The sequence below is a fragment of the Pinus tabuliformis genome, chromosome 4_2 (genome assembly GCF_031772625.1).
Source record: "Pinus tabuliformis cultivar Carrire ecotype Pingquan chromosome 4_2, CPIR1, whole genome shotgun sequence".
NCBI classification, from domain to species: domain Eukaryota; kingdom Viridiplantae; phylum Streptophyta; class Pinopsida; order Pinales; family Pinaceae; genus Pinus; species Pinus tabuliformis.
The window spans coordinates 442,929,954-443,002,042 of record NC_142304.1 but is presented as its reverse complement, the minus strand read 5'-3'; positions in this window follow the sequence as shown (position 1 = coordinate 443,002,042).

Sequence of the window (72,089 nt, the reverse complement as noted above, 5' to 3'; positions counted from 1 at the left end):
GCTACTTTGCAGTGTCGAACTCGCGTATATACGCGACTTCCCTTTAAGGAACTTGCGTATGAGATTCAGGACACTGAAGGTTTACACTTTCAGCTCCCCCTGAGTCTGATATGTCTGTGCTGTGCTGTGTCTCAGTACATTGTGCTGACTGTACTTCCTTCTTCCTCCATATCTTCAAGTGTGATGAGGTTTTCTCCTTTCGGTGTGATGTCCATCCTTTGTTCCTGCATTCCTTTGCTATATGTCCAAGCTTGTTACATGTATAACATCTTACATGTTTCATATTCCTCCTGTAGCAATCAGCAGCTTTGTGACCATACATATTGCAAGCAAAGCAATATCCATTAAAGTACCTTGATTGAGATGACCTGTCCGCATAATAGTCTTGAACTCTTCTTCTTCTACATCTAGCTGCAACATGTCCAAGATTATGACATACATAACATTCAACATTATTCATAGGAGGAGTAAAAGACTTTCTTTGAGGAGTCTCTTTCCTTGATTGTTGATGGGGTTGACCTTTCATCTCCTTGTTGATCATTCTAGATTTCTCTTTAGAGTTCCTTGCCTCACCTTGTGAACTAGATTCACCTTCAACAGATTCATGAAAACCAAGACCAGTCTTGATAGCAGGAGACCTTTGACTACTAAGAATATCATCCAAGACTTTAGTACTATCTTGAAATATCAAAAGTTTATCCTTTTTTTTTTAATTTCCCTTTCAAGATATTTACCTCAACTTGAAGTTGTTCCTCCTTTTCTAGACATTGCTTCTTCATGTCTTCTCCATCTTTCCTTCCTTCTTCCAACTGATGCCTTAATTTGAGAATCTCCTTTTCTTGTTCTTCATTCAGATCCTGCTGCATTTCACGAACTCGGAAAGCACATTCTAGTTGAGATTTTAAGCTGGTGACTTCGTTTTCTTGTTTTGCAATAGCTTGGAGTAGATCTGTATTCTGCTTCTTTGATTCTTCAAGATCTCCTTTTAGTGAGGGGATTGTAGCTTCAAGATTTTCATAGTAGCTGGATCTATCTTTGAGTTTCTTGATGGTTGTGCTTCTTTCGTTGACTTCTTTTCTTAATGATGTCACTTCATGCTGCAATTTTTGACATTGGTCTTCCTTGTCCTTGAGAAGCTTTCTTACCTTGTTTCCTTCTTCTAGTTGGGCCTTTAGTTTGGTAACTTCTTCTTCCCTTTTGTTCAATAGATCTTGTTGATCTTTAACTTTGTCTGCAAACCTTCTAAACATTGCCTCTATTTGACACTTTTCTTGCTCACCCATAAAAGCATGTTCAGTAGTTTCACTATCACTTCCATCACTTTCACAAGGAAATATAGCAGGAACATTAGAGGATAACACATTCATACCTGATAATGATTCTGAATCTGATTCTGAATCTGAAGAACTTCTTATACCTAATCCCCAATCGACTCTTCCACTGTCATAGATCTTCTGAGATGTCTTCTTCTTCTTATGAGTTTTCTTCTTAAGCTTCTTTCCCATTGTTCCACGGATCTCCTTCAAGCGATCAAGCTTCTACCAAAGGACCTGCTCTGATACCAATTGTTGGAAATAATACTGAGAGGGGGGGGGGGTGAATCAGTATTATCAGATCAATCAAACTTTTCAATTTCATACTCAGAAACATATACGCTACTTCAATTAAGTGAACCCGCGTGTACACGCTACTGTGTCTAATGAAACTCGCGTATATCCAGAGATCTTATAATTCAGTTAGCTTAATCTTCAGTAAATGCATCAGATCATTATTAAGCATATTAACAGTAAACAGGTGCAGAATAACAGACCAGAACATCACACAAGAGCCACACACATGAACACAAAGATATAAGGTGGAAACCCAATGTGGGTGAAAACCACCTGCTGCAAGTCATCTCAATCTTCTTCTTAATAAGAAAATCCTTTTACAATATTTGTACTGGTGCAGTCTTATACCAGTACGGGAGCTACAACCCCCTTTGCTCTTGTACTAGCCGATCCATTTACAAGTACGCAGGCTGCTACCTGCTACAATGCTCTAAAGATCTCCTTTAGCTTTTGTACTAGCTTAGATACTAGTACGTAGGTGCTTGCCTACAATCTTCTCACCTCCAGGTACCACGTTTCATCAATTTTCAGACTGGATACACTGAAGCACAACACATAATCTGTAAGGCCACTTTTCATCCAATTTTCATACTGGACCCATAACTATCATTGAAGCTCAAAACAATCATCAAACTCTGAATCACTGAAACCCTGTTAACAACAGTCACCAGAACACAGAGCAGACACAGAACTCTGTAATAACCATCAGATCCATCTGCAACTTCAAATATTAAGATTTACAATGTATACGCTACTTCGATGAATCAAACCCGCGTGTATACGCGCTTTTATCAAAGCCAACCCGCGTACAGATCTAAAAATAATTTCTCATAACTTGCAGCTGTACCATACATCAGTCATACTCATAACACTTATAGAACAATACATGCGTCAGTATGTAGATCTAGAATAAGCATCATAAAGATAGTTCATTTCAAACCATTTGATCCCGATCTCTCCTTAGATCTAGTTCTCCATCAACCGGTGAGATCTCTCCAAGCAATGCATCATCAACCCATAACCCTGTATACTGGATCTAATCTTCATCAGATATTCAAGACATTTCCGATACATTTGCCTAATGATTTCCTTCTCCTTATATAGCCTTAGGCCTTGTTCAATACCAAGGGCCAAAACCATAGAAATCCAATACCATCAACTTTAAAACTAGGGATCAACACGTTCGTCGAGACACCAAGGTCCAAAACCATAGGCACAACTTCCAAGGAATAACCGCCATGGACCAAAGGTACTTTTCCACATACACGCGCTTTTGCTGAAGCCAACCGGCGTGTACACGCGACTTGGGCTTAACGAACCTGCGTGTATGAACTTTCTCTTCTTCTTATAGTCCGATCATCAATTCCTTGCTGCTGACCTTCTGTACTATGATTTGTCATCAGTGAGGTTTGCCATCAAGGACAACACTTATCTCATAATGCCAACAATCTCCCCCTTTGGACTTGATGGCAAAGCTAACTTGTCACACTTAGAATTATCATCTGATTCCTTTGAGCTATCCTCCATCAGTCACATCTGATATCTCTTCTGAAGATTCATCATCTGATTCCTTTGAGTTGTCCTCCATCAGTCACATCTGATATCTCTTCTGAAGATTCACCCAGTTATACATCATCAGTCACATCTGATATCTCTTCTGAAGATTCATCATCTGATTCCTTTGAGCTGTCCTCCATCAGTCACATCTGATATCTCTTCTGAACATTCATCATCTGATTCCTTTGAGCTATCCTCAGTTACATCTGATATCTTGTCTGAAGATTCATCCAGTTATACATAAGTGAGATATTCTTCTATGAGAGGGTTGCCATCAAGTACAACACATGCATCATAATGCCAACATAAAGCATACAAGGAGAGAGAATAATTCTGTTGAAGAAATGACCTTCTTAAAAGTTAAGTTGGAAGAAGCTAAAAGAGTGGAGGAAGTGTTGGTCAAGAATTTTCAAGGGAAGCGAGAAATTGGAGTAAGAGGTTGTAACCCTAAGGAAATATCTTGAGAAAACCAAGTCACAACTAAATATAAATATCAAGTTTGTTAAGGGATCTGACATAGTGGAGAAAATTATTAATAATCAAATGTTCCCTTCAATTAAGACATGTATTGGATTCAATGTAACACATATACAAGATACTATTGAATGAGATCCTATGACTTAACTATATGTAGATCCAAAGGGTTATGTCAGTGCTCTAAATAAAATCAATGGTAAAATAAATGAAGGAAACATTAAACAGAAGAAGAATGAACCAAATCACATAAATCAAGAAAAGAAGCAACCAATATCATAGATGCATCCTTTGTACAGTCAAGGGACAAAATCTCAAAGGAGAGTCTATATTCCCAAGTATACATATTTATTCTATGATATTTATTTTCCTCTTCATAATGTTGGCAAGAAAGCTATTCATTACTTAGCATACAAAACTATCAAGACTATAGAAGAAAGGGCCCATTATAATATGAATAAGTCAACAAAGTCTAATAAGTCCTTCAGTAATTCATTTTATACTCCTATGGATGAAATTGAATGTTCCATATGCAATAATTATGGTCATGAGGCAAGTGAATGAAGAGATAAATTTGTAGCTTACCATCGACATGAAAGGAAGACAGATCCCCAAAAATTCTAGAAAAAGAAGACTTCATCATCAAAAAGCTATGGATTGGTTTTATATGTTAGTAATCAAGAAAACTAGTGACACGTGGACAATGGTTGCTTGAAATAGATGACAGGTGATAGAAGAAAAAATATTCCCTTTAATGAAGTCAAGAAAGGAAATGTTATTTTTGGTAATAATTCTCCTGCAAGTATAAAAGGTAAAGGTAATGTTTCCTTAAGAGGAAAAACCAAGGCTCTAAATGTATTGCTTGTTGATTGATTAAAGAAAAATAGTGTGTCAGCTAGATGTGTGATTAAGGACATGGGTTAGTATTCAAATCAAGAGAATGTGTGGTTGAGCTAGACATAGGGGAAACCATAATCAAAGAAACTAGAAATCCAAATAATGTATATGTATTAGAAGGAAATGTAGATTTTTATGGTGTAGATTAAACAACTTATGTGATTTGCTAAAACATAAGACAAGAATCTACTCTACTCTTCAGTGGAAACCAAAATTTATCGATGAAAACAATAAGAAGAAAAGTAAGAATATCAATCACACATAACACAATATTTATCTGGGGAAAGCAACTGCTAAAAACCTTAACTATCTATATTACATTAACCCGAATATTTGAGAAGAAAATACAATATTTGTTCATCTTGAACAATTCTTGCACTAGTACAATCTAACTCTCTACTTCCTAGGTTGACTATGGACAACACTTAGCCAATTTACTAGCCTTCCAAGCCCCTACTTCCTTGTGCAATTCCTGGTCGAAGAATCTGGATAAATACAATATGCTGTTCTCAACCTTGAGCTCAACCTACACAAGTATTTTCTATATTCTTCCTCACTGACTTCCTTTGGCTAATACTTAGCCAAATTTCCAAGCATCCAAGCTCCTAATTCCTTGCACAATTCCTGATATAATTAGCCTCTATTTAGTGTGAAAATTCTCCACCCATGACTGCACAATCCATCTATAGGCCCTCAACTTATTGCATACACCATATTTACAAATCATAAAATTATACAACTGATAGTACATTGTCCCTGAACTCTAATCTAAACTGGGTCTTCCTCTGAACCAACATGCATGAGTTATTTATGAGTGAATCTTCAGTTAACTGGTGTGGTACTAGTGATGCACTGGTGCACTACTCCACTACTAGACCTCTATTAGTTCCTCCAACAGTTAGAACTAGTTTAACTGATTATAACTCAGTTAGACTGAGTTATCTAGTTACAACTCAAAAGAACTCAACTTGGGCCCCTAAAATTTAGGGATCACTCTACATGACTCTAGATAGACTTCCAACTCGAATTTCCTAAGTTAATTAAGTCAATTTAACTTAATTAACCATTACAAGTTTCTATGAGAATAGAATTACAATTTAATTCAAGGATAAATTAAATTATAATTTCTAGAAGCTATTTTTAACATTTCTTGTTGCTATTTTCAACACTCCCTCTCAACAAGAAAGGAATTCAACTCTATCACAATTTGGTACCTTTGGAATGTCCTGAATGAAACACTTGTCATTGTTGTTGTTTCTACTTCAACATCTACAACCAAAAAACATCCAAACTGAATCAGTATGATGCATCTGTCACCAAAGTCTCTGAATTTCTACTAGCTCTACCTCTGTTGACTGAAAACTCTATGCTTCTTCTGAATCTGCCTCTGTGCCATCTGCACTATTGTTAACTCTACTCCGCACTCTCTAGTTTCTGACTGCTTCTAGCCTCTACCTCTGTCACTCTGATATATGAGTGCATCAACTGCTACTGATCCATCCTACTACTGTGTATTTTGGGCTCCGATAGCAAGGTAATGATCCATGAGACAAAACCTCTCAATGGACCATGCCCAAATTTTTGCACCCTTGGGGCTAATACTTCACATCTCACCACCTCTCACCTAGAGGTATGGCTGCATGTGCTCCCTATGCCCACTTGGATCTAAATTCCCCCCTACTAGAGGTCTCTGCTTGAGTGGATGCCTCCACTCAATCTCCTCTATGCTTCTCCAATTGTGGCTGCCCCACAACTTGTTGAGATTGCTTCTAAGGCTACATCTGAGCCTACATGTTGAGAGGTAATTTATGCTCCCTCTCAACCAAAAAGTCTCTAACCTTTTCCTTGTTCCTCAAGGCTTTGCATGCATCTTGTATCTTAAGTGAATACAGGTTCTTGACTTACACACCAATCTATTTCATCTGTCTCGTTGTCACAAATTTTTCTGAAAAAAAGAGATCATTTTAAACTGACGATATCTCCATCATCTAAATTCCAATTCGGCCAATTTTTTTTTTGAATTTGGGTATTTTTTCATAAGGAATCTAGATCTTCTATTTGTTTTGAAAATTTCAAAAAAAAAAATCAGATCTTCTCTGCAAACTCGCCAACCAAAAAATTCCTGGTCCTCAATCTATGAATATAAATGATCACAAATCCTCTTTGTGTCACTAAACATTGGCTCATTCATCTGCCCATTATCAACCTCCTTGATCCATTAAGAAGTATGCACATAGGGTCTTTTGGATCTTCCTTGAAATAGAACTCCATCAATTTGCAAGGACAACTTCAAATTATTCTCTTCTATAATGTCTTCAGCTCCAATACCTTGTAGATTCAACAACTTATGTGATTTGCTAAAACACAAGACGATAATCTACACTACTATTTAGCGGAAACCAAAAGTTATCAATGAAACCAATAAGCAGAAAATGAAGAATATCAATCGCACATAACACAATATTTCTCTGGGGAAAGCAACTGTGAAAAACCCTGACTATCTATATTTCATTAACCAAAAGATCTAAGAAAAAAATACAATTCTTGTTCGTCTTGAACAATTCATGCACTAGTATAATCTAACTCTATGCTTCCTAGGCTGACTCTAGAAAACACTTAGCCAATTTACTAGCCTTACAAGCCCCTACTTCATTTACAAGCCCCTACTTCCTTACGCAATTCCTGGTCAAAGAATCTGGATAAATACAATATGCTTTGCTCAACCTTGAGCTCAACTTGCACAAGTATTTTTTGTCCTCTGCCCAACTGAACTCCTTTGGCCAATACTTAGCCAAATTTCCAAGCCTCTAAGCTCATAATTCCTTGTGCAATTCCTAATAGAACTATCCTCTATTTAATGTGGAAATGATCCACCCATGAATGTGCAATCCATCCATAGGCCCTCAACTGATTGCATGCACCATCTATACAACTTGGAAAATTACACAACTGATAGTACATTGTCTTGAACTCTAATCTCAACTAGGTCTTCCTCTTAACTGACATGCATGAGTTATTTATGAGTGAATCTCCAGTTAACCAGTGTGGTATTGGTGATGCACTGGTGCACTACTCCACTACTAGACCTCTACTAGTTCCTCCAACAGTTAGAACTAGTTTAACTTATTATAACTCAGTTTGATTGAGTTGTCTAGTTATAACTAAAAATAACTCAACCCGGGCCCCTAAAACTTAGGTATCACTCTACATGACTCTAGATAAATTTACAAATCGAATTTACTAAGTCAATTAAGTCAATTTAATTTAATTAACTATTACAAGTTGCTATGAGAATAAAATTACAATTTAATTCTCAATTTAATTCAAGGATAAATTAAATTAGAATTTCTAGATGTTATTTTTTAACATTTCTTGTTGCTATTTTCAACAGGAAACAATGAAAATTGTTATTTGGGAAAGACTGGAGAAAGTTGATTATGGCACAAGAGGCTAGGACATCTTAGTTTCAATGAATTGGTTAAACTAAGAAAGAAGGGAGTTTCTCATGACATGCCCAATATTATGACTCTTGAAGATGATGTCTGCAAATCATGTCAATAAGGTATGTCATCAATGTTTCAATTCAAGGCTAGCGCATACTCTTGAAAACGGCCTCTTAAGTTGATCCATATAGACATATGTGGACTAATGAAGAAAATATCCCCTCGAGGTGAGCAATATTTTATATTTTTTATTGATGACTACACAAGAATGTGTTGGGTCAGTTTGTTGAAATTTAAGGATGCCACTTTTGAAAATTTCAAAATATTCAAGGGTTTAGATGAAAATCAAATGGATCTAAAATTTAAATACCTAAGGTCTAACAGAGGAGGTGAATTCATATTATATGAGTTCCTTGATTTTTGTGAGAAGAATGGGATTAAAATACAATTTCAATAACTAAAAATCCTTAGAAAAATGTTGTTGAAATAATGAACTGGATGGTTCCACAAATGGCTCATGCAATGCTTGAAGAATCATGGGTACCTTGCACCTTTTGGGGGGATATTGTGCAAACAATTGTTAATGCCTGAATAAAGCTCATGTGAGGGTAAACAATGATAAGAAATCTTATTAACTATCGTATGGAAGACCTGCTTTAGTAAAGTATCTCAAATCTTTGGGATAAAATGCTATATCAAGAGAAATGATGAAAAACATGGTAAATTTGAACAAAGGGAAAATGAAGGTATTCTAGTTAGTTACTCTTCCAAAACTAAAGGGTACAAGTGTTATAACAAAAGACTCAATAAAGTTGTTGAAATTATAGATGTAAAAGTAGATGAAGGCTCCATATGTCCCAAAACACAAATATAATTTGATGAATTCATTAATTATGAAGCTATAGAAAATGATTAAAGAGAATGATGGGGAAGAAGAACATGAAGCATCAAAGGAAGAGACAAAAAAGGTGTTGATTTAGAAATGAATCCATCCAGGTATGTGTAGAAAAATCATCTTAAAAGCCAAAATCTAGGAAATAAAGAAGTTGGCGTGAACACTAGAAGGAATTTTATTGGTTCTACAAATCTAGCTTTGTTATCTATAGTTGAACCTCAAAATTTGCATCAGGAAAGTCAAGATGAACGTTGGATTGAGGATATGCATGATGAACTTAATCAAATAGAGAAAAATCATACTTGGGATCTTGTTTTAAGGCCACAAAATAAAAATTTCATTAGAACTAAATGGATATTCAAGAACGCGTTAAATGAATATGGAAATGTGATCATGAACAAGGCTAGACTTGTCTGTAAAGGCTATGCACAACAGGTTGGGATATATTTTGAAGAATTTTTTTCTCTAGTTGCACAACTCAAAGCCATTAGATTGTTAGCATTTTCTAACTATTGAAAATTCAAAGTTTATCAGATGGATGTTAAGTCTACATTCTTGAATAGGGACTTAGAGGAGGAACTGGGCAATGAAAAGGACCTTGCATGTAAACTTGAGAAATCCTTTTATGGGTTAAAGCAAGCACCTGGGGATTCATATTATCAATTAGAAAAATACTTGTAGAAACAAGGCTTCAACAAAGGTTCAACATATAATAACACGTATCAAGGCAAATGGAGATAAATTATTGATAATAGTTCTTGATGATATCATCTTGGGTAGTAATGTTGACTCAATGAGTCAAGGGTTTGCAACAACCATGTAACATGAATTTGAAATGTATCTACTTGATGAATTTTATTTTTTCCTTAGATTATAGGTACATCAAACAAAGGACAATATATTTATTTCTCAGATAAATATCTCAAGGAGATATTAAGAAAAATTGGGATGGGAGATTGTAAACTTGTATGTACTCCCATGGTAACAGTTTGAAATATCAACAAGGATGGCGAATCTCCAGTAGCCAATCATTCTAAATATAGATCATGGAGTTTATTATATCTCATAGGAACAAGACCAAATATTATGCATTATGCTACCATTGTAGAGCGCTTTCAAGTGAATCCTAAGGAAACACATCTGAAACTAGTAAAGAGAATATTCAAATATTTGCAAGGGAGTTTGGATTTGGGACTATGGTATCCAAGGAATAAAAATTTGACTCTTCAAGCCTATACCTATGCAGATTGGGCCAGGAGTATTGATGACAAAAAAGCTACCAATGGTGGAGCTTGATTTTTAGGAAAATGCTTAGTTTCTTAGATTAAAAAGAAAAATAGTTCCATTTCTTTATCTACTACTGAAGTAGAATATATTGTAGCGAAAACATGTTGCACACAAATTTTGTGGATGATTCAAAATATGTAGTACATTCAGGTAGACTGCCCTCAACCTATATCTCTCTTCTGCAATAACTGACCAGTGCCATTAATATATCCAATGATATTTTAATGCATTACAATGAAAAGCAAATCCATGTTGAATATCATTTTCTTAGAGAGAAATTCTTGGATCATATGGTGAAGCAAGAATATGTCCCTACACATGAGAAGATTACATATATATTTACTAAACCTCTTCCTTGTGAATCCTTTGAATATCTTAGACAAAGATTAGGGATTGTCTCCTCTTCTTCTCTTTCATAATCAATTTCAGATGCACAAACTCAAGTAGAGTCGTCCTTCTATTGCATGGTATCAAAATTAGCCTTGGCCATTGCTTCTTTGTCATTTATGTTAAAGGGGGGTAAACAACAAGTTTCACATCAATTTATAATTGTGGTTACCATCAATGCCAATGGGGGATATAGTTGGAAACATGGTATTGGAATTGATATAAATAGTTGAGTTAGTTGTGTCATGGGCATTGATGTGAACAGTTGTGGGTGCTTGTACAAGATTTTGGTGTATATATGAGGTGTTTTTGGTGCTAAAGGTGCTTGGAAGAATGTTTGCAGAAGGAATAATGCAAATGTTGTTGACATGGTAGGAGAAATTTTGTGTCTTCTCCAAATTTGGAAATGTCTTTTTGTTCTATACTAGAAATCAAAGTTTGTAACCTAGATTTCCAATGGGAAATCGACATCTGTAGCATAGATTACCAATGGGTAATTCGTTTCCATGACTTATAGCATGCAAAAGGAAAACCATAAGATTTCCCATGGAAATTTACCATGGTAATTGGAAATGATGAATTCAACAATTGTGTGTCAGCTAAGAAAACCATCAAATGGTACTTTTGGTTTTTCCCATGGTAAAATGTTGGTGTGAATTGATTAGATCTCCAAGCAACATTTACAAATAACCCCCATCACATATAAAAAATCATCCATATGAGCTTTTTTGTGTTATCTATCTGGTTACTAATCCATTTTGTTGTGTGTTCTCATAGAGGGGTCACAATGGTGGTTATACTTGAGACATGATGCTTGGGATCACTTGTTGTTAACATAATTTGTAATTCTTCTTTTGTTTTGGAAAAAACACCCATCTTAATTGTGTTAGATCTCTGTCATGACTTGATTCTATAGGGGCATAATTGCAATCTAGAAGCACAATAATTCAGATCCTAGGAAGTTCAAATGCATAGTGTGTTTATTAGATGATGATCTGATCTAAAGATTTGTTCCTTTGTTTTGAATTTGTTCAAGTGTTGAGCTCATTGTGTTTTGGTGTAAAAATAATACCTCAATTTAAAGGTGGGATGAAGAATCAAATGTTGAGGAATCAATGTCCACTCTAGTGCATTTTAAGTTGATGCTCTAGTGTGATTGATTATAAGTCTCTTTCTCATTTTCTACATGAATAGGGTCTACGTGATAGATTAATTGCATTACAAAACATTCTTTTATTCTCTGTAATCTAGAGGGTCTTCCCACTATTCTGATCCAGAGTGATAAACTAAGGTTTGAATTGGTTTTTGAAGTGAAGCTGTGAAGAGTATTTGGCTATTGGGCTGATCATTTTAGATTCGATTCATGTTGAATGTGTGAGGCCATTCTGTAACAAAATTAAAGGAGTGGTACATGTAGTTGGTTTGATTATGCAAGTATGTGGGTACAAAAATTCCAAAGGACTTTATCTATCTATGAGTGATTGCCAATGTCTTCGATATGGTGAATGACTAAATAATCGGAGTTCTCTAGTCCTATCTAATGGATATAAGTTGATCTGTTGTATCTAGTGATCGCTCGGATAGAGGCATAGCAATGAGGATAGTGGTGTGATCTAGCAGGTCTATCCCAATTTAAGTAGTGTACAATGAATCAAATTGTGAAGCAGGTATTGCTATGTTGAATCCATTAATATTCTAACATGTTGAAGCATTGGTTTTTGTATTTTGTTTAAATGTCGTGATAGTTGTTGTAGTGTTCTATGAACAAGGTTTAAATTACTTTTTGATGGCTTATAATCATTACAGTGTTCATGCACTAGTATATCAACATAATTGAAATTAGTTGTTGGTGGTTAATAATTTTGTAGAAATTTTATACTACTAATGTATTTCTAGTTGAGTCTTATATATATGTTGTTTTTGTAGACTTGAATTTCATAGATATGGTAAGATTGTGTTCTATGCAAGGCTAGCCAAAGTTACAAATTTAGAATTCACTACATAAATGGTTCAATGTGCTATCACAAAGACACTACAAGGAAAAAACCCTCTTGATACTAAGTGTTGGTGCCATGGTTGTATTTCTACTAAGCACTATATTTAAGAAAGATAAAATTTTAAGTCTTATTGTATTTCTATATGTTGATGTATTGTTGATTTATTGCTGATCACAAAGTTTTATGTATGGTAAAAGATCCTGAGATTGATAGAATAAGAGTGTATTGATGACTATTTATTGAGAAAAAGATTTATATTAGATTGGTCATTGATTTTGATATATTTTGTTGCTAGGGTTTAGTGATACAGTGACCAATTTTTCTTGAAATTATTGCTACAGTGATTGTGTTGCAAAGTTGAAGAATTTTATATTTATTTTGAAGTGATTTAAAAAGGAGTGGGTCTAGTTTTAAAATGGATGAAAGGGCGGTCAACGTTGATTAAAAAGGGGGTCGGTGCCTCCATCTGGTGGGTTCCATCAAATCAAAGAAGGGAGTGGTGCTAGTGAAATTTTGTGAAGAAGAAATTAAGAAGAGAAGAATAAGAATGGTGGGTTTTTCCCTTTATGGGTTTCCACCTTAAAACTTTATATGTCCTCTGTTTTGTTGATGTGATCTACTTATGATTATTATGTTATTGATCTCATGCATAATATTAATGTTGATTTTTTAAATATTGATTCACCTCGCCCCCACCCCACACTCTCAATATTTCAGTGCACTCCTCTCTTGACCTTCCCCACTCCAAAACAAAAACTCTCCTCCACTCCAATCTTAGTCCTAATAAATAACTTCCTCCCCAAAACATCCCCCTTACTCATTTTTGTAATATACCGCACAAGCACCTCTAATATTTTTTTTCTTTTGTATATAAAATACTCACAATATTCATTTTCATCTATATTGCAATACTTTACCATTGTTTTCCTTTTCACTATTTCCTAATTTTTATTCATAGTGCACAGTTACGATCTAGCCCTAGATCTTAATCACAAGGATTCCTTCACTCTATCCCACTTATGTTTATTCATTTACCCCTCTTTACTAATTTGATCACTTGATAAAATATTAAGATCATATTTAATGATAGACTCATAATAGAATCGACTTTCCTACTTAGTTCATCACTTTACTATAGAAGCCTATTTTTAGCTAAACTTTAAATCCTCTTAAATCATTGAATAGGACTATTACAAAAACTAGAATTATATATACACATTCACACACACAATGCTTATTAATCATCATACAATTAATTAACATAGGTTTGACATAACCTTCTGGATATACAAATCGTTATGGTTTTCATCCCTACCTACTATACACTCCAACTTGTGGTTTAAAAATACAATTTGTTACTAAGGATTTTCTAATACCCATTGTCACTTTTACAATATACATGTTTCAAACTATTAAATTCTAGCTTACTCACTTGAGAATATTAACTCATATTTTATACATTTGATGTGTATTAACATGTTTTGTGCCTTGTATAAAATTCTTGGTCCGCTATGATTTAATTGTGTATATGTGTGTGTGTGTGTGTGTGTGTTTCGAATTGAATTATATATTCAATGTGGAAGCCAAAGACTCTGTGTTATGGTCTCCATTGTAAATGTGGCACCATAAAACTGAGTCACGATCGTTAATGACACGTACCTTCACATGGCATAATGTTGATACATGTGTAAACCTATTTTCTATGGAAATGTAGATCACTACTAAGAGGCAAGGTGAATCAATAGTGATGGAAATTATAAAATTTCACCTCCTTTGAACATTCACAATCTAAAACACATAAAAAGGGATTAGAGCATCATAATATTGTTAGAAATTAAACAATAGAGCAATGAAACACATAAAATTTTGTGGAAACACAAACACGGAAACACATAAAACAATAGAGACACATACAAACATGGTTCAACTAATTTGGGCTACGTCCACAGAGAAATAACCAGTCCTTCCCTTATATTATCTAGCAAAATGAAGAGATACAACCTACAACAAATATGTTGTAATTTCATCTTCACTCTCTGTTATAGCTCCAAATCTCACTCTTGATGTTTGTGATGTTGCACCCATGGCCTAGGGCAACCCCTCCTTCTAGACCTGGTCCAAATAGTTAAAAAATAGTGTTTTACTCCCTATACGCGACATTTCCCTAAGCTAAACGCATGTGTACGTGGGTATGTGTATACCCAACCCGCGTATATGTCTTAAAACACTAAAAAAAATTAAATCTCCTTAATTTCTAGTGGATATCATGGGTTTTACCTGTTGATTACCTATTAGTGCTCGTGGCCCAACTGTTCCCAACGAATTCCCAACTAAAAAACTACTTTCAGAGAAGTATAAAAAGGCTTCAATGGGAAGGCCTAAGAGAGGAGAGAAGAGAGAGAAAAATCGCTCTGCTGAGATTATCCCTGATCAGGTCTGAAGATCCTTGTGCTTTCAGCACTTCCCACATTACAACACTTCCCCCATTACAGGAAGCCCTTATTTCCTTGAGTTATGATGTCTTTCAATTAGTTGAGGTATCCTTGAGTGAGTTATGGAAGGAGTTTGTTGAAGGCTTGAGATTGGATGAATCCAGAGGACAGTTCTGCTTGGAGCTTGCAAAAGGAAGACTCAGGTGAAATCATTCCTTACTGTATTTTAGTTATCTATAATAAAAGAAACACTTGTCTTGTTCCTGATATGAATCTTCTTCATGCTTATGATGTTAATGTTATGATTTACATATGAAGTGTTGTTTCAATTGTATAACTAACTTTCAATATGATATGAAGTTGATTTCCTTATGATGCTTGGTCCATATATTAGTATGCTTTCTTGAATTGATTATTTTTCAGGTTGAAGGATTGAAAGGAACTCCAAGAGGGTTTGGACCCTGGTTGGATCTACCCAAACGAAGGACCCCCAGCTGCACCTCTCTTCACGTAATTTGTTTATATTAGCATCATGGATGTATGGAATGCTTGTTTTTATTTGCAAATAACCCTCGCTCTGCTAGGGTATTGACCCAAGACCCTAGGGGACTTTGTCTCTAAATAGAATTGGCGACTCCGTTGGGGACAACAATATTGTTGTTCCTAGTTTGGGTTTATTCAAGCCAATCAGGGCTCAGCTGTTTATTTACTTGTTGTGACTGGGTAGTTTGTTCCTGTAGGAACTTGAACTATAAGTTTGATCAATTTCTTCATTTTTTTTGTTTTTCTTATGATCTTTTATATACACATCTTGGTCAGCTTACAGTCACGTATGTACACAAGTTTCACAATATAAACTCACGTATACATAGGTTTCTATGGACTGAATAGCATATACACGCAACTGTGTATTGACACAGTCACGTATACCCTAAAATTTTCAAGATTTTTCAAATATTTTTGTTTTTGAAGATCTGTTTGCTGGTCTGAGTCTTTCCTGAACAATTACTTTTCTTTGTTAGTCTTTATTTTTATAGCAAGTTTATGATTTCAAACTCTCTCCAGTTGTGGAAAGTGTTGGTCTTGTTTTGTTTTGTTGCAAGCATCATCATTTTTGTTTAAGCACACAAGATTTCTTTCTGGGAATCTTGGTTGTTCTGGTCTTCCAGGGAAGAAATATTGATCTCAATCTTTGTGGCAAACCTTGTTTTAGTGATCTTTTGTTTGTGTGTCAAAACTGCATCTTGTGACCATCTGCTTTTCTTACTTTCCAAAAGTTGTTGATTGACACTTTCTTGAAAGTTGTCTTTCTTGATCTTTTGGTCTTTGTTGCCAAGCTCTTTGCGCTGCTTTTTGGTCATTCAAGGCATCTTGAGACACCTATTTTGTTGAGTTTTCACCCATTTTGAGTTGATAACTTGCAAAGTGTCTTGTTGCCTATTTTCCGGTCTCAAAGTTTTCTATAGCATTTAGGGCACTTTTGAAATGTCATTTTGTTTTTGCTTTTGAAGAAAACTTCTTGAAAACTTGGTTTTTTTCTTTCTTTGGCCTTGTTTTGATTTAGTTTCTTTTTTGCAAGTGAAAGTGCATTTTTGTTTGTCTTGAAATTTGCTTTTAGTGTTTGGACGAAAATGAGCATTAGCAACTTATATTCTATCTAAGCATCTTAAGTGGTGAATTAGAATTGATAAACAAGTTACTTTCATTCTTTGATTTAGAGTAGTCTTAAGTTTTGCATCAGCATGTACTCATTGCATTAGGATAAATTTGTGCATCTTTTAGGGCATCCATAGTTTTGTTAATTTTTGTGAGTGTGAAGCTTGAGTAAAAGAAAAGAAAAGAAAAATTTGTTGCTTTCTTAGAAGTTCCTCAGAACCTAGTAGAAATTTCTTTCATCGAAGAACAAAACGAGTGCATTTGCATATAGTTTGGTTTTTATTAATTTCTTTTGCGTCAAAACACCACAAGTTTCACTTCCACTTATCCCTTGACTTAAGAACAACCCATTTAAAAACAAGCGCTAATTAAAATACACTAGAAATTTTTTATAATTGTCAATTTAGACACACCAACAAGTTTTAGGATATTTTAGGGCCTTGGATTAGGTGTGTGGAGAGAAAAATCTCTAAGGCCATTTAAACTGTCATACATAGGATTCTAAATAGTGAGTGCAAATCCAATAGCGTTATGAAGACCAGGAAAGCTTCGGATCTGGGAGTTAAGCACGAGGGTTTTTGAAGATAAGAAAGAGATATACCCCCTCTCCTACTTGTTGGATCTTACCTCAAGACTATTTTGCCTGGCTTCTGACACGAGTTGGTAACCTTAGTTGCTTCTCCTAGGGATCTACATAGGTGGCTGCGAAGGGGAATCCCGTGGCACCTGAGGTCGACATTGTATCACTCCCAACGGTACTACTGGAGGGCACCCTTGTGAAGCTTGGGGGTTTGCACCGGCACAGGCTATTGTTAGGAGGTCAATGTAACTTCCTCTATTACCTTCGCTAGTAAGACTGGGCCGTCATTATCCTAGACTTTCTTCGGAAGGCCCCTTACCTCACTTTCTTGTATTTTGGTGTCTGGTCCTCATCACCGAGAGTGGAAATACTTGAAAGTTGTTTGACTGGCTGACATATTTTAGGGACCTTTTAGTGTGTGCTCTATGCTCTTAGTTGGTCTGGATTTCATTTTCTTCAGTCTTTAATTAGATCTTAATAAAAAATTCAAAGTGGCTGACCGATTACCTAGATGGTCTCGAAGACTTTGTGGTCTTTCACCACCAAGTTTAGAGCCTTCTCTTAGAAGGCACAGAGGTAATACTGCCAGAGGGTTTCATCCCATGGCAGTTGACGCATCGGGGATTGATCCTCCCCTCGGGGGCATTAGTGTTCAGGATGGACCTGGTACTTTCGCAGAACTAGAAAGTAACACTTCAGTTCTTTCTCGAGTTCTGTTTCAATCGGAAGATAACATAGAGGTAGAAGAACTCCCAGAGTCGTTAGTGGCTCCAAATTCTCCTCTACCTTCTAGCCATCCAGACGTATTACAATACGTTGGGATTCTGATGCATAGACCATCAAGTCCAGGTCATATTATGCACTTACCTTCGATGACCACCATAGGAAGCATGGCTTATACCACAGGTGCTACAACCATGCAGACTCCAACATCAGTACAAGGGGGAGGAACTATTTTCATCCCCTTTGCATCTTTATTTAGGTCTTTTGCTAGCACATCCTTAGTTGGGTCTACCTCCATTCCTTCTACGAGTGGAAATTCCCAAGCCAATGCATCTAGTTTTTTATTCTTCCCGTCTGGAACCCATTCACAGGGTATTCCGTCAGTTCCATTTAGTGCCTCCACATCCATGATGGGTGGGCCAGCTTCATTCCAGTGTTTTCCTTTTGGAAGTGGTCATATACCACATTCCAACCTGCCAATAGGATCTAAGCCCTTTTCTTCTTCAGGAGAAGGCAAAAATCCCTTTCAAGGTTGGACTAACCCTGCAGTTAGTGGCATAGGAATTGGGAATCCAATTTTTGACCAATAAGGGAATAGGCCATACTCCACAGTTAGTTCATTTCGAAGTATTCCTCCCTTAGTTTCTACTTGGAATCCTTATCAGGGGTTATCAACTCCTTATAATCCTTTAGGAGGGAGCTTCGCTGGTTATGGAGGTTTTTCGGTCGGAGTTGGTCAAACTCTGAGTTTTGCTGGATCACAAGGTTCGCCTTTTGGTCCAGCTGGTTCTGCTGGTTACTTTAGGCATCTTGGTGCCTTCCAAAATCTAGGTCAATCTTTTCAGAACTTTGGGAGCTCTGCCCAGTTTGGGTGGAATCCCCAAGGTCCTCCTAGGCTTCCTTTTCTGGCATAGTTAAATTTGCCAGATCTCACGAAATTAACAAATGATCTAATCAAATATAATCCAGCCTAGCCTCTGCTCCCAACCAAACTCCCTTCGGACATTTCAAAGTTCGAGGGGAAGGGTGATGAAGACCCGGGCGACCATGTAACCACATTCCATTTATGGTGCTCATTAAACTCCCTTATCGATGACTCGGTTAGGTTGAGACTTTTTCAACGCACCTTGACTGGCAATGTGGCCAAGTGGTATATAAAGTTGCCAGGGGGGAACTTTACATCTTTCGCCGATTTTGCTAATATTTTCCTAAATCATTCCAGTTTCTCATCCGTTATGATGCTGGAACTGAACTTCTGGCCAATTTTCGTCAAGACATGACAACTCACATTTCTAATCACATTCAGGAATGGAGACGGAGAAAGAGGCTTATTAAAGGTGAAATTCCTCCGGAATACCATCTCGAATGGTTTTTGAAATCTTTACAACCTGAAATCTCTAAGGATGTCTCTCTGTTCAGAGTCTATTCTGAGGAGCAAGCTATTTTTAGGGCCCATCAGTTAGAATTGATTTATTCTCAGTTTGGGATTCTACAAAAAAAAATTCCTGATGCTCCTGGGACTAAGGTTGATCTAGCCAAATCAAAGCCAGGTCCCCATGCGGATGGTATCGTTGGATCCATATACACAAATGCGGTGAACCCGTTGAGCCAATTGTAGTAGTTGTCTTTACAAACTGCTCCTAACAATCAAGTCACATCTTCTAACCCTTCGTCTTCTCAACTCTCTTCGGTTAATGTCATCCAATCCTCCAATCCCAAAGGAAATCAAAATTCCAATGGGAAAAAGAAGGGATGAAGTAAGAAAAAGAGTCAAGATGGGAAGATTGATGCAAATAAACTTGGAAATAATGCTGGTGGTGGTGGAAATGAGTCTAGAAAGAAAGTCAAGTTTCCATGCAAGTTATGCAGTGGAGACCATTTAACTCATCTCTGCCCAAAAATTCAAGATGCTCAGTGCTTGTTAGGGCAACAAGGGACTTCTAGTTCTAAAGCTATGTTAACCAACCCTTTTCCCCAAGGACAGCAATGCTTGCTGGCGCAAGTTCAAATCTTGGTACCTCTGCAGGGGGAAACCAGGAAGGGGAGAAATCATCAAATGTTTTCATGATGGGTTCTAACGTCCATGTGGCCACTTGGTCACGTGATTACGGTGAAATTGAAACATACAAGGACAAAACTTCTCCCGAACATACTGACCTTCATATTGAGCGACCCCCTGTCGAGACTATACCATGGATACTGAAAGATTCTGCTAAATGCGCGACTGTCAATCCAAATGCTAGGGCTGCCTAGAATTACTCCATTGTTGAGGATCTGGCTCAGAGTCCATGCGCTATGTTTGCTTTAGAGGTTTTCCAGTCATTTCCAGCTCAACGAAGTGCTTTTCTTTCGGTGATAGGGGTAGTTGATCCAAATAACTTTAGTGCCCACTTTCGACATGATTAATGTCAAAAAGTGACTCCCTCATTACATGGATTTTCAAATAAAGTCTACATACCAAAAAATTAACATTTTTCGTACCGTTATTGATGAAGGAGCTTCCACGTGCATCATGTTGATGTCATGCTGGAAGGCCATTGGATCACCTTCAGCTGTTCCTTCAGCTACCCTCTTGAATGCATTTGATGGGCATTCTCATAAGTCGCATGGGATTATCCCAACCTTTCCCATATGTGTTGGGGGGAAGGTCGTCAATATCGAAGTAGAAGTCATTGATGCTAACCTAGATTACAATCTCCTCTTAGGAAGTAACTAGGTATATGAAATGGATGTCGTTGTTTTGACTCTATTTCGTGTCATTTGCTTTCCTCATGAAGGGAAAATCGTCAATGTTGATCAATTGGATTATTGTCCAGTTGATCCTTGAGCAACTTCAAATTCTATTGTTCCTTTAGTGGATAACCCTCATCCGCCTACTGAGAATATAAGAGTTGGGATGTATCTTTCATTGATGGGTACATTTGATTTTCCCTCTCCTATTGCTAGAATCAATGTCGTTTCATCATCCAAGGAGTCTTCATGAGAAGAGTTCTTCCGAACTCATTATTTTTCAGACCCTTGGACCTTGCCTTCACCTATGACCACATTAGCTGAAGGACAAGTTGGTGGGATGGCATTTCCTATGTCTGCAGCAAAGCTTAGATATCAATCTATTGTCAACTCTGCAGACAACCATTCTACTCCTTTCTCTAAGGAGGAGCTAGATGGTGATGTGGCCCCAGCTTGGACCCTTGATTCTACCTCCGCTATGGACTGTTTAAACACAGTTTTACCATCCGAGGAAGAAATCCTAGAAGTAATGATGGGTGTGCATTGACCTTGGGAAGACTTACACCATCGTTCATGTTTTCTTCCTCCATTGCAGGAAGTAGAATCTAGGTTCTCTGAGATTTTTACTAGTGATTTTTGTACGTTATCAGATCCTTTGGCTCTAGCACACTTTCGCACCAAAGGTAATATGTCGGTGATTTCAAAAAACGATATCTATAAACATCTCTAGGAACCCTAACGTGATCGAGAATCTCTTAATCGGAGCTGAATGTTCCCCTGAAGAGACTCAAATTTACATTGACCTTTTTAAGGAGTTTCAAGATGTATTCACTTGGTCTTATGAAGAAATGCTTGGCATTGATCCATCCATAGTTCAACATGAGATCAAGACGTATGAAAATGCCAAGCCGATTCGTCAGAAGCTTCAGCCGATTAATCCTAGGAAAGCAGCAACCATTAAAGCTGAAGTAGAGAAGCTGCTCAAGGCGGGTTTCATATACCCTGTTCCTCTTACAGATTGGGTTTCTAATCCAGTCCCTATGGATAAAAAACAAGGAACAATCATAGTACGCATTGACTTTAGAGACCTAAACAAAGCTTGTCCCAAAGATAATTACCCCATGCCATTTATTGATCAGATTATTGATGAGTGTGCGAGTAATGAGATTTTCTCCTTCATGGATGGATTTTCTGGTTATAATCTTATTTCTATCCATCCTGAAGATCAGCATAAGACAAATTTTATATGTCCTTGGGGTACCTTTGCATACAAAAAGATTCCTTTTAGTCTAAAAAATGATGGAGCTACCTTCCAGCGGGTCATGTCATACGCTTTCCATGACATTAAACATATCATTGAAGCATACTTGGATGATCTAGCTACTCATTCTTGAAACAGAACTGATCATCCTAGTCACCTTCGACTGGTTTTTGAGCGATGTTGATTTTAAAAGATCCGATTGAATCCCAATAAGTGCATTTTCGCGGTTACATCTGGTCGGTTATTAGGGTTCATTGTGTCAAATGAAGGGATTCGAGTTGATCCCTTCAAGGTAGAGGCAATAATTCAGTTGCCTCCCCCGTCCTCAATTCGGCAACTTCAAAGTCTTCGAGGGAAGGCTAATTTCTTAAGAAGGTTTATAGCGAATTATGCTGAGATCACTAAAGGGTTTATGCAGATGCTATGGAAAGGAGTTCCATATGTATGGGACAACTTTGCGCAGCAGTCGTTTGACACCTTGAAAAAGGCATTAGTCTTTGCCTTGCTTTTGAGTCCACCGGATTATGGTAGGGATTTCCTTTTATAACTCGCTGTAGTAGAATCAACCATAGGTATGGTTCTCATTCTAGAAGACAATGCTCTCATGGAGCGTGTGATTTATTATTTGAGCCAAGGCTTGATAGGTCATGAACTTCGCTATTCTCCTGTTGAGAAGTTGGCTTTGCCAGCCATCCATGCTGTCCAGCGGCTCTGCCATTATATCTTGCTACACAAAACTTTTGTCTTAGCAGCGGTCAATCCATTCCAATTTGTCCTCAGTAGGCGAGTGATTGGGGGCAAATATAATCAATGGATAGTCATTTTACAATAATTCAATCTCGATTTCTTGTTCGCCAAGTCTAAGAAATCTATGGTTTTTTGTAGAGTTAATTTCCGAGTTGCCTTGTGGAGTGGATACTGCTTACGAGGAAAGTTTTCCCGATGAACATTTATTCCTCATCTCTTCACTCGACCCTTGATATGGAGATATCACTGTTTATCTCCAGACTTCGAAGTTTCCCTCTACTTTCTCTAGGGATGAACACTGAAAACTACGTCACCTGGTCAAGAACTACGTCATCATTAGTGATACATTATATCGTCGAGGGGTTGATTCAATCCTTCGACGTTGTTTAACCCTAGAGGAAGCAGAGTCAGTGCTTAATGATTGCCATAGTGGAGCTTGTGGTGGTCATATTTCAGGGCTTGCTACAGCCCAGCGTATCTTGCGTGCTGGCTATTTTTGGCCTTTGCTCTTCAAATATTGTGTTGAAGCAATCAAACACTATCACCCCTGTCAAGTTTATACTCGGAAGATGGGCACACATCCAGCTCCTCTTTTTCCCGTGGTCACTGTCGATCCTTTTACTAAGTGGGGTATTGGTTTTACAACTTGTAATCCACCTTCAGCAGCACATCACAAGTACATTATCGTGGCTGTAGACTACTTCACGAAGTGGGCTGAGGCCATGCCCACTTATAAAAACGATAGTGAAACAACAACATTGTTCCTTTTTAATCAGATTATCTCAAGGTTCGGTATCCCAAGAGAGATTGTCACTGACCATGGCAGTCATTTCCAGAACCAACTAATGTTTGAATTGACTCTTAAATTGGGTTTTCGACAGGAGCACTCGTCTCCACATTATCCTCAGGCCAATGGACAAGTCAAGGAAGTGAACAAAACCCTTAAGACGATCCTGCAAAGGAAGATCGACAAAAATTTATCCAATTAGTATCTTATGTTGTATTCGGCTCTTTGGGCATACCGAACCTCCGTAAAGACTGCTACAGGTTTTACACCTTTTCAGTTAGTTTATGTGATGAAATCTATCTTTCCTGTTGAATGTGAAATTCCATCTCTTAAGTTAGCTATTGAGCCCCTTCCAGAGATCTCTAGTCTCAAAGAGCGCCTCCTTCATTTGGAACATCTCGATGAGTAGCGTCGAGATGTCGCCATAATCAATGAGGTTCATAAGAAAAGGGTTAAAAATCAGTACGATAAAGTTGTCTGTCCTCGAGTCTTTTCTGAAGGTGACCTTGTCTTGGTCTATGACCAAGATAAGGATGCCTTGGGCGCAGGCAAGTTCAAACCTATGTGGTATGGTCCCTTTATAATTAAACGAGTTTTAGAAAAAGGGGCGTATGAGTTAATCGATTTTGAAGGAAACAAGCTGGTAGAGCCTTGAAACGGGCTCTACCTCAAGAAGTACTTTGCTTAAGTAGCAACTAGGCAATGGTTTCTTTGTGCATTTTGTATTTTTGTACATATCTCATCGGGAGTTTTTGATATCGACACTTTTTGGTCTGCTGTGGTAGGTATTGATGGATGACTTGGTCTATTTTGGATTTGCCGATGGTGCTAGTCGGCACACTCATAACCTTGCTTCTGCAACTTGGGTTATCTACTATCTAACTGGTCAATTGATGGTGTCAAGGGGAGTATGCATTGGTCCCGCTTCAAATAATATGGCTGAGTATACTGCTGTCATTAATTTACTATCCGAAGCAATTTCTTATGAAATTGATTTGTTGGTAGTCTATCTTGATTCACAATTGATCTTGAATAACATTTATCAGGTAAGGGATCCATGTTTATATCGCCAGTATTTAAGGGTGAGGTTGTTGCAAATATCATTTACTTACATTAATTATTTACACATTCCAAGATCTCATAATTGGTTAGCTGATTCTATCGCTAATCAAGCATTAGACTGGCATATCATTCATTCATCACAATAAAATCAAGCATCAAAAAGTCGAAACTGTATCTATATATATATATATATATATATATATATATATATATATATATCATAAAATATCTCGAGTGTACATAAGTGTGTCCAAAATAATATACAAAAATTGGGACACAAATGCACATAATCATGTCTAGTACATCTAATGCCCGAGCTCAGGATGAGTGGCTAAGTATGCGACTACTGCTTTGGCCACACGCGTAAGAGTGTGGACCCAATCTCGTGGCATGCCAACCACATGACGTTGCATGTCTATAGGGAGATCCTCTATAGCCTCCATTGGTACTTGGTGAATTAGTCTCACCAAGTGCCGTTGAACTGTGTGTAGAAGTTGCTCTGTGTCCGCAACCACCTATTTGGTGCCTCGGCCACGATGTCCATGCCGTGGGAACCCATCTGGTCGTACTGGCCCAATATCTGGAACATGATCATCATATTAGTCATTTGAACCCTATCAAAAATATTTTTCAAAATTCATTATTATATTTGAAAAATTACAAAAATCATAAAATCAAAAACATTTGTTACCTATATCGCCCCATGCTGCGGTTGGTGGTAAAGCTAGATTAGGATCTCCTCGAAAGTCCAACCCAGCATAACGGTAGTCATCTATAGCAATGATCTATTGCTCCCACCAGGAGAAGAAGTCATCGTCGAAAGTAGTCCGTGGGACGTTCCCACCTCCTAGTCATTTCATCAAGTCAACCCACCTGCCCATTCGTGGATCTCGTGGGGTGTTGATTGAAACTAGTACTCTAGGATGGAGTTTTGGGACCCTCTCAAAGAAGAAAGAGCACAAAATAGTTCCATACCCGAAGTTTTTGGTCTATCCCTTCTTGATAGAAGTAAGCTGGCTCTTCAGGTTGGCGAGAAGAGGAGTACACCAATCAAAGACTGTGGTGAGATAGTCTACTGCCAAGCTCATGGCTAGCCGTGAAGCCTGGTGTAAGGAAGCTGATCCGTTCACTCTGGCTATAGTGAACAGGATGATCCTCAATGATAAACTCTCCACATCCTTGATTGTAATTTGACTTCCAACCTTTTATGGATGACCCGAGCAATATATATGCACGTAGTCCTCGATAGAGAGACTGCCTCGTGATCTGCCCATGGAATGTACTACCTCTCCTCTTTGGGAAAGGCTCATGATGAAATAAATATCCTCAACCTCTATCTTGAGTGGCATTTGATCAATCATAAATGAGTCATCCTCGATGCTCCAATAGTGAATGAGCATTTCGAGCAGGCGAGTGTTTGCTTTCATGTTTGGCATTTTAAAGAACTTTAGCAAACCACATCCTCTTAAGGCAGCATTAGGATCATTCATAACCTCATCATCCACTAAGGCATGCTCTATTTCTCTCCAAGTGACTGGCATCCTGAAGAAAAAAACAAATTTAGACCATTAGATTTTTGTTTTGAAGTTTTCGCGGCGTATACGCGGGTTTGTTTCATACAAAACTCCTTGAGTGAGTTATGGAAGTAGTTTATTGAAGGCTTGAGATTGGACAAATCCGAAGGATTGTTTCGCTTGGAGCCTGAAAAAGGAAGACTCGGGTGAAATCATTCCTTACTATATTTTAGTTGTCTATAATAAAAGAAACACTTGTCTTGTTCTTGATATGAATCTTCTTCATGCTTATGATATTAATGTTATGGTTTACATATGAATGGTTGTTTCAATTGTATAACTAACTTTCAATATGCTATGAAGTTGATTTCCTTATGATTCTTGGTCCATATACTGCTATGCTTTCTTGAATTGATTGTTTTGCAGGTTGAAGGATCGAAAGGAACTCCAAGAGGGTTTGGACCCTCACTGGATCTACCTGAACGAAGGACCCCCAGGTGCACCTCTCTTCACACAATTTGTTTATATTAGCATCATGGCTGTATGGAATGCTTTTTTTTCTTTGTAGATAGCCCCCACTCTGCTAGGTTATTGACCCAAGACCCTAGGGGACTTTGTCCCTAAACACTCTCACATAGTCTCCTCTCTCATTCTCACACAGAATAATAATACACAATAGTAATACAATTCCCTTATATAAACCAAGGGTTTCCTTCTAGTGAAAAAAACCCTAAATTAACATAACTTCTACCATAAGATATTTTGCCTAATGAATGGCCTAGATTGACTATGAAATTACAATATTTTACAAGGAAATTTTTCTTCTATTTTTTCTCTGGGGGCGCTGCCCTCGAACCCCTGTGGGGGGGGGGGGGCAACCCCCTGATGATGATCATACATCAACATTGCTACCTCATTAGGAATTGGGGTCTAATGCAGTTAAACTGAGACCTATGAATCAAGAAGATAATCATGCCCCACACCCAATAAATATAACACTTAAACCAAAAAAATAATCACACACATAAGACACCAATGATTTCTAGTGGAAACCTTGAAGGGACAAAAACCACTTGCTATTGTTTTGTTGCTTCTCATTTTTTTATTATTAAATCAATAAATATTTTACGTTTTTCAACTGGCCTCCACCACCTAGGAGCCACCACCCCTTTACTAGTATTTTTGGCCACCACTAGCTAGGAAGCCTATAATCACACGAATTTGTAGGCCAAAACTCCCAATATGTCATGCCCAACCACCACTGGATGGAGATACCACTCCCAAAATACCATTTTGTTGGTCATCATCAGCAAGGAGAAACTACCCCTTTCTTGTTCACCCACTACTGAACGAAGGACCCAACCTCCTCATCCTCCTGGAGCCATCCTTTCATTCATTTTCAAAATGGACTTTAAGGAGAACTATACATCTCAACAAAAACACATAAGTGCTCTACAAAATGATAAATTTGATCAACGCAAACACTGCATATGATATTTTGATAATACAAATCATCAACAAAAAGATACACTAAATATATCTTCAATAGTCCCTTTGCTCCATCTCTTTGATATCTTCTCAAGATGTTAGTTGAAACATGCTTTTGTTGCCGTCTACAACTTCTACAAACTTCTTCAATTTTTTGCATAATTTTCCTCATATCTTGCATACTCTCCTCTTCTCTTGCAGTTGCTCCACCAGCAATACAACCAACCTCAACTCCTCGAAGAATTATCCTATAAATAATTTTTTGGAATGATTAAAACAATAATTACAATCAGATTAATGGACAGATAATCATATTTGTTCACATGATCTTGATCGGTATGGTATTTTGATATTTCTACTCCTTGACTTGATCCTCCATGGTATTCATTTAATGCCGGATATCAACTTTAATCAATTTCTATGTTACTTATTCATCATTTTTTATCAATTACCAAGTGAAAATTATACCATAGGAAATGCCCCTATAATTGACTGTGTGTGCACACATTTTGAGAAATCATCCTACATAAATATTCACTTGGACAATAAATGCTACCAAATAATATTGTTGCTGGGATACTATGGACAACTACTTCCTAGCAAAGATGGCTCAACACTTGACATTTTTAGGCTTCTTCCACCAAAATTGTAGCTCAGCTTCAAGACACGAACTCATAATCTTAACACATTGTAACACTCACATAAGACCATATATTGAACTAGTACAAGGAATAGAAAGCATGATCACAAGGAAATTACTACTAAGCATTGGTTGACATCAAAGGAAACACTACAATGTCAATAAGACCCCCCTTTGACATTGACTGTCAATTTGAACTTGATCTTCCCTCCTTAACCGGACCTCTCAATCCAAGTGAAATACTCTCTCCCCATTTGACATCAATGGAAAATGGAAATACCAACAATTGAAGAATGATGGCAACAATGTGGGGGTTGAGAGAAGTACTCCCCCCGTCTTGCTCAACACCATGATGATTACAAAGATGATACAAAATGATCTTCTGATACGAATAGATGTCTCTCCTGTAAGATAGCCATGTGAAACAATGGGCTCAGATTCCAAACATGTCTCTATCGAGTACCATGCATCCTCCCATGCTGACCATGCTTCCTCTAAACATGTAGCAACAATGCAATAAACCTATCTTTGTTGTTGTAGTAACACTTCCTCTTCTATGCAAAATAAGCCTCTTTTCTAAGTGAAAGTGACTACTCCACATGGATTAGGACTCGAACTCACTTTGCCCAATGATATACGCTAAAGTTAAATACAAATGCAAGGCTCTATGGAGAAAATAGATGGTTTTGTTAAATACATATGTATGATATATGACTCTTATATAAGCATGCCTATCACCAACCAATGACTCATTGTACCTAAATTTATGTCACTCACCCATTGTAATGGGGATATATCAATGATATACCATACAAGACATGACTTTGATACCCAATATCCCATACATAGATGAATTTGAGAACTTTTATAATACATACTAGATAACATGGGTCTCTCCATGACCAATGCACCAAAAGATGAGACAATGATAATACATGGCTTTTACAACTGCACACAAGTGTGATCTCGTCTATGCATTCCCAATCCAGTGGTATAACATAAATAAATGGAATCAATGAGCAATAATATATGCTCTATGCAGTAGTAGCATTAAAAGTACAATACATCGATGCATGGCTACTCTCAACACCTCAACCATAAACAAGGATCTCAACAACTATATATGTGGAGCTCTCAATAACATATAAATGTAATCTCAATGAATATTTTTTGTAGAATCTAAAATCATCATGAGTGAATAAGTACAATAACAAAGTATGACTGATCAAGAGCATATCGAATACCAACAATGAACTCTCTATAGCAATATCATTGTAAAACCACTACTACACTTCACACATACATATACAACATAATGATATGATAGCAATAATACAAGTAACAAGACATAGTGACAATAGCATATACATCGTCATCATCAACAAGCATTAAATCACCAAAGGCTTGACAACAAGAAGCATACTCCTGTATCATCAACTCTAGCTTCGGGCATCAAATTAGCAAGAAACAAAAGCATCATTGGTAGAAGATAATACAATATAACAAAAATATCTCCAACATCATCAATCCATCATCAAATAAGTAATACATCTAAGAAGTAATCTAAGCAAAAACAACAAGAACATCAGAATTTTCAATAAATCTTTGTCAACAACTCATCATCTCCTTGACCTCATGCTATCAAGGTGAACACACTCTCTTCAACATACAATGAGATCAAAATCCCAAGAAACAGAAGCATTATAACCAAACATCATAGGTAATATACATACTCTCATGAAACTCATGCAACAACATACTCTCTCCATGCATCAACAACAATATACCTCTCTCAAAATCTCAACCATTTATCGATACTCAGCAGTCACCCATTAAGCCAACTTGCTCTAGCTAATAAACTCATCACAATGTAGTTATCCAAATGAAAAATGTCACAGTAGTGGCATGCATCATACATATAGATATATAAGGCATGATTAACAGTAAGCACACTCCAGATGTGCTAACTCCAATGCATGATTATCTGATCTCCATAGAAGCCTCACACACATGACAATACATGACATACATATGAACTAGAAATATGAGCATTAGCAACATACCAACCTTTCCATGAAATATTACTAGCATATCTGAATATCCATGAGGTAGCAACATGAAAACTCTTCTCAACATCTTCCTACAATGAACCAATGTCAAATAAATGGATAATAAGCTCCTCTAGAATGAACACAATTCCATCACTATGTTGGTCCATTGGAAGAAAAAGAGATCCCCTTAGATATGTGATCTTCTTTCACTCCACATCTTATATATGAAGAGTTCATACTCTAAAATATATATATATATATATATATATATATATATGGATATGGTTGATCCAACCACTAACAAATTATAATAACTATAAAATATTCAATAGAAAAAATACTATGAGCTTCATGTAGCTCCCCCTGAGCTCATGCACCACCCTCTTAGCATGCATATTTGTCTTCATACAAGATCTCTGATTTGGCTGCACCTCCAATGATCTACATGCAACTCAAGATACAACCATATTCTCCCCTTGAGACCATGCAAGCCTTTATTTTTGGTGGCGGTCTCTTTCTACTCCTTTCTCCTCCATAATTTGATAGAATTATCTTTGACATGTGAATCAAATTCTTTCTTCTTGTGTCATTGGACTTGCATGACTTTCTCTCTTTGATTGGATTTCCTAAGAAATTTGGGTAGCTTGCAATCTTTGGCTGTATGGCCAATATTTCCACACATGTAACACCTTATGTGACCAAGAAAAAAAGGAATATACCCATATCTGTTGTTGATTTGTTTTCTATTCTTCTCATATGCCCTACAGCCAATATCCCTATGGCCAAAATCATCGCATGAGAAATAGTAACCATAAAAGGGACTATTATACCTAATTATTGATCATATTTTTGATGAGGGAAAAATTCCTTGCATGCTTGCTCATAGATTCTTCTCAATTTTCTGATTCTTTTGCCAAGTGGTTTTGATCTCCTTAATTCTATAATTTGTTGCTATATGTCCAAGTTTTTGACAACTAAAGCATTTGGCATCTCCAATGGTTGCGAATGATTTTCTTGAAGAATAATTTTCCTTTTTGACGTTCTTTTGCTCCTTTATTGGTTTTTGGTTTTGTTGTTTTCTTTCCTTCTTTCTTCTCTGACTGCCAGTACCATATTTTTCTTGGGGCCTTTTAAGTGTTTCTTTTGAATAGGGTTCTCCTTATGTAAGCTAAGATCATATTTGACTGAAGTATACATTTCAGTGCTTCTTTCCAATTTCAGCTGGGAGGTTTTTTTTGCTAGTTACTTCTCAATGAAACCACTTCAACCTCCAGTCTTTGAAATTGATCTTCCTTTTCCTTATGCTGCTTCTTCATTCCTTCTTTAATTTTCATTTTTTCTTCCAGTTTATTTTTTAATCTGATAATTTCTTTTTTGTAGGGACACTTATTTTCATAAAAAATTGAAATAATTTTCGTTGGTCTTTATTCCCAACTCTGATCCTTTTAATCTCTGCTTCTAGGGCCATTATCTTGCATTTCTCTTCACCTTCTGAATATGATTTCTCTCCAAAAGAATTATCTCCACTTCTACCTGAAATATCAATTTCAATTGATTGGTTATCATATTCTAATCCATCAATCTCAAGAGCATCATTATCATTACATGTGCAAGGAAAACCTGGTAATTCTTTGTTGGGTGTGGAGCCTAATTATCTTCTTTATTTAGAGGTATCACCGCATTGGACCCCAATTCATAATGGGGCCTCAATGCCACCCATTTTTTCATCACTAGGGGGGTCCAAGGGGGGATGACAATGATTTTAGAGCCCCCCCCCCCCCAGTGAGGGTTCGTGGGTAGCACCCCTGATGCTAAAAATAGATGTAAAATTTCCTTGTTAAATATTGTAATTTTGTAGTCATTCTAAGCCATTCATTAGGAGGATGATCTAACGGTAGAAGTTATGTTTAGTTTAGATTTTTTCCCTAGAAGGAAACCCCTTGCTATATATGAGGGAATTCTATTGTTGCTATATATATGTGTATTATAAGCGAGAAAGAGAGAGGATATTGTGTGAGAGCGAAGAGTAAATTATATTGGATCGACTGTAGGTTGTATCTCTTCATTTCGTTGGATAATATAAAAGGAAGGACTAGCTATTTCCCCATAGATGTAACCCAAATTGGGCAAACCACGTATATTTGTGTCTCTCTCTTGTTTCATGCATTTTATGTGTTTGTGTTTCTGCAATATTTTATGTGTTCCATTGCTCTTTAATATATAATTTTCCAACATTCTTGATGACCATTCTTGACTAGCAATAAGAGGTGTTCTTTTGAATTTTAAAATTTTATGACTTGTTTGCTAATCCTATTCTTTTGAGAAATCTTATCTTATTCTTGGCCATGGTGCACGATCTACTCTCGAGTGGTTAAGATTCACTGGAAAGAATAAAATTTGAATGTAGATCACTACCAAGAGGGGGGATGAATGAGTAGTGATGGCACTTATAAAATTTTTACCAATTGATTAATCCTTTAAACATTCACAACCTAAAACTACTAAAGAGAGACTAAAGCATCATAATATGATTCATAAACACATAAATAATCACACACATAAGACACCAATGATTTTTGGTGGAAACCCCAAAGGGAAAAAACCACCTGCTTCTATTGTGATGCTTCTCATCCTCTCACGACAACAAATCCCTATGTTTAGCTACCTCTTTAGCTTCCTTTTTTCCTTCCACTCATTGTTTTAGTGTATTTTTCTCCACCTTCTTGAAAAAATCAACACTATTTATTGGGATGGTGCTAATTTTGGCATTATTAACAACGATCACAGACAGCTAGCGCTAAAGTCAATGCTCTTTATCACTGACTTTAACACAAACTTTACCCTCTTATTTATCTCTAATGGAGCTTCATGTACAACTTCCTATGTAATGTCTTCTCTTGGTTATGACATGGTTTTTAGCATCCATTGTAGCTTCCTTTATAGCTTCCTTTATAACTTCCTTTTTAGTTTCCTCAATAACATCATATTTTTCTCCTTGTTATGGAATTGGATATGAAATTATTTGTTACACATGCCGAGGATGGTTTTTATAATTAGATTGCGGGGGGGGAGTGTATGGTATGTATCGTGCGATACATTATGACTATAGCCTAATTCGGTAATTACCATCTAGAAGATGCACAATATAATTATCCTAAATCAGTACTTACCCACTACCATCATTACTCCTGTTGTCATTTCTGAAAACCAATGTGACTACTTCGAAATAATTCCTGGTAGTTTTCATTTATGATTTAAAGGATGAATTCATTGAAAGGGTAACTTTAATTATTCCCTACCCATTTCCAAATTTCATTCGACTGATATTCTCTATCCAAGTGCTTGAATTGACCAAGTGCCACCATGTAAAAGTCTCTAAGCAGTTTTGAGTAGTAACAGTCTATGAAACAAACATGGGAGGAGCGACAATATATCATGAACAAGACTCCATTGATGCACTACTACACATTTCAGAAGCCCTAGAAAATTTTCAGAATGTAGGGTGGTTAGTCTAATTTGAGAAGCCACAAGGTTTCAAAAAACAAACTTCTATGGAACTTACATAGGGTTTGCATGAGAAAAAATTAGAGGTTAGAGAATTCATAATTGTTGTTATAGAGTACATAATGCCTAGGGTGACAGGTTTACCTCAGGCAAGGGCTCATTGGTTTTCTAAGAAAACAATAGTTCCAAAAGCTAGGGTAACATTTTTATAATTAGGAGAGAGAGTAAGGAGCAAGGGGAGAGATATTGTTAAAATATCTCTTCCTCACCCTTGGGATGATGTGGATTTATCTATTCATAAGTTCATTACTTATGAGAGACATTTTGGGATAGTATTCAATTATCATTTTTAGTTATTCGCACATATTCATAATGGGTAGCTAATAATTTTTCCCTATTATTTTCTAGAATATTTGCAACATATGGAAGAGGTGGTGCATATGGAAAAGCATCCAAATATTTTCTTAACCAACCATGCATTCATCAAGTTAATCATAATTTGTTCACTACAATAGTAGAGCAGCACATGGATTGGTTTATTCACAAAGTCACATGCACCAGCTACCGAAACAAAGGAAAGTGAAAGTGAAGGATAAGAGGTAAGTGTTGAAACAACACTAGAAGATAGAGAAATTGTGCCTCTTAGAAAAAGTATATAAAATACACTTCCTATACAAAGAAGAGTGGTTACACCTCCTAGAATACATGGAATAAATTGTAAGAGATGGAGCTCCATAATAACATCTACTGGTACATCCACTAAAGGAAAAAGAGCATGCACTAAAGAACCTGTGGATATATCCAGTGGAAAATATGGGTATAGTTATTACGGATGTATGTTGCATTTAATTATGCAAGAAGATATTGCTTTGTGATTTCATGCTCGGTTGAGATCACCCGACATCAAAAGGAAAGACCAATGGAGATATAATAGTGTCCCAACCCAATTTATCAGACATGCATTAGGCATTCAGTTCTGTATACTACAGAGAAATATGTGTGCACCTAGCCTCCTTGCAGTTTGGGGAAAATTTTTGGGTCTGATGCAGATTCTTCGCACTCCACTCGAGAAATCTACCTCGTCCACACCTGAGCTCGATCCCTATACACAAACACAAACAAATAGAGACACCAAATGACCTTCCTTGGAAGATCGTTAGATCAAAATATAATAGAATCAACCATATAGCATGTTGAATACAAATTAATATAGGGAAAGAACATGTGTTTCCATTAATCATGAAAAAAATATTACAATGCTTATACCTTCGCCTCAAAGATTCCTCTCCCCAATCCGGCAGAGTTTCCCCACCATATCCAGAAAATGAGAATGAAGAGAAACATGAAAATAACAAATACCTCACAGACTCTCTCACTAGCAATAAGATGGTAGCATAGACTTAAGATATCTAGCCTAGAAATTCATCTCTATATAACTTTGTGTCTCCAACTCGTCTAACCCTCTCAAATGGTCCAGTATAAATAGGTAGAAGAGAGGTCCCAAGAGGATGTATGTGGACACTCAAGATGATGAGAAGTCATGGAAAATTGTAACTGATAAGTCTTGGCCAAATAAAATAGGTGACAAATCGAACTAATCGCCTAGGGACTAAGGATCTCTAAAAGTCATCCCTAGTCGCTAGCACAGAAAGCAGTGAAAATACCCTGGATTCTCCCATAAAGAAGGGATGGGAGCGACTAGGAGGCTCCAGACACTCCCATAGGCCTCCATCCATGTGGTAGGGGTCAAAGTGATCTGGATTTAAATAGGAATGCAACAAATTATAGATATAACCATACATATAGAGATGTAATAGAAATAATACTTCATTTCATTAATGTAAAATATTGAAATATGCTTACAAACAAAAATGTAAATAAACCATCCAGGGCGATGGTAGCTTATCTCTGAGAAGAGATGTGGTAGCTACATGCCTCTGAACTGTGTTACAATGAGGCTCGGAGGCCTATTTATTATTGAGAAACAATGGAAAACCCTAGACATCCAAAAACCTAACCCTAGAAGATGAAATGCCAAACTGTGGGCCGCATTTGGGTAGATTGTTACATCAACTTACTGGGGTTATAACTTTGCACACGATCTCTATTTGATGTGCACAATATCTCATTAGAAAGATCTATCCAAGAAACACAACTTTGGGAAGAGCAACGTCTATCCATGGAACCATGTTGCTCCCAGTTTTCGAAAAAAACGTCGTTTAGGGCCTCAAAACGTCTCAGGAAGTTTAGGATGCAAAAAACTACTAAAAATAGTAAATTGTGCTACAATTAAGGAAACTAAAAAGCTGAAAGGAAAAGTTGTGGGGGTCCAAGTGGGATAGGTGGGTGGCCTTCAACATCCACTTGGATCATTCCTCCCACCTTGGGAAGCAATCGTCCCCATTTTGTTGAGTTCCTCCATCTGTTGAACTTGGTCCCTGGTGAGCTGTTTTGCAATCTCTGATGTGTCCAGTAATGGTGGGAAGCATGGAAGAGGGTGGTCCACATTGAACACTTGGGGCAAGTGAAGGAATGGGGGAATGCTCTGCTCCAAAGCATTGTTCCCCACAACCTTGGTACTGGTGTAAGGACCATATCGCTTCTTGTACTTGTCCTCTTTTAGAATGGAGTGATGATATATCGGCCCATTGGGTAGAGGTACTCTGGGAGTTAGATCGAATGAATGCTTGGCCTGATAGTGAATCAGTACCCCTGTGGGTGGGGAGAAGATGTTCTTGTGTTCTTTCATGATCGTATCCACATGCTGCTATTTCTGCATGGAGGAACCCTTCGTAGGGGTCATGGATGTGGCTACGATCTTCCCCTTACTTTGAGAGTGAACCAGATAGAAAAAAAATTTCCTAGTCTAGGAGATGATCTTACTGCCTTCCTTGGCAGAGATCAAATATGTGGAGGTAGACAGGGCTACCTCTAGTATCATGTATAATGAATTACCCAAAGTAATAATAACAACACGATGCCTTGACTCATACACAGCATGTTTCCTCCATAAGTATGGTTGGCCTAATAGTACATCACAAACATCAAGAGGCGCAACATCACACAATACCTCATCTGTGAAGGGCTTGATGTTGTAGGGAAGGCGACACTGTTGGCAGAATCAGAGATCTTGTCCTTGGTGAAGCCACCCGATACTGTACGGCTGCGGGTGTGGTATAGTCAGTAGGCCAAACTGCTTCACTACCTCTGCTGAAATGAGGTTCTTTTGGCTCCCACTGTCAACAATGAATTGTAGTGGCTAACCCTTCACCCACATCTATGAGTGGAAAAGACACTCCCCCTCCTCTCGATCTTCGGGCTCATCCTTCTAGATCTTGGTGGTGGCAATAGTGGCACTAGGCTCTACGTCAATGATCTTCTTCCCTTTGCCATTCCCCTTGTCAGGTTCTGACTCAAGGTTGGAACATGCATCTGATTCAAAAGCCTTCAACTCGGCCACTGGCGATTTCTTGGTCCGACACTCACTTGTCTTGTGAGTGGGGCTCTTATGGAACTCACACCACTTTCCCATGTCCTTCTTCGACTTCGTGGTGTTGTTGTTTTCTTGTGGCTTTAACAGGTTACCTTGGGTTTCCTTGTCTTGGCTTTGTCCTTGGTTCTACGATTTGGGGAAGCCTATCCTTTGCTTTGGATTCGCAGATCCAAAGTATCGCTTCTTCTGTTTAAACTTCTACTCAATTTTGATAGCGTATCGGTACGCCATGCCGAGCGAGGAGATGTTCAGGAACTCCATCTCATCCTGGATGTATCTATGTAGGTAGCCACGGTATTTGAGTACCAAATGTAGCTCAGAGTCCTTGATACCCAACTGTGTGCGAAGGGTATGAAAAATGTTTGTGAACTCGGGCACATCTTGGTCCCTTCCCTGCCGCAGCGTGGTCCACTTTCTATATTTGTCCTCATAGCTTTTGATAGGGTAGTACTGCTCCTTGATGGCATCCTGGAATGAATTCCAAATGGGTGCGGCTGAAAATAGTGAGCTTCATACTTTCATCCTTCTTCTCGCAGTATGTTTCCCACCAGTCCTTGACATGGGGGGCTGCTTTCAGAAGAGAGAAAATAATCTTTTCCCGACCGGAAAAATCATGAACAGAAAAATACCCTTCTAGCAGATTTAACCATTTATCTATGGCATATGTGTCTATTTTACCCTCAAAGTTGGGGATTTCACAATTAACTTATTCCTTAAAGGGTGTGGCATTTCCATAGTAGATGTTGGAAGCTGATGCGTCACCTTTGGGTAGCCACTGAAGGATCTGGGAAAAGTTGTCCATCATCGCATTCCTTTGTCGTTCGACAACTTCTTCGAGCAAGATTTTTGATAGGATCTCCTACCCCCTCATCTTTCTTGTCTTCCACCATGGGAGGCCGTCAGGATTTGCGAGGATGTTCTTGCAAAGGTTTGACCAATTCAAGCTTTAACTCCTTATATCTCGACCTTGTTGGGGACATGCAAAGAAAAATAGAGAAAGAGCAGACAACTCTGATACCACTAATCCAAATTTAAAGAAGAACGCAACAAATTACAGATATAACCATACATATAGAGATGTAGTAGAAATAATACTTCATTTCATTAATGTGAAATACTGAAATATGCTTACAAACATAAATGGAAATAAACCAGCTAGGGCGATGGTAGCCTATCTCTAAGAAGAGATGTGGCGGCTACATGCCTCTAAACTATGTTATAATGAGGCTCAAAGGCCTATTTATTGTCGAGAAACAATGGAAAACCATAAACATCCAAAAACCTAACCCTAAAAGATGAAACACCAAACTGTGGGCCGGGTTTGGGTAAATTGGTACATCAATTTCCCGGGGTCATAAATTTGTATACGATCTCTGTTTGACATGCACAATATCTCGTTAGAAAGATCTATCTGAGAACTACAACTCTAGGAAGAGAAAGATCGGTCCATGGACCCATGGATCGATGTTTCTTCCAATTTTCCTAAAAAACATCGTTTAGGACTTCAAAATGACTCCAGAAGTTCATGACCCGAAAAGTTGCTAAAAATAGTAAACTGTGCTACAATTAAGGAAACTGAAAAGATGAAAGGAATAATTGTGGCGGTCCAAGTGGGATAGGTGGGTGGCCACCAACATCCACCTGGATCATTCCTCCCCCCTTAGGAAGAAATGGTCCCCATTGCGTTAAGTTCCTCTATTTGCTGAACTTGGTCCATGGTGAGTTGTTTTGCAATCTCTGATGTGTCTAGTAATGGTGGGAAGCATGGTAGAGGGCAGTCCACATTGAACACTTGGTGCAAGCGAAGGAATGGGGGAATGCTCTGCTCCAAAGCATTGTTCCCCACAACCTTGGTACTCATGTAAGGACCATGTTGCTTCTTGTACTTGTCATTTTTTAGAATGGAGCGATGATATATAGGCCCATTGGGTAGAGGTGCTCTAGGAGTTAGATCGAATGAATGTTTGACCTGACAGTGAAACAGTACCCCTGAGGGTGGGGAGAATATGTTCCTTTATTATTTCATGATCGTATCCACCTACTACTGCTATTGCGTGGAGGAACCCTTTGTAGGGGTCATGGATGTGGCTACGATCTTCCCCTTACTTTGAGAGCGAACCAGACAGAAAATAAATTTTCTAGTTTGGGAGATGATCTTACTACCTTTCTTAGCAGAGATCAAAGATGTGGCGGTAGATGGGGTTACCTTTGGTATCCTGTATAATAATAGCACGAGGCCTTGACTCATACACAACATGTTGCCTCCATAAGTATGGTTGGCCTAATAGTACATCACAAACATTAAGAGTTGCAACATCACACAATAAATCATCTGTGAAGGGCTTGATGCTGTAGGGAAGGTAGCATTACTAGCGGACTCGGAGATCTTGTCCTTGGTGAAGCCACCCGATACTATACGGTTGTGGGTGTGGTGTAGTCGGTAGGCCCAATTGCTTCACTATTTCTGCTGAAATGAGGTTCTTTTGGCTCCCGCTGTCAAAAATGAATTGTAGAAGTGAAACCTTCACCCACATCTGTGAGTGGAAAAGCTGCTCCCCCTCCTCTGGATCTTCAGGCTCATTCTTCTGGATCTTGGTGGTGGCAACAGTGGCGCTGGGCTCTGCGTCAATGATCTGCTTCCCTTTGCCATTCCCCTTGTCAGGTTCTGACTCAAGTTTGGAACATGCATCTGATTTTGAAGCCTTCAACTCAGCCACCAACGATTGCTTGGTCCGACACTCACTTTTGTTGTGAGTGGGACTCTTATGGGACTCACATCACTTTCCTATGTCCTTCTTTGACTTTGTGGTGTTGTTCTTCTTTTGTGGCTTCGACGGGTTGTCTTGGGTTGCCCCATCTTGGCTTTGTCCTTGGTTCTACGATTTAGGGAAGCCTTTGCCTTGCTTCGGATTCGTAGATCCAAAGTCTTGCTTATTCTGTTTAAACTTCTGCTCGATTTTGATAGCGTATCGATATGCCATGCCAAGCGAGGAGATTTTCAGGAACTCAATCTCATCCTAGATGTATCTGTGTAGGCAGTCGCGTTATTTGAGTACCAAATGTAGCTTATAGTCCTTGATACCCAACTATGTGTGAAGGGTATGAAAAATGTTTGTGAACTTTGGCACATCTTGGTCCCTTCCCTACTGCAGTGTGGTCCACTTTCTGTATTTTTCCTCATAGCTTTTGACAGTGTAGTACTGCTCCTTGATGGCATCTGGAATGAATTCCAAGTGGGTTCGGATGAAAATAGTGAGCTCATACTTTTATCGTTCTGCTCGTAGTAGGTTTCCCACCAATCCTTGACATGGGGGGCTGTTTTTAGAAGAGTGAAAATAATCTTTTCCCGACTGGAAAGATCATGAACAAAAAATTACCCTTCTAATAGATTTAAGCATTAATCTATGGCATATGCGTCCATTTTACCCTCAAAGTTGGGGATTTCAGAATTAACTTGTACCCTAAAGGGTGTGACGTTTCCAGAGTAGCTGTTGGAAGCCGATGCATCACCTCTGGGTAGTCGCTGAAGCATCTGGGAAAAGTTGTCCATCATCGCGTTCCTTTGTCACTCGAGGGCTTCTTCGAGCAAGATTTTGATAGGATCTCCTACCCCCTCATCTTTCTTGTCTTTTTCCATCGACGGCCATCGAGATTTGCAAGGCTGTTCTTGCAAAGGTTTAACTAGTTCAAGCCCTAAATCCTTATATCCCTACCTCGTTGGGGACATGCAAAGAAAAATAGAGAAAGAGCAGACCGCTTTGATACCACTGATCCAGATTTAAGCAGAAACATAACAAATTACAGATATAACCATATATATAGAGATGTAGCAGAAATAATACTTCATTCCATTAATGTAAAACACTGAAATATGCTTACAAATAGAAATGGAAATAAACCAGCTAGGGCAATGGTAGCTGATCTCTTAGAAGAGATGTGGTGGCTACATGCCTCTGAACTATGTTACAATGAGGCACGAAGGCCTATTTATTGTTGAGAAACAATGGAAAACCATAAACATCCAAAAACCTAACCCTAGAAGATGAAACACGAAATTGTGGGCCAGGTTTGGGTAAATTGGTACATCAACTTCCCGGGGTCGTAACTTTTCATACAATCTCTATTTGACATGCACAATATCTTGTTAGAAATATCTATCTGAGAACTACAACTTTGGGAAGAGAAACATCGGTCCATGGACCCATGGATCGATGTTGCTCCAAATTTTCCCAAAAAACATCGTTTAGGGCCTCAAAACGGCTCCGGAAGTTCAGGCGTTGAAACCTGCTAAAAATAGTAAACTGTGCTACAATTAAGGAAACTGAAAAGCTGAAAGGAACAGTTGTGGGGGTCCAAGTGGGATAGGTGGGTGGCCACCAACATCCACCTGGATCACAAAGCCAGAGTCACTCCCATAAAGAGGGGTTGGGAGTGACTGGGAGGCTCAAGATACTCCCATAGGCCTCTATCCAAGAATTTGGGGGTAAAATTGAAGAAACAGTAGGTACTAGGTCTAGAAAAAGTCCAACAACTATGAGGACTAAGGGTCACTAATCTAGGGGAGTAAAATAGGCTGATAAAAATTCCCTATTGAGCAAGAAGCACCTGCGGTAGAGATTGTTGAAACAGGGGCACCTAGAACAATGTCAGTTGAAGTAGGGGTTCCTCAAACAGAAAAACCTAGAGAATATAAGGAAGTATTCGAAAAATCTACTCATGTGCAAACTACGGTGAAAAATAGTTAATTGAAGAAGCCAAAAACTGAAGAATAGGAGGTAAGCATTGCAAAAACAACAAAAGATAGAGCCGTGATGAAACACCACCAAACAAGGTAGAGTAGCTACACTTCCTATACAAACAAGACCAATTCCACCTCCTAGAACCCATTGTAGAAACCCTAAGAGATGGATTCTCATAATAGCATTTGTTGGTACATCCACTGAAGGAAAAAGAGCATGCACTAAAGAACCCATGGACATATCCAGTGGAAAGTATGAGGATAGTTATCATGGATTCCCTATTAAGAAGAAGGTCTTGAGGCAGAGACTGCTAAAACAGGGGCACCTGGAATAGTGTCACTGAAGTAGGGGTTCCTAAAACAGAAATTCTCGAGGAATCTAAGAAAGAACATGAAAAATATACTCATGTACAAGTTGTGGTGAAAAAGAGGAGATTGAGGAATCCATTAGGTGGAAAGAATCTGAAGAAGAGAGTACGGGTAATTGTTACACTGTCAACCACCCCAATATATGAGGAATGTGTTACTATAACATAAACAAAGGAGTTTGAGGTACCGTAGAATGAAGAGAAATAAGAATAGTTTTTAAAAGAACATACCCCAATACCCGAAGTTCATGTTGTTCCACTTGAATCAAAGGAACCTAAGGAACAACAGAAAGAGGAGGAGATCAAAAAGGAACAAGAATATGTCTCTTTACCAGGTAAGTCTGAAACTGACCTCTTTATTTAGTAAATTAGATAACTGGTGGAGGAAAATGAGAATTTAAGGAAACAAATTACCATGGTTTAAGGTGTTAGAGTAGGGTAATTTTTCAATCAGAAGGTACTTCAAGTTAATTTTGTCATTTCAAAGGAATTCAAAATCATAAATTTTCTCACTGTCATGATTTGACCTGTCGCTGCTCAAAGGAGTCATTGTTCATCAGGTCATGACTCTGGTCATAAAGGTCAGTCATTGAGAAGGAGTGTCTATTGTATGGGAAATTTTTGTAACAAATTTTTGTGTCTAGCTATTAGGTGATGATAGGTTGGTAATATGGTCAAAGTGTCTGTTGTTGAAGGAAGGATCTCGAACAGATCCCAATCATTAATATTCTAATCTATGCCCTTACTAGACATTATATGAATCCTTATAGCTATCTCCTTTTTCCCCTCATTACATTACTTCCCCTCATCTCCTAATGTTTACATTATTCCTATTCATCATTTTAGGCCTACACTCTCACTTTTTTTTACCTAACTACATTTCCCTAGGTCTAAAATACCCCCTTGCCCAAACATCATTACACACCATGGTTGACCCATCATCCTTTTCACCCCCGACAAACTTTGGTTATCGAAGTTATCATGGCTAAATCCTCCGCCACCCTACAAAATTTGTACAACGCTATCTCAAGCATGTGAAATTTCATGAGGAACGCAGGTTACATGTCAAACTTGTTACATCAACAAAATAATTTCAAATCATTATAGAGGCCACCAATTTCCTATATGATTGCTCGCAAGTGATGGATTTGTCCCTCACGCGAAGAATGAGATGAGTGGTATTATTCTGAAGCAAAGATCACAAGGGAGATCAAAAAACGAAGAGAAGTTCAAAATTCATAGGGGAATTTATAGGTTGTAGAACTGTTCAAGCACAGCGCTGCATTTTTCTATGCAAAGAGGGGTTGCATTTCAAGCTAGTCTTCAACACATAGTTTGAATGCAGAAATTGGAAAGGTAGGAAGTTAGTCACCTTTCCTAAAATTATCATTATTGTTTATCCTAGTTACTGTGTCAAAGTCATGTCTATCCCTTTTAGAAACTTGTGCTACACACACTCTTTTTTGTTTGAAAAACATAGTTATGCCTCTGAATGCGTTGTCACATTGTTGTAGACATGAAATTTGGATGATGAATGTTTCTTAAAGCAATTAATGTTAGATTTCTTTTAAATTTTCAAAGTCTCCTACTTGTATTCGACTATATAAACCATACTATCAACATCTTTTTGTCACAATTGTTTAAATAGAGTTGTGTTTTCACTCATGGTTATATTCATTCCTTTGGGTCTATACACGTAGCCATAGCCTAAAGTCAAATTCAATCTGCTAGGTGTTGAGATAGGATGGCCCCTGCTACTAGCAAAAAGGGAGGAGACCTTGTATGCACCGAACCCAACACTTTGAGCCTTCTTAACTCATCTCCTACCATTAGAGTGGATTTTGAGAACACAAGGTGCATTCCTTTCTGTCAAAAGATTCAGAAAGTAGGTCACAATGCTAAACTTGCTAGCTTATTTTCTCTTAATTTTCAAGACAACAAAGTGAAACTAGGAGACCTGGAGATTATATTAATTGAGAAGTTTATTGTTGATGCAACCAACCTCCCAACAGCAAGGGAGAAATGGTTCAAGGGGTATGAATTAGACAATTTGGTTTACAAGCAGTTTGTGAAACGAGAGTATCTTGACAAGTTTTCTTCCACCTTCCCCATCATTTATCTTCAAGAACGATATGTTGACCTTCTGAAGGTTATCCAAACATACTTCACCTGCGAGGGTAGGTTTAGTAGAATATACCAGTACCATATCAGGTTACTATGGAATTTCACCAAAGGCAAGCCAATGAACCTCCCTTATTTCTTTCTTAAGAGTTTAGAAAGAATGGCCACCAAAGTAAAAAATCAAAAGGATATCCATGCTTCAAGTTTGTTTCATTTTTCTTTAATCAAAATCTTAGTTAAGAATGTCGTTGAGAGAAAGAAAATGCTTTGGTCTGATTTTCTTGTAAGTATTGATATCTTGCCACAAATTGGGTCACCATCAATGAAGACAGATAAATAAGAGCCCAAGAAGGAAAATCCAAAAAAAGAGAGCAACCAATTAGGCAAGAAAATGAAACCCATAAATAAGGAAGGTGCCAAGTCAAGTAACAAAATTGCAAGCAAATTGAGAAATAAAGCTAAATTGCAAAGCATGGAGGATGACAAGGTAGACAAAGAAACATAAGAATAGGTGACATCAGCTCAACAAGCCAAACTTAAGGTCAAAATTGAAGACACAGTTCAAGATGAGTTTGTGGTGAGACCAGAACAAAGTCTAGAGTTAAAATACCTAGGAAGGGGCAACCACTCAAGCAATTCTAGAAATTTCTGAAGACAAGCAGACATATGTATAGGTTGATGATAAAGTGGATGAGGTCAAGGGCCCAGAAATGGTGCAATCAGACTATGAGGAGGACATAGCACCACATGAAATAGGTGATATGTAGTACAAGGAAGAGGACCCTAAGATAATAAAGATGAGAGAGGCTTTGTTTAAAAACCATATGAGAATAAAATTTATGGAGAAATAGAACACATATATAAAACAAGTTATTAAACCAGTAGAGGACAAGACAGAGTCACTTGCAGTAGTTTCCAAAGGGAAGAAAAAACAGGTTTGTTTTGCTGAACAAACCAAGAATGTTGTAGTGGGGCCTAGTGAGCCAACAATCAGGGTGTTCAAATTAAAGTTTAAAAATGTGTAACAAATGAAACAAATAGGTAAAGCTCCTGGTAGAACCCCATTCAGTTAATGGAAAGATGGAGACTCGGTGACAGAGCATTTGAAAGCCTTTAATACTGTGGTAAGCCAGTTATTATTTGTGGATATTAAAATTTTAGATGAAGATAAGTGCATTAGCTTGTTGTGTTCTCTACCAGATTCTTGGGATAATATGGTTGTTATAATAGGTAGAAATGCAACTGCCTTACAGTTTGATGAAATAGTCTCATCCTTGCTGCCGGAGGAGATGAGGCGGAAAAATATGGAGGGCCAAAATGGTGATGCCTTGTCTATACAAGGATGGTCAAAAACAGAAAAAAAAAAGTCCTCGAGTGGGAGATCTAAATCTCGAGGAAAACCTGTAAAGGTGTGCAAGAAATGTGGAATGGAAGGGAACTTCAAAAGGGACTGTAAATCTAAAGCTCTTGAGAAAGGAAAGGGATCTAATGATGCTCCTTCTGCATAGGAAAAAACCACCTTAGATGAAGGTGGGGATGTGTATTTTGCTTCTTCTTCAAGTACACATGTAGATCATGAGGCATGGTTGATTGACTCAGGTGCGTCCTTTCACTTCACTCCCCAGAGAGAGTGGTTCTACGAGTATGAGAAATATGATGGTGGTGATGTATTTTTAGGGGATGGCAGGAAGGCTAAAATTGTTGGTCGTGGAAAAGTCAAGTTGAAGTTGCAAGGTGGAAGGATTAGAACACTTCAGAGTGTTTTTCATATTCCCACATTGGCCAGAAATTTGATTTTTGTAAGAAATTTGGATGATACAGGTGTAAAAACAATGTTAGAGAAAGATACTTGCAAGATGGTTCGGGGAGAACTGGTATTGATGTGGGCAGTTTGGATTGGAACTCTATACAAGCTTCAAGGTGGAATTGTTATTGATGGGTGCAACAGTTTGTCGTTCCTGAAAGTGGAGTAGAAAATCTAGTGGTCTCCAGAGAAAAGACCATGCTATGGCATCAAAGGCTTAGACATATTGGAGAGAAGGGCCTTCTAATACTTCATGGGAATGGTATGATAGAAGGTATGAATAATTTCTCTATGGATTTTTATTTATGTGAAAATTTCATATATGGGAAGAAAAATTGGGTGAGTTTCCCCTCTGGTGCTAAGAGGACGAAACAGATATTAGAGCTTGTGCACAGTGATGTGTTTGGACCTATGTTGGTTCCAACACTGGGTAAGTCTATGTACTATGTATCATTTATCGATAAATTCTCAAGGAATACATGGATATATTTCCTTAGGAATAAATCTGAAGTCATTGATGGGTTTAAAGAATTCAAGGCTCTAGTGGAAAACCAGAAGGAGAAGAAGATAAAGGTGGCGAGGACAGATAATAGTGAAGAGTTTTGCAAGAAGGAATTTGAAGTGTTCTGTAAGAAGTGTGGAATAGCATGGTATAATACTACTCCATACACACCTCAACAAAATGGAGTTGCAAAAAGAATGAATAGGACATTGATGGAAAAGGCAAGAATCATGCTCAGTGGTGTTAGGTTAGGACAAGGATTCTGGGTAGAGGTAGTGGAGATTGCATGTTGCCTGGTCAACAAATCACCTTCATTAGTTTTGGAGGATAAGACTCCACAAGAGGTATGGAATGGTAAGAAACCTTCTCTTTCGCATTTGAGGGTATTTGGATGTGATGCATATGTACATGTTCGAAAGGAAAAAAGAACAAAGTTGGATAGTAAATCTGAAAGGTGCATCTTTATTGGGTGTAATTATAATCTTTGGAACCCAGAAAAAAGGAAGGTTGTGTACAGTCATGATGTGGTGTTTAGAGAGGTGAAAGATGTTATTAAACATGAAGTGCTACCAAAGGAACCTGAGAAGATAGATTTTGAGCTAAAGGAGGAAGAATCAGACTCTACAATAGAAAAGGAATCAAAAGATGAAGAGCCACAAACTCCAATTGTAAGAAGATCAATTTGAGAAAGAAGGCAGCCAGAAAGGTATATTCCATCTGCTTTCTCTTCAAATTTTTCTTTATCTATTACTGATGATGATCTCAAAACTATGAGGGTAGTAGTAGATTTAGAGGATGGAAAACTCTAGAAAGAGGCCATGATTGATGAAATGGCATCTTTACACAAAAATGAGGCTTGGGGTTTGGTGGAATTGCCAGCTGAAAGGAAACCCATTGGCAGAAAATGGGTGTTTAAGAAGAAGATGAATTCAGAAGGCAAGGTGGAGAAATACAAAGCTCGGTTGGTAGCAAAAGGTTATTCCCAAGTGTCGGGAATTGATTTTGGTGATATTTTTTCTCCTATTGCCAAGGTGGCTTCTATTAGATTAATTTTATTTGTTGCTACTACTTTTGATTTTGAGGTAGAACATATGGATGTGAAGAGATTGGGAAGAAGAGATCTACATGAATAAACCTAAAGGATTTACAGTGAAGGGTAAGAAAGAACCAGTATGCAAGTTAAAAAAGTCTTTGTATGGGTTAAAACAGTCACCAAGGATGTGGTGTCAGAAATTTGATACATTTATATGGGAACTTGGCTTCACCAGAAGAAAAGAAGATCATTGTGTGTATTTTAAATTAATTGATTACCATGTTATTTATCTAGTCTTGTATGTGGATGATATGTTGCTGGTTGGAAATGACAAAGAAATTATCGAGGATTTGAAGAACCAATTGTCCTCCAAATTGAACATGCAAGATCTTTGTGCTACAAACTATATTTTGGGCATGGAAATTAAATGAGACTGGGCAAAGAGGAAGCTCTGGTTAAACCAGAGGAAGTATGTCGAGACAATACTGCAAAGGTTTAATATGCAAGATAGTAAACTGGTGAAGGTTCCTATTCTTGTAGGTGTAAAGTTATATGTTGAACAGTGTCCCAAGACACAAGAAGAGGAAAAGGACATGTCTCGTGTTCCATATGCAAGTATAGTTGGTAGCCTGATGTACTCAATGGTTTGTACTAGACCAGATATTGCACATGTAGTGGGAGTATTGAGCAAGTTTATGTCAAAACCATGGAAGGAGCATTGGACATCAGTGAAGCGGGTTTTTCGGTATTTGCGTGGCACTGGTGATTATGGTTTGTGTTACCAAAGAAGGCCAAGGTTGGATAGAGTTTTGGACATCCATGGCTTTGTTGATGTAGACTAGGCTAGAGATCTGGGTCAGAGAAGATCTACACGTGGGTATGTGTTTAACCTATTTGGAGGTGCATTCAGTTGGATGAGTAAGAGATAGTCCGTAGCGGCACTTTCAACTACAGAGGTAGAATACATTGCAGCCACTCATGCAAGCAAGGAAGTAGTTTGTTTGTAGAGATTGTGTTCAAGTATGGGTTTAGTACATCGAGCTATAAGGATAGACTATGATAGCAAAAGTGCAATTTTCTTGGCAAAGAATCCTGCTTATCATTCAAAGACAAAGCAAATTGATGTCCAGTATCACTTTGTGAGGGATATGGTTGATGTTAAAAAGGTGTTGCTAGTAAAGGTGGACATTTTTAAGAATATTACAGATGCATTAACAAATTTTGTGAGCACTGAGAAGTTCTCTTGGTGTAGAGAAACAATGGGCATTGCAGGGTTGGACCAAAGACTAATCTCTCATGTAGACCCCTCTGGAAAGAAAACAATAAGTGGGAGAATGTTGGGTGTGTATTATATTCTTTTCATGACTACCCCACATGTGAGGGCGTCACAAGGGGGCGGTAGACCCCCCTTTATGTTGCACCGGGTGTAGCAGGGGGGTCACGGGGGGTGGTATCCCCCTGTATGTTGCATAGGGTGTAGAAAGGGGGTCACAGAGGGGGTGGCTGCTCCACTATCAGGGGGTATGGAGGGAGACAGTAGCCCCTTGCATGGGCTTCGAGGTAGCACCTTAGGAAATTTTTTTTTTTAACCCTATATTAGGTGGAAAAACCTACCTATGGATTTGTGCATGGGTTTCGCACATGGTTTTGGGCATGATGGTTTTCTATCCATGGTATTTGGTAGATCCGGTCAAGGGAACTACAATTATGTTCTAATACAAGGGTAATGGATTGGGTTTTATGGATGCTTCATCATGTATATATATGTATTGTAAAATTGAAATTAATATAATGAAAAATCAATCTGGTAGTCCCTGTTTTGGGATCCAGGGGAAAATCTTTGTGTATATCTATTTTATGATTTATGCTCTTGCTATTGTTTATTTTCTATTTTTAGAATTCATATGCAGTTAATTTTAGTGTGGGATTAAAACCTACAACATCATGACTAGAGACACCATACTAAAGCTTAATCTTGAGGAATTTGTAAGAGAATCCACTATTACGCTTCATTTAGTTAATAGATCTACATTAAAGCTAGAGGGAACAATAAAAGATATGATGGTCTCGATAGACTCTTGGGAGCACCTCACTAGTTTCCTGGTCTTGCAATTAAAGACCAAAGTCAATGGATATCCACTAATTTTAGGTAGACCTTGGTTAACTACATTATATGCCTATACCAATTGTAGATATGGTGTAGTACGTCAATCACCAATGAAAAATCCCATACACAACTTGTGATGTATCCTCTTGCTTAACCTATTGTTGGCGAAGGCTTTCCTCTCTAGGTGGAAGATGAAGAAGAAGATAATATCATCCTCTCCTCATCCTATCCTATATACACCATTTAAAATTCCCTCAACAACAATCATGCTAATGAGGATGATTTAATTGAAAATTTTATGCAAATTAGTATCCTTCTCTTATGCAAATTAATGGCCTAAACCATGATAGACGCATAGGAAATCCTAGTAGTCCAAGGGGCAATGAGTGGGACTAATTATTAGTTATTTGAAATCACAAGGTGAATACTAAATTAGTTGAAATATACCCCTCCAAATAACTAAAAATTACCACTTCCATCACTATTGCTCAAGAACAACAACTGGCTACTTTTTTGGGAAAGCATGTTGATGCTTTTACCTAGGATTATAAGGGTATGAAGAGGATACGAACATCTATTTTAATTAATCAAATTTACATTAAATAATGTCACAAGCCTATTTGCCTACCCTAGATAAGGATGAAACCTACACTAAAAGACATTATCAAGGAAGAGTTATAGAAAATCTTAGATGTTGGGTTGTTTTTGTTAGATACATAATTATATTGAGAGTGTGGATGAATTAGTATAATGAATTTTTTTACTTATTTAAACATTTGGACATCATAAAAAATTTAACTCATAAACTAAATAAGTAATAGAAGATGCACGTGGAAACCCTTATGAAATAAAACCACAAAAGTTCTTTATATGAAAGATATTATAGGAATCAACCTACTATGACATCAATTTGTAGGCACCAACCTACAAGAGACACCAATCCCCTCTTCCTTTTTATAAGAACCAACCTATAGGAGACACCAATAATCTTTTTCACTCTGTAGGCACCAACCTACATGAGACACCAATCCCCTATGTTGATTTGTAGGCACCAACCTATATGAGACACCAATCCCTTCTACTGCATTGTAGGCACCAACTTATAGGATAAATTAATATCCTCTATTGTTTTGTAGTCACCTACCAATATGAGAAACTAATCCCCTTTGTTGTTTTATAGGCACCATCCTATAAGAGACATGACTCCCCATTATTGAAAGATTTGTAGGAGAAAACCTACTTCACTGAGTCTTCATGCTTCTTCTCTATGTATTATAACTTCTTCTACATTCACCAAGTATGCTTGTTTATTTCTCACTCATGAGGTTTGTTACTTATTTTTTCCTTCACCGGGTTTACTTGTTACCTCTTCCTTCATCAATTCTGCCTCTTCCAAAACTTGCTTCATTTATCTGTTTCTTGAGAATGAATTTGCACAATTTTCCACATATCCATTTTTTCCCATCTAATTTTGGAATTTCTACCATAGGTACCTAGAGATATCTTCTCTATCTTATCCAAATTTCATAGTCTATAACATCTAAAAAATAAAGTTATAGAAAAAGGTCCAATCAAACCTATTGGAAGCATGTTTCAGGAGCATTAAGGAACACTAATTTCCTCATATCATATCTTAGATATTATAGTGAAACAAGGTCTAAAATTTCTATCATGGGTGCCTTCATATTTTTTCTCTATCTCATCTAAATTTGATAGTACAAAACAACTTAGAAAGACGGTATAGAAAAAAATCCACACTGGACTATTTGAAGCATGTTTAAGGAATGTTTAGGAACACTAAGTTCCTAATAGAAAATCTCCAAAATTATAGTGAAACAAGGTCTGAAATTTCATCACAAGTAGTTGATATATTTTCGCCATCTCCTCTATATCTTGAAACATCATATAAAGAAATATATAGAAAAATACAAAGCTAACCTATTTGAATAAGATTTTAGGAGCATTCAAGAAGCCTAATTTCCTTAGAGAATATATCTGAAATTACAGTTAAAATAGTTTTTAATTTTAAGCATAGGTACATGATAATGTTATGTCTATATTCTCCCAATTTCATGGTCTGAAACATCCCAAAACAAAATTTATAAAGAAAATTCCAAGCTGATTGGTTTGAACTTCATTTCAGGAGCATTGAGGAACCCAACTTCCTTAGAATATTTCTCCAAAATTACAGTGAATACAGGTTCAAAATTTCAACCACAAGTGCACGAATATATTATATATGTATAATCCAAGTATCACATTTCAAAGTATCCCATAAGAAAATTTATAGTGATAACACCAAAATGACTCATTCACAACATAAATAACATTTTTTCTTCCACTGTTGGACTCCAAGAATCACCCCAAAAATTATTCTTTGGATCCTCTTGCAACTTCAAATATCTTATTTCATGAAGTGATGTCCAAATGCACTCATATTCCTATTATTTATAGTTTTTGTAGGTTCACTTATGGGGTTGAGTTGTAAAATTAGGTGGGTTGACCTATTTGTGCTTTGGTTGGGCCATCCTATGAAATATCTCATATTTCCGCATTCCTATGGAATTGGAGGGAGTTTTATATGTCATTGGAAAGGTCTTGGAATAAGATTTCCAACCACATTTAATATGATCCAATTTGAGTTATTTAATTGGAGTAAAAATGTACTCAAAGACAGTTTATCGGAATGGGGCATCAAAAGTCCAAAAATAATATTTCCAACAATCTTCATTTTCCAATATTTATATTGGACATAAGTAATCTTCCCCTATCTTCGACATCAATAAAAAAAAAATTCCAAACATATCCTCCTTTTCATTGACAAAATCCCTTATTTAATTATGTAATAATACTATACAACTCCCCTTATCTGCAATTCTCCTCGTGCCCACAACTTCTTCCCCTTTGACATTAGTGGAAAACAAATTCTCCCTTTGAAATTCTCCTTCTCCTTATCTATAACTCTTATTATTCTTGAAACTTTTTTCAGTTTTTATAACTATCCATCTATCTGCAACTTTTCTTAGTGTCTGCAACTCTTCATCTATTTGCAACTTCTCCAAGTGACTACAAATCTTACTCTATCTATAACTTCTCTTAGTAACTGAAACCACTCCCATTGTCTTCTATATCTCAATATGTCCACATATTCTCCCCCTTTGAAATAAATGGGAAAGAGTTTTTACTTATGGACAAAATTTCATGCTTGAGAAGTTAACACAAAACAATTACTTCCTCCAATTTCTTACTTCTCCTTTTTCTGCAACTACGTTCCCCTTATCAAGGCTTTTTCTATCTATACATGAATGCAACATTTCCTCTTTTATAGCTCTACTCTTGAAATTCCCCCCCCCAATGCTTGAAATTCATTTATTTCTTCTTTTTCGGCCTACTCCCTCGGGCTTGGGATCTCACAAACACACCCCCTAACAAATTAGTTACTAAAGAAGAATATTCCAAGTTGATGGAAAGTTGTGGTGAACCAACATGTCGCAAGAAGGATAGTTCACCAAATGTATAGACTATTGAAATAAGGAATCGCTGAGGGGGGTGTGAATCAATAATTATGAAACTCTTTTTCCTTTTCTATTATGCTTACATTCCCTTCTTATATTATTTTACTCCTGAGAGAATTCATTCACAAAAGTAGTGAATCAACAATTTCAAACATACATGTTCATACCACAATCACATGCGCAACACACACATTTGACACAGTGTTTTTCATGTGGAAACCCAGAGGGAAAAAACCACCAAATTTGTTGTTTGTTTATGATGCAAATTAAGCACCAACTTAATTACATTTGTTTTTTTATGAGAACCCACTCACAAGAGGCACCAATGCCATTTGGTAATAAAGCACCAACTTGCCAAGAGGCACCAACCTCTTGAGTGTGCAGACACCAACTTGCACTTGCCACTATTCTACTATTTCATACAATTTTCAAATTGAAAATAGTGGCATACAAATCACAAGTAAAATACCAAAATGTCTAGTTGTAGATTCAAATTATGCACTCTAAATTCTGTGCTCTCATGCAACAATTTTATACTTGCTTCTCATAGCAACATCTCCTCAACACTCTGCCTCCTCTGTCAACTGATCTCTGCTTCCTTCTCTGCAGCACTACCCTCACTATTCTCCAGACAAACACACCCACTACACTTGCTTCTATATCACTCAATGTTCTACTCGATGTTTATAATTCTTTGTCTCACACACACACCTTTCACTTCTCAGCTTCAACAATTTGCTCAACTCCCCACAATCCTCAATTGCAAGTGGTGGTCATGTTTCACTAAGGAAATTTGCGCAAGGAAATTTTTTCTATCTGCACTCTAACTTCCAAAATGTACTTCAGCATGGATCCCCCTGCTGATGTTGCATCTCCTAGTAGTTTCCTGTCATAGTATCAAATTAGAGATGGATCTTGGAGTTATTTTATCATCAAACTTCATAGAGCTTCATGTTGAGAAATTAATTCCCAAGTGACTTGCACACTCCTCTGAGAGTCTCATTCTCATTTATCGCTTCACAGATCTTGAAAATTCAATGAGGATGACCAATTTGATCCTAATTTAACACAACCTATCATGTATGTGGAGCAGATGATTTCTTCCTTCATTCACTCAAATTCGTCTCTACCACAAATGTCATCCTTGATTCCTTGTTATAGAGTCTTTTGCAAGTTTTGCCCATTTCAACGATCAACTCCCCTAATATTGCATTCAATTATACAACGACTGACCCATACATCCTTTAACTCATTGTACTTATTCATCGGAAAAACTCCATATCATAACTTTACAAAGGCAAAACATTACGATATTGTAATCCTCGATATCCTTGTCTCCATTTGCCTTTAGCTCCTTTGGCAACTGCTTTCTCATAGGACCGAGAGTTGTGAGCAAGGCTTAACATTGTATTAGAGACCCTTAGTATCGTAACTTTGACAATTGAAACATTATGATATTTCTCAGTCCTGATATCCTTGGCTCCCTTTGTTAACATCTCTCCACCCTTGGTTCTTTGAACTCTCATGACCAAGTTTAAACCTAACACCGGAAGCCCCTTCCGTTGTAACTTTTCTGAAAACCATTTGCACTAAAGTTACGAGGTCCTTATCCTCTGATATGTCGACTTCCAAGATGATGTCATTACTCCATGTGGTGACTCCTTAGCGGTGACACGTGTAACTTGTATTTGGCCCATTAGGCCACATAATAATGTTGAATCTTCTTGCCACATGTATTATTGTACTGTGATGTCATGCTGACGTAAGTTGGCACTGCAACTTCTCGGAGCCAATCTCATGCCGCCATGTGTCCTACCAGAGGAGAGAGAAGAGGGCCCGTCAATCCTTGGTTTTGCAACAAGATGCTTCACTAATTTACTTCGACATTCATCAGTGCTTTTTAGCATAATTGAAACTATTGAATATCTTAACCTCTAAAGGTTAATCTCTTAAGAAGTTACGATATTCTAATATTCGATATGCCATCAACTTTGATATCCTGATATCCGATGATTCTCTGATCACTGGGGTTCTGATATCAGGTCCCTATGGACTCTTATCTCTGATATATTTTTCTTGTTTAGGCTTCAAAACCTAAAACATTGACATACCATATATTTTGATCCAAGAGGCCATTTTTAGACTTTCGCATGCTGTTGGAAAGCTTTTCCAGAGAAAATTTCAGCAGAGAAGGTCTGATGTAGGCTTCGAGCCCATATGCTACCTCTGAGATGGCTGCAAAATTTATGCCACACTTTTCTACTTGAATCTTCTTCTTGTGCTTGGAATGCTAAATTCCCAACCACCATAGTCATCATTTTTTGGCTTCTCCAGTAAGCCTTCTACTATGATAATTCTCTACATAAAGCCTGCACCTACCATGGAATTTCATATGGTCCATCACTGTAGTCATCATTTTATGGATTTTACAGTAATCTTGCTACTATGATGATTTTCTACAAAGCACTCCAACAACCATGAGATTCCTCCCTAACACCCAATCATCATGTTGACCCTTGTTGACATCAATGCTAAAAGTAACACAACCACCCATACACCACTAACTATCCAACATAGATAAATATTTCCAAATATATCATGCTAGTTGTTGCAGCAGCTACAACCACCCTCCAAAATTTTTCCTTAGCTTCGTTTTGGAGCCTCCCTACCAACCATCCTCAACAATATGTTTCGTACTATCAAGTACACGAGCTTCAGTGGTTTTCTAGCAGATTGCCAACTCGTGCATGATAGCTTGTTTCATCCCCCTTACAGGGTGTTTCTTTGGACTTGGTCTAGTTGTAGGCTGAGCAACACCCTCAATAAATTATGCAATTTTGGAGGGGAACCAGCCTTCCCTCCAGAAATTGTGCAATCCTGACTGGTAGCATGTTGGGCTCTAGAATTGCGCAATTTTTCCTGTCAAGCTTCACTAGAAAAACTGTGCAATCTATCCCAGCAGGACTGCTCAACCCAGAAATTGTGCAATTCAGAGTAGTAGTTAGCTGCTCAACCAATAAATTGTGCAATCCCTTTGGGAATCCAACCCATCTCCTTCCCAGAAATGCGAAAATTTTCCCATCAGTCAAGCAGCCTGTTGCATGTGCCTTCAGGTTGACCAGTTCCCTCCGGGACCAAGCACAACTTATTTGCATGCATGGAATGCTTCTCCCAAGGTAGCATGTAAAGGCATACCTTGATTCAGGGATCCATTTTTAGTAGCTAGATATTACATTCAAGGATCATTTCAGAAACCTCCCACCAAGTGTCGCTTTTCCTAGATTTGTGGCATGCATGTCACAACCTCAATTTTATCAAAACTCATCAACTAGTTACTGCAGAGCTCATTCCTCACATTGACCTTGCAGCTCTTACATCCCACATTGTATCTAGGAGTCGTCGGAACATTCAGCTTAGTTGTTTTGGAGTAAGCCCGCTTTTCATGTCTTGCATTGCGTTTTTGTCGCTTTTTGTGTTTTTCTTCGTGTGAGTGTTTTCTACTTGATTTCAATGATCACTTGCTGTCATTTTGATGTATGTTAGCTTGTAGAAGCACCATTTCAGTTTTTTTCGCATCTCACTGCTATCACATGCATGCCACTATTTTGCACGGATGGTCACCGTTGTGACGACTCGCTTCACAACCATGCATTCTTTCTCTTTTTCTGAATCTTGCGCTTGTTGTTTGCATGAATGATCATTCACTCTTATTTGCACTCATCTCACCATGGATCTAAACTTCTCATGTTTTTAATCACCCGTCGGTCGATCTGGGCTGCCTTGGCCTGGAGTGTGCCCTGCTCAGCTAGCACTACGCATTTCTGGAAGCAAAGGCTCTACCTTCCCTCCATAAACTACACAAGTAAAACCCAACAATGACCTCAGACTTGCATTACGCAATTCTTGGAGGCAGTGTCCTGCTGGCCCCAGAAAATGCGCAATGCAGTTTGCTGGTTGCATGTCACTATTGACAAAAATTGTGCATTGCATAGTCTCAGTCCTCAGCAGGCCAAGATAAACTATGCATTGGATAGTTCCAGTAGTCAGTCAACCTCCTAACAGCCCAAAATGTGCCTTACATAGCTTCAGTAGTCAGTCTCCCCACCTCTGGGAAGAAAGTATGCAACCTTCACGATCAATCACACAGGTATGTTGCAAGTCAGTCCTCAAGGTTTTTTTGGTTTTCGATTGACAAATTTCTTGCCATGAATTTTTCTATGTCTCGAGGCATCGCAAGTGTTTATCTATCTCTCAGTAGCACAAGTACAACAACTTCTAGGAGAGCAGAGTCAAAGACACTGTTAAGAGCACAATTGGGGATGCAGTCGATCAAGTGTCTATGAAATTGCCTATTCATGAAGACATCAAGTTGTTCATGGACAAGGATATCAAGATCAATGGAAATGAAATCACAGTGAGCAGCACCATTAGTAGTAGCAGAAGGCAGCACACCTGCATGTGACGGATGCAAGAGGAAGGTTGTTGACAGCATAGAGGCTAAGCAAAGCTGCAAGTTCAAGATAGATCCACTCATGACAAAAGTAGTTTTGGAGATTGAGGCTATGAGGTGATGACGAGACATGAAGATTATGTGAAGGAAGAGAACAGAATAGAGAAGGAGTTGCATGTGTTGAAGCAACAACTCAAGGAAGAACATGAGTTGCATAGACGAGAGAATGAGTTGCAGTAGGAACCGGTGCAGTAGGGGCGCAACATGCACAGATGGATGAAAGTACGCCCATACAAGTTATAGTTCCATCCTAGAAGCTGGTATGGAGCAGATAAGGTGAGAAATGCTATTGATTGCATGCAAGGGAATTCAGTAACATGCATGCTATTATGCACACGCATGCGATCCCACCCATTTAGCACACTCAATGAGGCAAAGACAAGAAGCAATTCCAACTAGAACTGAGCATGTATTTTGACAAGTTGATGTGCACGACCACCAACACATGCTTGGAGAGTAGCATAGACACTATGCATTAACATGTTGCTGGTCCGGTCACACCTAATATGACCACATGCATTCTAGCAGACGAGTTGGACAGAGGAGGCATATCAGTGCACCTAGATGCAGCACAGGCAAGAGTTCGCTTCAACAAGATGTCACCATTGTGTGCATGAACACCATCATGGATGACCAAGATTGTCATCAGTTCACCACCTTCGACCATCAAAAGGATGTCAAAGAGTTGGTATCACCACAGCGGTCTAAGTGTCAGAGATGTCTTGCATGGCTTGCTCAAGCCATTTTGTCTCACATGAGAACATGTGCATTGTAATGTAACGTCTTGTCAAGTGGAAGTTCAAGTGTCGATAGTTGAATGTAATAGTCATAGAGTAGTTGAAGAGTCATGAGGATAGATGAACGGTCTGAAAGGGGAATGTTAGGGGTCACCCCACCCTTTTTAATAAAAAGTACCTCATAACTCATTGTATAGGCTTTTGTTCAGCCAAGATTCCGATATGAGTATACTAGAGAAAGCTTGCACAATATTATAATGAGCCTTCTCCACTACACATAGCTAGTATATCTCTTTAGAGGAGTAGGCGGTTGTGGCTATAACGTTCCGTTGTTGGAACTAGTGGTTGGACATGGATGCATTGTATGAATGGAACTTATACTTCTTAATATAACATAGCCAACACGTTTCATGCATATGTTGTATTGTATTTTAGCTATCTTGAGTACTCTAAATGATATATGTATATGTTTTCTTATGCATGCATGTGCAGCTATTTCTGTATATGTATGTATGAATCTTTCTGAAATATGTTGTTGGTTAAACATCACTTTGGATTGCTAGCTTACTTGCCTTCCATGTTGTGATGCATCTTTGCTCATGTGTTCCCTTCTTAACTCCATGCTATCACAGGTTTCCAAGGGGCGCACTCACCTCACCCTCTGTGTGTTAGAACCGCTCATGCACCTTCCTTGACTTACTACATATGTCACACCCTTGCTACCAATAGGGACATCTTACTTGCCTTTGTGTAAAACCGCGGTCAAGGAATTACTGTATGACCCACTGTTGGGACTCCTACACCAAATGGTTTGAGGTATAATTGGGACTTCTTACTGGAGAGATCCCCTGACATGTTGGCGGGTCCAGCACCTTTAACATTTTGGCGCCAGAAAGAGGGCCAGATGACAAGCTGAGTCGTCACATCTGTTTTGAATCTCTGCATATCTATCATGACTAACTACATAGTTGCTCTTCTGGAGTGTATGTCTTATGGAAATGACTTCATTATCTCGGAAAATCTCTTGGATGACTTGTCACATAAAACATACAATGTTGGAGGCCATGTAGCCTTTGTTAGGCATGCGGTCAGTGTTGTAGGCTCATGCGAAAGACATGGAATCTTTGAAGAATACATGACCTGCACACTATTTGTCTACACGCTTTGAGGGCACCCAATGCACTAGTGTGCCATGCTACCTGAAAAATATATTCATTCTCTTGCTCATCTGGTCATAAAGATTGGTCGTGCTTTCAATCACTTTAATCGTAAAGTACTTGATCAAGAAATTCTGAAATTACAAAAAGAACCCAATGAGTCCGTTGAACGGTTTCACGTACGCAATTGTCATCTTGTATACCAATTTCCAAAAGATGAAATTGATTGGGAATTTCTTGAAGGAATATTCGAGTATCTTCTTTACATATATGAAAATCTGCAATTCTTGAAATCATTTGGGTCTCACTCAACACACTTCAGTGATGGAGCTATGCAATCACAGGCAGGCACAGTTGATGTCAAAAGTGATGTCTACCTTCACCTCATCAAATAGATCCACCATCGTAGAGTGATGTGGGAGAATATGCACACACATCTGTTGAATTGTCACATCCTCCCAACCCACCTGCTCTTGATATCTACACAGATTTGGATCGCAAGCATGTTGGTTGTCATGTGGATTCATTCCCTCAACCTTCGTTCCCATGTTCTGTTGATCCTTTGGATTGTATTGTCTTGTGTTCTTCCATTCCGGATTCCTCACCTGATGTGAACAAGGATCAAGTTATTGATGGAGTTGGTGTTATGCAGCCAAGCTACGCCATCATTCATGATGAGTGTGTGTGGGAATCTAAAGAAGAACCTGTGGTGAAGGATGAATCCCTTCCAACCGTGCTTCATCCACTTTATCCTGACATCCCTTGTGATTATGCCACTATTGATTTCCCCTATGAAAATTCATTTCCAGATGTTTCAAATTCTGAACATTCACTGCACACGTCGAATGTCACCCTGCCATTACATTGCAGAGAGGACACATCATCCTCTGAAAATCTATCCAATTTGTCATTTGTCATTTTTGAAAACACGGAGGGTGAACATCCTTCATTCTCATCTACCCCTCTACACAATTCATCAAATCATGAGGATGCCGAAAAACATCCAGAATTTTTTGATCTTGGTTTTCGTGATCTCTCTACTTCTTCATTCGATCACAATGTTGATTCAATCACTGTTAATCTTTCTAAGACACTGGTCTACGATGATCAATCTATCGATGAAGTCAAAACCCCACAGACTATCGAGGCAATTTAGCCCGAGCTGATGGTTATGTCAGGCCCTTGTTTTCCTGAGGTTGGTTTCACTTCCGATCAAGAAATTGTTGAAACATGCAAGGCTCCTCATCACTCTCTACTTCACATTCAAGACCAAGATGACACTCATATTTCACTTCCTCCACTCGAACTGCACGATCCCATCACTCATGCATTGGAGAAATCTTACATAGAAAGCACACTTTCACAACATAAGTAGTCTATTTTTCTCATGTTTTCTTGCATGTCATAATCAAGAGAATGCATACACTCAAAATCTACATGCAGTGTAGCACAACACTCCCTGGTAAGTCCACAGAGTGCATGTCATGCGCTTTCGCTTGCTTCTTTTATGTGGACGCATTTAATCTTGGAGTATGTTCATCTTCATTGTTATATCTTTCACACTTGTTGGTTTACGCAACTGCAAGGTTTGTGAACCATGCCTTCACCAACATGGGTTGACCAATGCACTGGTGGCTACCTTGGAAATATCACTTCACGTGATCGGGTCCATGCACTGTTAGCGTAGGAGTAGGAGTAGTGATTGTTTCTGAGTTGTTTTCTTACATGCATGTTTTCTTATTTATTTGTGTGTTTTCATGCTTGCTTGTTCATTTCCTTACTCTCATTGCATACACATTTGCTTCTGCTTCTTTCTTTTCTTTTTGGTTTGTTATCTTGTTTATGTCTGTAGGTTATTTTCGCATGAACGGTGTGTGACTCTTGAAAAAAGCTAGGTAAAGTACAAGAGGACTTGTACAACTATCAACATTTGGTTATCTATTGTTTGCTCTCTTATGTAAGAACTTGTTGTCTTCAGTCCATGATACATCAATGGAAAATACGTATTGTTCGAAGTGAACCTTGGTGAAAGCACAATGCTTGCATGCTAACTAGTATCACCTATTCTAGTTAGTTTTTTTTGGGTTAATCCTTGTCATCTCATTCAAGTAGAGTAAGGTGAGGGGGGAAACCTTAACAAGCACGTCAATTGGCATGGACCAGACAAGGTGAGTAGTGCTATTGATCACATGCAAGGGAATTCAGTAGCATGCATGTCCATGTGTGCATGCATGCGATCTCGCCCATTTGGCAAACTCCGCAAGGCGAAGACAAGAATCAAGTCCAACAAGAGTTGAGCATGTATTTTGACAAGTTGATGTGCACAACACAAGCACATGCTTGGAGAACAACGTAGACACTATGAATCAACATGTTTCTAGTCCAGTCACACCTACGTAGCCTTGGTTAGGCATGTGGTCAATTTTGTAGGCTCATGCGAAAGACATGGAATTTTTGAAGAATACATGACCTATGTGTTATTCCTCTACACACTTTGAGGTCAACCCAATGCATTGGTGTGCCACCATAGGGGCTTCACTTGGGGAGAAATACCATACCACGTGGGTTCATATTGGGGGATATTTATTGAGGAAAAAATGACATAATATATTGGGGGATATATAGAGGCCGGGAGAGGGTTTTTATGTTAGTAGGTATAAAAAATGGAGTCCAAAGTTAATGAAAAAATATAAATGGGTATAAAAAATGTTAATGAAAAAAAGGATACCTACAATATCTAGTGAAAGTAGGGGTTTTTTAATTTGGAAGGTTCTGTGCCCATATTTGGCTCACAAGCCTATTGGTTTTCATGTGGATTCATTCCCTCAATCTCTGTCCCCACGTTCTGTTGATCCTCTAGATTGTATTCTCCTGTGTTCTTCCATTCCAGACTCCTCACCTGCTATGAACGAGGATCAAGTTGTTGACGGAGTTGGTGTTATGCAGCCAACTTGTGCCATCATTCATGATGAGTGTGTGTGGGAATCTAAAGAAGAATCCGTGGTGAAGGATGACTCCCTTCTAGCCATGCCTCATCCAATTTATCCTGACATCCCTTTTGATTATGCCATTATTGATTTCCCTGTGAAAATTCATTTTCGGATGTTTCTACCTTTTATCATTCACAAGACATGTTGGATGTCAGTCTCTCATTACATTGCTTGGCATCGGCTCACCACCTTCAACCATCACAAGGATGTCAAAGAGTTGGTCTCACCACAACGGTCTAAGTGTCAGCAATGTCTTGCATGGCTTGCTCAAGCCATTTTTTCTCACATGGGCACATGTGCATTGTAATGTAACGTCTTGTCAAGTGGAAGTTCAAGTTTCGATAGTTGAATGTAACAGTCATAGAGTAGTTGAAGAGTCATGAGGATAGATGAACGGTCTCAAAGGGGAATGTTAAGGGTCACCCCGCCCTTTGCTATAAATAGTACCTCACAACTCATTTTATAGGTTTTTGGTCAACCAAGCTTCCGATAGGAGTATCTTAGAGAAAGCTTGGAAAATATTGTAATGAGCCTTGGCTTCTCCACTGCGTAGAGCTAGTATATCTCTTTGGAGGAGCAAGTGGTTGTGGTTGTAACATTTTGTTGTTGGAACTAGTGGTTGGACATGGATGCATTGTATGACTAGAACTTACACTTCTTAATATAACAGAGCCAACATGTTTCATGCATATGATGTATTGTATTTCAGCTATCGTGAGTACTCTAAATGATATATGTATTTGTTTTCTTACGCATGCATGTGTAGCTATTTTTGTATATGTATGTATGAATCTTTCTGAAATGTGTTGTTGGTTTAACCATCACTTTGGATTGTTAACTTACCTGCCTTCCATGTTGTGATGCATCTTTTCTCGTGTATTCCCTTCTTAACTCTGTGCTATCATAGCTTTCCATGGGGCACACTCACCTCACCCTCCATGTGTTAGAACCACTCATGCACCTTCCTTGACTTATTGCGTATGTCACACCCTTTCTACCAATAGGGACATCTTACTTGCCTCTGTGCGAAACTGCGGTCAAGGCATTACCGTATGACCCACTGCTAGGACTCCTACACTAAACGGTCTGATGTCTAATTGGGACTTCTTACTGGGGTTATCCCCTGACATGTTGGCAGGTCCAGCACTGTTAACACTAGTCTAGAAGACAAGGAAGATTAAATAATTAAATCTATAGAAGTAAAGTCAATAAGAGAAGAAAATTTGACTTCCCAAGTTGAGGCAACCAATTTTTAGTTGACTTATAAAATTCAATTGACAACGATTTCAACTCATTCAAAAATAAAATAAAAACACAAAATACTCCTCCTTCTTCATTACAAAGCTACACATAAAAGAAAAAATGCACCTAAAACATTTTCCACACTACGAAGGTGAAAAATACTCATACCATCACTTGCCTTGTCCATGAAAATCTTCGGAATCATTAGGAATTGATTATAATTAAGATAAAAAAATGGCCTAGTTAAATGATTTCCTTAGAAATAGAGAATTAACTTGGTTCATGAATTTCATAGAAAATAAACCAAGAAGAAAATAAAAGAAATAAAATCCAACTTATATTTTTTCAAAGTGCATATGTAAAAAACCTTGTGGCATAGAGACTAAATGTAATAAATAAATGACTAGGATAATTAGTTATAGGATATGATAAGAGAGTCAAGGATTTTTAAAATAAAATCCCATTTTCAGGCAGATGAAAAACTCCTAAGGTATTTGTATGTATCAACTTTACTACAAAAAATTAGAGGACCACTTACCAAACATGAGATTAAGTAATGTGAAGAAGCATTTAAAAAATTATAGCACATGGAAAACAATGATGACTATCCCTTGACATCGTCATCTTTAATAGAAAAGTCCTTAGAGGAAAATTTAAAACTTCTTCAACAATCAATAAGAAGTTTTAGCATTAAAAAAAACCAATCATGGTGCACAAGATGCAAGAATGAAGGTTATACAAAAGATAAATATAAATATGGTGACCAATCTGACAAGGAAAATGAACGACACAAAATTTAGGTAGATTTTCTATCTTAGATTTGACAAACTATAACAAAATAATAGTATATGAGATTTCCCAAACAATTTGAAAAGTACAAAACCAAAACGATGTGCAATTTGTGAAGAATCGATGCATTCAACTCAAGAATTCCATCTGAAGGGTCAAAATGAACTAGAGTACTATGTAGTGTATCATACTTAGGAAACTAACAAAAATATGTAACAAAATAATGGAAAAAGGGTATGGAGGATACCAAGGAAACAATAGCTAGCAAGGAAGAAGAGGATGAGGAGGAAGACTCTCAAAAGGTGGTGTATGTTAAGGAAAATGTTAATTTTATTGTTTTATATGTTGGAAGGAAAACCATATGGCCACTAACTGCCCATTAAAACAATGAAGTGAATTGAAATATTGTAATGCATGTGGAATAGGAAATTAATTCTTAGTGGATTCCCTAACCATGCCGGGGAAGATTACAAATAAAAAAAATATCAATCTAGTAAACATGATCCCATTTCATGAAGTATTTAATCACAAAAAATTGATGTTGTGACTAGATGAGGAGGTATCCAACCAAATTACATGTTAGGGGTTAATGCTATCCAAGGATGAAGAAAAAAAGTAAAACTCACTATTGTAACTAATTTTTACCTTAGTTTATTTTCTACTTTTCCCTTTATGTTGAAAAAAGAAAAAAGAATAAAAATAAAAATAAAAAGAAAGAAATGAAAAGAAAAAAAAAAAAATAAAAAATAAAAAAATGGAAAAAGGGAGATACATATATATATATATATATATATATATATATAAAAAATAAAATAAATATAAAAAAAATCCCAAAGTTTATGTGCAAGTCAACATGCTGCATTATTTTTTTTATTATTACTATTTTAATCCTTATCATTTTACAAGGGCTATTTATTTGTACATAAAATGATTTGATGTCATGTCACATAGTAATAATGTCTGATTGGCAAGTGATGGATGAGATCATCCTTGCGCAAGTCAATGGCGGAGGATGAATTCGGGACCCCCCACACTTTCAAAGGTTAACGAAGTGGGGGGGGGGGGGGGGGGTTCGAAAAGTCGATTTGTCAAAACCACCAAACCATACATGGCAACTCCATAATGAGTTTAGTACCCCACACTTTAAAACCATTAACCACCCCCGCTATGAAAACCACTTTTCCTTCTTGCCTCTACTTCCACCCTCGCTCATACCCTGTCACTTCTCCTTCTGTTCTTTTCTCTTGCCAAACGACTAAATAACCGTTAGGTAATTAAATTCCTCCCGCCAAACAACTATATTACCATTAACCAATAATCCTTCCTGCCAATGTCTAGTTTATTAATTAGACGCGCCTAAAATGGTTATAATATATTAATTCATTTAAACCTACTCTTTTAAAAACCTTTCTACCCTACATACGCCTCTTCAACAATTCTTCTTTCAACAACATAAGTGCTGCCCCAAATCTTACAATCGCACAACCATCTTCCTATGCCAGTAATTCTCCACCCTAGCTGGTAATTTTTTGTTTACAATGTCTTCACACAAAGGAAAGTCTAAATTAGTTGTAGAAAGCCCTACATTTCCCTATGTCATTAACCTAGATAAGCTCCCTCTTGTCGATACCCAATATAAATCTGAGAGACCCAGTGTGTGTTCGATCTATATGAACTCCATAACTGGGCAAACTAGAAATTTCGAGATGTTAGTGACGAATTGAATATCTAGGAATTTTTCTTGTCCCAATTTTCCTTTCCCCAAACTCATATATTCCTAGAATTTGTCACTTGGTGCCATCTCAGGTATCATCCAAGTCAGAGGGTTGTAATTACCCAAAGCAATGAAGTTTTATTTGCCATTACAACTGAATCCATATGCCAAGCACTCCAAATGAATTTCGAAGCTCCTCTGCACCCTTTTGCTAATGATTCCTTCATGGAGATCTATCAGAAACTTACATTTCTCAAGTGAGCTCGTATATTTGAGTCATTCCTACCTAAAAATTCTGAATTTCCTAGAACTAATCCACCCTATTCCACTTCAATTTTTCCAGAAATGTGAAGGTAGGTTATTTCCATGGTCACATTTTTTTTTATGTTATCCTACCTATTAGTGGGAAAATGAAGTGATACTGGGATTTTTGTCAGTTTTCTCTATAGGTAATAAGCCTTCATTGATTTTTAATTATAGTCAATTTCTGTCAAATATTAGTCATGATATATTTCTAAAGCTTTCTGCTGAAGGTTCATTCAAACATCAATCAGTTCTTGTATATTTGCTACTATTTCATCAAGCAAAGTTATAAATTCCCATTGCAGAAGTTAGATGCACAAATAAAACCTCAATCGGTCATTCACTGGGTTTCCTTGATAAAGAAGAATATACAAGAGTACTCCTTCACTGAATCTGTAAACAAATTTTTGCATATGTCCTTATGTCTTCTCAACAAGTGATGGAATACCAAGGATTTCACCTGAAATCAAAAGAATTCTACACCTTACTAGACTTACACTTAGATCAGAATATATGGTTGTGAAATCCCTCCCTACAAGTTACATGTTGTGAAAATAAGGATCTTTTCCTTAGAATACATAAGGAAAATGATGAATATGGATGATTTGTATTTTGTATCTAGGAAGAAGAAAGAATAATTCAAGTCGAAGGCACAAATTAGCCCTTTCATTGTTAATACCGGAGCAACAGTGAAGGAGGAAGAAAATTCGTTAAAGCAGATGAATTTCAAGTTGAGTTTTACTTGGTCCTATGATCCCTTGGGAATTATTTCAAGGTTGAGAGTTGAATAGAAAACAACACCTTATGCACATACAACTAGGCCAGAGATAGAACAATATGTAAATCAAGAATAATGGTAGGAAAATATATTACAGGAAGTTGAGGAACAAATTGTTAGTTAGATAACTTCATAGGCTCCAGTGCCCCAAGAAAAAGAAACCAAAGTATTGAGAGAAACTCAGTATTTCAGTTGCCATTCCCATAGCGACACCCTCTACAACATGTACTTCAACAGGGGGCACATCTACAACAACAACAATCACAATAGAAACAAAATCTACTGATTCAACAAAACAATTGTCAAAGGCCATGGGAGACTTATCTTTAAAGGAACAAGAAATTGAAAAACTCAAGATGCAAATCCAAAAGATTCAAGAACAGAAAATCAAGTCTGATAATGCATATTTGGCCGAGATTCAAAATAATTATAAGTTAACTCAGCGATTAGAAGTTTATGAGAATGAATATTTAATTGCATAAACTATTTCTTAAGCCAAAGAAAATATCTGGATTGATATTAATGCATCAGTGACTAAGTTATGGCCTTCTATTGAAATTATTTTTGAACAAGAAGCTTTATTACAGAGATCAAAAGAAGCAGTGGTAGAAAGGAAAGAAGACCTGGACCACAAACCAGGAGATGCCACAAGGATAATTAAAGTCCTAAATTCCAAAACAAAGGATGAGCTTGAAGAATTCAGCATTGAAGACAGAACTGAATCTGTCTTGGAGGTAAGAAATGTTTTAACCAAGAGGAATTTGATGTTATAGCTTGAGAATAAGTGCCAGAATTTAGAGGTCCAGATCAAAAAATTTCACAGGAAATTCAATGCTCTACATGAGAAGGGACTTAGAGGTTTTCAGGATATAGGTGGAAAATTGATTCCAATTGAAGATTATCAATACGAGTTACATGAGATATGAGTGGACAAGACAATGTTTTCCTAAATCAGAGGAATTATAACTGGAAAATATTTCATCAAAATTTAATTCATGATTTTCTAATTCAACATGAAATTAAGCATTTGTTTCTAACTAGACCTAGTTTTGAAAAATATATTGAAACTGATGAGTCATACAAAAAATTGTTAAATTTTTCTATCCCTAATGAAAAGAAATGGGATAAATTATGTTAGCTCATCAAATAAAACATTGTTTTCTTGATGGGGCCTGACCCAGGTTTGAAGTTAATTAGCCAAAAAAATTCCTACACTACTGGCCCTTTTGGCAACAGCCTACGGAGCACAGATAGAGGTCTCGCCCGAACCAGTATGGGGGGATGTTGGAACCAAGTTTCTACACCCTGGAGATGTTTGAGGGGTCGATTTAGTCCAACTATGAATAGCTTCGCGCAAGTCATTTCATGCACTGTCTTGACCTGTGAGACCTTCGTGATCTGTTACAATCACCTTCATGCAACTCTAACTAGGGGCTGAGGTGATTTCGCATTGCTAAGGCAGCGATCTGCGCTATTTCCCTAAGTTACACCACGTATCTTACTTATCTTCTTCCTAATGTTTGTTAACTTCACGTAAATAGATACTTTATCTTATATTCACTTAATCAACACAATCATATATGTTCATGCACCATATAACCAGTAAACTTGCAATTCATACCCAGTATAATCAATGCATAAAAACAAGAAATAGATACAAAAAATTGATATGAAAACTTCTCTTTATTAATGCTTCAATGATTATAGACTCGACTCACCATGCGCACTCAACTGTAGGGTTCTGTGCACTTCGTTGTAGACTACTAGGCCTCTGTGCACTCAGCTGCAAAGCCTTCTCTTACTCTACGACCCACAGACTCGACCTTACACTTTAGCTATGACTCAATTCTTCATCCTTCTATCATGAGTTCATTACGTCATTTACAACTTAGAGCCTCACTCCATTTATACAATCCCATGGTCCGCAGACCATGGGTAGATCTCTAAAGCCGACATTACATTACAAAACTGAGGGTGGACAACCCTATGACTCATTTACAATCTTCATGCTTCGTGCTTGCAAAATGTGGAGTCTTTTCATCGGATTTAGTCAAAATCTAGGCTCTAAGCCCCAAAACCTTCCTTAGGGGATCCCACACCCAACAGGCCCCCAACACAAACATCGTGACTCACCCTCAAGTCACTCTATCAGTGTTGAGATCTTCGCATGAAGACCACCCAACTCTTCTTGTACTGCTGCAAGATCAGCAGTGCACTGAGCGATTGCTTGGTGCACTTCCTGTGACTAGTCAGATGGTCGGGCCACCTGTGTATGGCTTCAACCGACTACCGTTTACTTTTCCTGGGAAGAGTTCACCATTTAGTTTCACCGACTACACTGTGCCACCATTTTTGATTTCCTTAATAACATACGGTCCCATCCAATGAATTTGGAGCTTCCTTGGGAATTTATCAAACTTGCTGTCATATAACATCACCAAATCATTCACCTTAAAAGTGCGCAACTTGATATGTCGATCATGCTACGCATTTTTGTGCTACTTTTGTACCTACTGATGGAATCCATCCAAAAACTATTCCTCTTCGAGTTCCTCCAGCTGCACGAGCCTCTCCTCTAGGGATCCGTGGTCCATCATACCTGTGAGTGTTTCTATGCGCAGACTAGGCATGATATACTTCATCGGCATTACGGCTTCCACTCCATAAACCAGCCTAAAAGGCATATGTCCCGTCAGTTTCTTGCATGTTGTCCTATAAGCCCATAATACTGCGGGTACGCATAGATCCCAATCACTTCATTGCACATTGCATACTTTCGTAAATGTGGTCTCCAATACTTTGTTAAACGCCTCTACTATCTCGTTAGCCTGTGGGTGATATGGTGTGTTTTTTTGATGATACACCTGAAACTCTTCCGTCAGCGCGCTGATCGTTTCATTCAAGAAATGTTTACCGCGATTTCTCATCAAGATCTTCGGAAAACCGAATCATGTCAGGACATGTTCAAACAGAAAATTCACGATTGTTGTGGCCGTGCAATCTTTTACTGGTTGTGATTCTTCCCAACGTGTCAGGTATTCTATCGCAGTAATAATGTATCTCACGCCTATCTTTCCTTGTGGTTTGATAGGTCCTAGAAAGTTGATCACACACTTTTAAAAGGGCTGCAACATTGTTTGTGGATTCAAAGGCATCTTGTCCCTTCGTGATGGCTTACCCGTTCTTTGACATACATCACATGCCTTACAATGTGCTTTTGAATCCTGATGAAGGGTCAGCTGCTATAACCCTGCACGGAGAATCTTCTGCACGATTGCTTTCCCTGCATAATGGCCTTCCATGGGGCCCCCATGAGCATCCAAAAGGATGCTACTTCATCCAAACTCTGGTACATATTTTCGCAGTATCTTATCATTCTCCATCTTGTATAGCTGCCCCGCAATGACAAAAAAATCTGCCATGTGCACCACTAGTTCCTTCTTCTGCTGGACAGAGTAACCTTCCGACGCAGTTACAGTTGTTATAAAGTGAATTATATCTTCAAAATGTCCATCCGCTATCCGCATAGAAAAAATTTGCGCGTCAGGTAGTCCTTCCTCCAAACTAGTAGGTTCCTCCCCTGTCTCAATGCGCAACAAGTGATCTGGTCCCGCGTTCAATTGTCTAGGCTTCACAACAACTTCAAAATCATATTCTTAGAACAATAAAATCCACATACATATGTGCCCCCCCAACACAGGTTTATTAACCAAGTATTTCAATGCGAAATGATCTGTATACATCTTGAAGTGTCCCCCTAGCAAGTAGTGCCCATATTTCTGGAGCACATACACCATAGCCAGTCCTTCCCGTTCAGTGGTGGAATAGTTCTTTTTTGCTTTAGATATTCAGCGACTTGCAAATGCGATAGGGGGATCCAAGCCTTCTCCACCATCTTGTGTGAGTACTGCCCCTAGTGCTATACAAAATGCATCAACATGAACATGAAATGCTTTCTTCCAGTTCGAGAAGAGAAGAATCGACGCAATAACCATCTTCTCCTTCAATATATCTAGGATTTTCTTATAGTCATCGTCCCAACAGAATGTGAGATCCTTTTTTAGTAGTTTCTCCATCAACATGGTAATTAGGACATAACTCTTGATAAACTTTCTTTAGCACCCAGTATGTCCCAAGGTAGCGCGTAGCTATTTCACACTGTGTGGTGCTTCCAAATTCTGAATCACCACAATTTTCATAGGGTCTACCATTAGCCCTTGTTTAAAAACCACATGTCCCAACAGGTTCCCAAAAGGAATGAGGAACATACATTTCCTGAGGTTGAGTGCAATTTGGAATCTTTGGCATGTATCCAACATCAAGCATAGGTTCGCTACATGGCACTTAACCAACCCAAATATAGTCTAGTCATCAAAATAGTCCTCCAAGAACTTATGAATATATTCCTTGAACGCCGCAACAACTACGCACAAAAAGACAGTCGATGTGTTCTTCAATCTAAACAA